A 72,089-nucleotide genomic window follows, 5' to 3' on the forward strand; every position below is an offset into this window, starting at 1 on the left:
AATAGAGGTGTACAAAATTATGAAGGTCATAGACAGAGTGGATAGTCAGAGGCTTTTCCCCAGTGTAGAAGGGTCAATTACTAGGGCCCATAGGTTTAAGGTGCGAGGGGCAAGGTTTAGAGGAGATGTACGAGGCAAGTTTTTTACGCAGAGGGTAGTGGGTGCCTGGAACTCGCTACCGGAGGAGGTGGTGGAAGCAGGGACGATAGTGACATTTAAGGGGCATCTTGACAAATACATGAATAGGATAGGAATAGAGGGATACGGACACCGTAAGTGCCGAAGATTTTAGTTTAGACGGGCAGCATGGTCGGCGCAGGCTTGGAGGGTCGAAGGGCCTGTTCCTGTGCTGTACTTTTCTTTGTTCTTTTGTTCTTTGATGTCCAAAAAGGTTAGTGGGGATTACTGGGTTACGGGGATAGGGTGGAGGCGTGGGCTTAAGTAGGATGCTCTTTCCAAGGGCCGGTGCAGACTCGATGGGCCGAATGGCCTCCTTCTGCACTGTAAATTCTATGATTCTATGATTTCCTGGATTCATACAGTTAAGAATCTATAAGGGCTGTTGCCAAAATGTTAGTTTCATTGTGTTCCTTTCATAAGGCATTTGGGGGCTTTTCTTGTAAGATCTTTTCTAACTGTGTACCTTTCGTGTTTAAGTTTTATATTTTCTTTAAAGTAAACATTTAAAATTTTCCAAGTTATCGCTGGACTACTGTGCTTTTGGGTTCAGTAGCTACCACTCCTTATTTCTGCAGCACAAACAAAAAACAATTGCAATCAGCCGAGGTGGATCTGAGATAAAAGCAAATTACCGCGGATGCTGGAATCTGAATCTGCTGGAAGCAGAGAGGGATCTGAGATCTGACTTGATCAGCATTGACACCAGCTTTGGTCATAACACAAGCAAGGGAGAGGGCACCTGGTCAGGAGGAATGTCACTCAGTTTTAACCCAACAGCATTTCAGGTATTTTCAAAACAGGCGTCGCACCTGGAAGCTAGTGACCTGCGCGTCTCCTTATCGAGCCGGGAATGCTCTCGTTAGTGGTACATCTTGGTCTGGAAGGTGGGGGTGGGTGGGGTGGGGGGGGGGTGGGGGGGGGGCAGAGTGGTCAGAGATGAAGAGCTGGGGGATTAGTCATTTCAGAGGTTGGGATTGGAGGGCGTGTTCCAATCGCTGGGCAATTTAAAAGGTTAATTTGGTGGGCTGGGTGAGATCGGGTTGGCTCTCCTGATCGTCCTGGCCCACACTGGAAAGACACTGCTCCTTTCCAGCCCAGCAGCCCTCACCTCCCTTTAGTCTTCCTGAGGTCCACATCACCCAATTGATTCGAGTTAGACCTGGAAGAGAGGTCAAATCTGAGGTAGCAATCCTCATCATAATATTTAAATAACCAAGTCGCTCACTGCTGCAAGCAGATTGGTCCCCTCCCAGGTCCCCTTCTCTGTCAAAACTGGAAGTGGAGGGCAGCACGGTGGCGCAGTGGCTAGCACTGCAGTCTCACGGCACCGAGGTCCCAGGTTTGATCCCGGTCCTGGGTCACTGTCCGTGTGGAGTTTGCGCATTCTCCCCGTGTTTGCGTGGGTCTCAGCAACCAGGGGCTGATTTAGCTCACTGGGCTAAATCGCTGGCTTTCAAGGCAGGCCAGCAGCACGGTTCAATTCCCATACCTGCCTCCCCGAACAGGTGCTGGAATGTGGCAACTAGGGGCTTTTCACAGTAACTTCATTGAAGTCTACTCATGACAATAAGTGATTTTCATTTCATACATGTATCTAAAATTACACCAACAGTGATTTTAGTTATTAAACACATATTATACAATCCCTGCATGTAAAATTTATATTACACAGTGCGCTTGTTTAGCCTAAATGAAAGTGCAAGTCGAAAAAGGATACATGTCCTCCCCTTCTCACTCCTGCCCCCCCCCCCCCCCCTTTCCCCTTTCCATCCCGTTCTCCTCCGTTTCCACCTCCCCCCCCCCTTCCATTCTTCTCTTTGTTTTGTGGTCTGTTTCGATCATCCCACATTTCTCTCTTATTGGAGATGGTCATTGCCTGGGACCAGTGTGGGGTGGATGTCGCTTGTCACTTATCATCCTGACCCCTGTATATTGACCAGGTCAGGCTGCATTTAGACATGGACCTTTTCAGTATCTGAGGAGTCGCGAATGGTGTTGAACATTGTGCAGTCATCAGCGAACATCCCCACCTCTGACATAATGTTGACAAGAAGGTGTTGATGAAGCCGCTGGAGGTGGTTGGGCCTAGGACACTACCCTGAAGAACTCACAGACCATAGAACATAGAACATACAGGGCAGTAGGAGGCCATTCGGCCCATCGAGTCTGCACCGACTCAGTTAAGGCCCCACTTCCACCCTATCCCCGTAACACAGTAACCCTCCTAACCTTTTTGGTCACTCAGGCCAATTTATCGTGGCCAATCCACCTAACCTGCACGTCTTTGGACTGTGGGAGGAAACCGGAGCACCCGGAGGAAACCCACGCAGACACGGGGAGAACGTGCAGACTCCGCACAGACAGCGACCCAGCGGGGAATCGAACCTGCGGCCGTGCTGCCCACTCCTGCAGTGATGTAAGGTTGCTTTGTCCTGGATTGTATCTAGCTTGTAAATGTGATCGCAGCTACCCATCCAGGCAAGTGGAGAGTATTCCTTCACACCCCTGACTTGTGATGGCGGAGAGGCTTTGAGGAGTCAGGAGGTGAATCACTCACCACCCAAATCCCAGCCTCTGACCTGCTCTTGCAGCCACAGCATTTGCCCGTCCAATTAAGCTGTTGGTCAATGGTAACTCCCAGGATGTTGGTGGTGGGGGGTTCTGGCCTTAAAATGCCCTGCATGGCATCTTCCACATGCACCAATGAAGCTATGTTTTCAAAACAATTTGTCCCTGGCAGTTTTGGGAAGATAGTTTGTTCCGAAGCAATTACAGAACAGATTGCAACCACAGGCTGTTGCAGCCATAATGTTGAACTCAGTTTGTAGGAATGTTCCTGTTTCCTGCTTGTTTGAAGGTGTTATGTATCAGGAAATAGATTCTTTCTGGTTCTGCGTCACGTGATGTGTAGTGATGTCAGCAGAGTGCTTACACGGGCTTTGGGCACATCACCACCTTGATTGTATTGAGCAACACCCTTAATTAACCTCTCAAGGTGTTCTACAAGAACCCAGAGTGTGGGCGGCTCCATACCTCTCCTCTTCGCGGCAACAAAGAAATAGAACAGGAGAGAAAATTGGCGACGAGGAGTGAGGCAGAAAAGCCGCTGGAAAGAAGACCTTCGTCGACTAATTGCGGAGCGGCATGGGGATCAACGGAAGATTCTCGGGACCGGACCAGGACGCGCGCAGACGTGGGGCGAAGCACTGCCGCCAATGGGAAGCTTTAACAGAAGTTTTCGACAGCAATTGTGAGTCAGAAGATCGGCAGTCAGGGGCGACTTGCTGGCGTTGAAGTGAGTGGGGTCTGGGCTGCAGAGACTGCGCGCATGGCGAAGCTACAAGGTGCTGCGGGGATTTTGATCAGAAGAATGTGAGAACATAAACAATGAAGTGACAGAAGCTTTGCTGACGTCAGAGCTGTTGGTTCATTATAATCCCAAGATTGGCATGCGATGCCTCACCCTTTGGGGTTGGTGCATTTGTCTCGCACATTGTGACTTCAGGAGAGAACGACCAATAGCATTTGCTTCACGCACTCTTTCCAGCGCAGAAATGAATTACATTCAGCTAGAAAACGAATCTTTGAGCATCATCTTCGGTGTAAGAAGATTCCACCATTACCTTTATGGATGTCCGTTGATGAGATCTACCATGCGGAATTAGTGAGGTCTTGCGGCACTAAAACTCAGTAGAAATTTGAGTTAAACTTCTCGGGATGCAAACAAGAATCTTTATTGCCCCTCTTTGATTACAATTGAGAGAAACCTAAATCTATTCTCAATAAAGTCCGGCTAGCAAAAGGACTTAAAGAGAAGTAACTTGCACACAATTTAACTTTCAAAATAATACAGAAATGGTTTCTTGCTTACGGCAAAACAGCTTGCATTTGCTTCAAGCGTTAGGTGGAAAAGTGAAAATAAGGATAGCGAGTAGTAAGATCAAAGTATAGGATGATCCTGTACGGACCATCATGTTTATAGGAAATCTTATCTGTCTTATGCCATGGGTTAGAATCAAATGTATTTGATTCGACGGTTAGCTGTCAATCCTTAATGTGCAACATAAGTTCTGAATGTTTCATGTTTGAATATTTGTGTATGTTATGGAATGCGATTCTGTGCTATTATCAAGACTAGTTTCTACTGGTTTTCTGCTGACTTCGCTTTATCCACATTATGCACAATAGTGCCTTCATGTTGCTATGGTGCCTGCTTCGTCCTTGATCAGATTAATTTGAAAATATGTTTGTTAGAACAATAGCTTTTGCATCTTTGCTTAGTAAAAATGTTGTTTTTATCTCCAATTAGTTTATGCATGTGTCAGGATTTTTGTGTCTCTGTTGAAGCTATGTGTTTTATCATGACCTGAGTTAATGCGTGCTGAAATCCTCAATTTAAAATGGGTATTAAAACTGGGGCTTAAAATTTACACTAAATATCCTTCTTTTACCTATCAGATCTATCAGGAAATAGTCGATTCCTATCATCCATTTACCTTTTTGATGGATCACCGACCCTTAGCTGCAATCTTTGGGCTGTATAAAGTACCACCTTCTGTGGCAGCTGGTAGATTGCAAAGTTGGTCCGAGCAACATGCAGATGCTGAGGTTTTATCACTATTGCCGTTACAAGTCAAGCGTGACCCAGAAGAACATTTAGTCAACACCTTGTATATCTCACCCATGGATAGTGTACCTGTGACTTGATAAATACACAATGTAAATACATAGACACAGGCAGCGAGTGAAGCACACGGAGTGTAAAACTACTCAGTAGAGAAGATGTGTGGAGAGATCAGTTCAGTCCATAAGAGGGTCGTTCAGGAGTCTGGGAACAGCGGGGAAGAAGCTGTTTTTGAGTCTGTACGTGCGTGTTCTCAGACTTTTGTATCTCCTGCCCGATGGAAGAAGTTGAAGAAAGAATGACCTGGGTGGGAGGGGTTTTTGATTATGCTGCTCGCTTTCCCAAGGAGGTGTAGATAGAGTCAATGGATGGGAGGCAGGTTTGCGTGATGGACTGGGCGGTGCTCACGACTCTCTGTAGTTTCTCACAGTCTTGGGCTGAGCAGCTGCCATAGCAGGCTGTGATGCCTGTGATGTCTTATCTTATCAGAACACTGCACATGCTACCATGCAATGTCCACCGGCAATGCTGTTGTTTAAGACCATAAGACCATAAGACATAGGAGCGGAAGTAAGGCCATTCGGGCCATCGAGTCCACTCTGCCATTCAATCATGGCTGATTTCAACTCCATTTACCCGCTCTCTCTCCATAGCCCTTAATTCCTCGAGAAATCAAGAATTTATCAACTTCTGTCTTAAAGACACTCAACGTCCCGGCCTCCACCGCCCTCTGTGGCAATGAATTCCACAGACCCACCACTCTCTGGCTGAAGAAATTTCTCCTCATCTCTGTTCTAAAGTGACTCCCTTTTATTCTAAGGCTGTGCCCCCGGGTCCTAGTCTCCCCTGCTAATGGAAACAACTTCCCTACGTCCACCCTATCTAAGCCATTCATTATCTTGTAAGTTTCTATTAGATCTCCCCTCAACCTCCTAAACTCCAATGAATATAGTCCCAGGATCCTCAGACGTTCATCGTATGTTAGGCCTACCATTCCTGAGATCATCCGTGTGAATCTCCGCTGGACCCGCTCCAGTGCCAGGATGTCCTTCCTGAGGTGTGGGGCCCAAAATTGCTCACAGTATTCTAAATGGGGCCTAACTAGTGCTTTATAAAGCTTCAGAAGTACATCCCTGCTTTTATACTCCAAGCCTCTTGAGATAAATGACAACATTGCATTTGCTTTCTTAATTACGGACTCAACCTGCAAGTTTACCTTTAGAGAATCCTGGACTAGGACTCCCAAGTCCCTTTGCACTTCAGCATTATGAATTTTGTCACCGTTTAGAAAATAGTCCATGCCTCTATTCTTTTTTCCAAAGTGCAAGACCTCGCACTTGCCCACGTTGAATTTCATCAGCCATTTCTTGGACCACTCTCCTAAACTGTCTAAATCTTTCTGCAGCCTCCCCACCTCCTCCGTACTACCTGCGCCTCCACCTATCTTTGTATCATCGGCAAACTTAGCCAGAATGCCCCCAGTCCCGTCATCTAGATCGTTAATATATAAAGAGAACAGCTGTGGCCCCAACACTGAACCCTGCGGGACACCACTCGTCACCGGTTGCCATTCCGAAAAAGAACCTTTTATCCCAACTCTCTGCCTTCTGCCTGACAGCCAATCGTCAATCCATGTTAGTACCTTGCCTCGAATACCATGGGCCCTTATTTTACTCAGCAGTCTCCCGTGAGGCACCTTATCAAAGGCCTTTTGGAAGTCAAGATAGATAACATCCATTGGCTCTCCTTGGTCTAACCTATTTGAGGCAAATTGAGGTAACTACGAACTCCATTTGATTTGATAACTTACCTGTTCCTTCAGGGATTGTCAAACAACAACCACAAACACAAAGGTGGGAGAAAATCTTTGTAAGATGAGTATTCAACCAGGGAGCGAGAGAGAGCGCTAGCTCGGAGTTACACCACCAGGGGGCGAGAGAGAGCGCTAGCTCGGAGTTACACCACCAGGGAGCGTGAGAGAGGGCTGGCTCTGAGTTACACCACCAGGGAGCGAGAGAGAGCGCTAGCTCGGAGTTACACCACCAGGGGGTGAGAGAGAGCGCTGGCTCGGAGTTACACCACCAGGGGGCGAGAGAGAGCGCTGGCTCGGACTTACACCACCAGGAAGCGAGAGAGAGCACTAGCTTGGAGTGACACCACCAGGGAGCAAGAGAGAGCGCTGGCTCGGAGTTACACCACCAGGAAGCGAGAGAGAGCGCTGGCTCGGAGTTACACCACCACGGGGTGAGAGAGAGCGCTGGCTCGGAGTTACACCACCAGGGGGCGAGAGAGAGCGCTGGCTCGAAGTTACACCACCAGGAAGCGAGAGAGAGCGCTGGCTCGGAGTTACACCATCACGGGGCGAGAGAGAGCGCTGGCTCGGAGGTACACCACCAGGGGGCGAGAGGGAGCGCTGGATCGGAGTTACACCACCAGGAAGCGAGAGAGAGCGCTGGCTCGCAGTTACACCACCAGGGGGCGAGAGAGTGCGCTGGCTCGGAGTGACACCACCAGGGAGCGAGAGAGAGCGCTCGCTCGGAGTTACACCACCAGGGGGCGAGAGAGAGCGCTGGCTCGGAGTTACACCACCAGGGGGCGAGAGAGAGCGCTGGCTCGGAGTTACACCACCAACAGGAAATGGGTGCCAGCTATGATCCCAGCAAAGTCAGTCCAATATCATACACTGTACAGACGGATGCTGGAAGAGTTTGGCAACATCATACTTTTTCAAAATAAATTTAGAGTATCCAAATATTTTTTTTCAATTAAGGGGCAATTTAGTGCGGCCAATCCACCTACCCTGCACACCTTTGTTTGGGTCGTTGGGGTGAAACCCACGCAGACACTGGGAGAATGTGCAAACTCCACACGGACAGTGACCTGGAGTCAGGATCGAACCCGGGTCCTCGGCAGCGTGAGGCAGCAGTGCTAACCACTGCGCCACCACCGCCCTCTTGCTGATCATTATCTGATGCACAAAGTGAGTTTGCAGAAACTTCTCAAGATGTTCTACCTTCAGAAGATCTGGAGAGCTATACTTTGGAATGGGGACCAAAGGCAGTGACGAGTTCAGATTCTGTTTCGGAGGACATTTCAATGCCTTCAGGGACGGACATTGAAATAACTGCTCAAGGAGCACCATCTACTGAAAGGAATGAGGACACTTCCGAGGTCACACGTAGCTGAGTTCAAGAATGCTAAATTAGCTGACAAAAGCATAGACGTCTCCCAGAGACTCTTACTGAATTGTATATATGTACAGAAATAAATGTTCGTTGTTATCGTTGCATTAATGAAGTAAAGAGGGAGGGTGTTACATATCTGGGAAACACTCTTGCAGGTTCTGTGTAACATGATGTGTGGTGACGTCAGCAGAGTGTTTGTGTGAGCTTTGGTCAGAACACCAACTTGATTGTATGAGCAACATCTCCAATTAACCTCTCGTCGTGGTTTACAAGAATCCAGAGTGTGGGCACTTCCGTACTTTCCTCTTCATGGCAACAAAGAAATATAACAGTCAGTTTTGGTTTTCCCATTCGTAATTAGAGAATCATAAAATCATAGAATTTACAGTGCAGAAGGAGGCCATTCGGCCCATCGAGTCCGCTCTTGGAAAGTGCACCCTACTTAAGTCCACGCCTCCACCCTATTCCCGTAACCCAGTAACGCCACCTAATTTTGGTGGACACTAGGGGCAATTTAGCATGGCCAATCCACCTAACCCGCACATCTTTGGACTGTGGGAGGAAACAGGAGCACCCGGAGGAAACCCACGCAGACACGGGGAGAACGTGCAGACTCCGCACGGACAGTGACCCAAGCCGGGAATCGAACCTGCGACCCTGGTGCTGTGAAGCAACAGTGCTAACGACTGTGCCACCGTGCTGCCCACTAATGGTTGCCCACTCCATGAATAACCTCAGCCGGTATGGGGGTTGAACCCGCGCTGAACCAGCCGTCCAGCCAACTGAGCTAAACCGACCCCCATCAATCAGAACACCAAAATTGCAAACAGCCTGGTCGAGTCTCAGAACAGTGTCCAGTGAGAGGGATTGAGTTGGTTGCTAGGGAGCGGAGATGGTCACAGGAACTGGAGACAAAGGCTTCGGACTTCCCAATATTTATTTGAAGGAACTTTCTGGTCATCCAGCACCGGATGTTGGACAAGACAACAATCCTCCTTTGAAGAATTCTTAACTTCTTTCATTTGAGATAAAGAGGTTAGTAGCTCCATTAAATAGTAGGCAGAAAGATTGTGCAAAGCAATAGGCCATTAATAATATACTAGCCATCAACAACCCTAAATTGATTTAAACTAGAGATTGGGGGGTAAGGGAAAGTCAGGGAACCAAGAGGTGAAGTAATCAGTGGGAAGCGTAGCTGCTTAGGAATACCTGGAGTCGACTTCCGGGTGCGGCTATGCATAGCTAGGTCGCATATTCGGCAGCTCCTGCTTGGAACGGACTTTTGGGCTCTTTTACAGGGCCCCCACGGCATTTGTTTGACATTTCCCGGTGTGGGAAGAAGGCGGCAATATTCCCCCGACAGTGTCCCCCAGGAAGGGTATGTCTCTTGGTTGCCAGACACACGCAGAAACAGTGAAAGATTTGGCTGCAACTACAGGATAAACAGGGCCTCTTCCAGCATGCAGGCGGGGGAAGGGCAAGCTTAAAGCTGCAAGCTGACCTGAGGGCCTGTATCAAAGGTGAATTCTAGCAGCAGAGGGAACAACTGTGAAAAGACCTCATCAAGGCCACTGAAGGGACTTCCGGTTGCGGTGATGCCTAGCTGGCCGCACGCTTCGGCGGCTCCGGCTCCGACGGACCTTCGGGCTCTTTTAAGAGCCCCAACGGGGAATTTTTCGACGACGCGACCCGGTGTGGGGCGTGTGGGAAGGGGGTCCCCCCCAAACGAAGGAGGAAAAAACCGGCGGCGGCGGCTGCAGCGCGAGGAGTCGTCGACCAGAGGGTCAGAGAGAGGGAAGTACAGGATGGTGGCGGAGAAAGCGCGGGCGACATGGGGGCCTGAGCATGAAATTGTGAGACGGTGCGTGGAGCTGCTGAAGAGGGAGGTGCTGACCCCGTTGCTACAGGCAATTGAGGGGCTCAGGGAGACATTAAAGACCCAGGAGGCGGAGCTCCGTGTGGTGGAGCAGAGGGTGGCAGATGTTGGGGGCGGGATCCTGGGCCTGGCGGTTAGGACACGGACGCGCGAGGCACTTCATAAAGAGTGTACTGAAAGGATCGAAGCCCTAGAAAATGGAGCGCGAGGGAGGAGCCTTCGGATACTGGGTCTCCCTGAGGGTGTGGAAGGAGTGGACTGTGGAGCGTACGCAGGTGCGATGCTGAGCTCACTGATGGGTGCTGAGGCCCCTACGGGCCCCTTGGAGGTGGAGTGGGCAGGTCGGATTCCGGCGAGGGGACCGGGGGCGGGGGAGCCACCCAGGGCGATAGTCGTGCGATTTTGCCGCCTTGGGGATGGAGAGGAGGTCCTGAGATGGGCTGGGGGGGTGCGGGGTGGCGGATGGGAGAGTGCGGTGGTGCGGGTGTGCCGGGATTGGGGTGCGGAGGTGGCGGGAGGGAGGGCGAGCTTCGGCCGAGCCAAGGAGGTGTTGCATAAAGGGAGGGTGGGGTTCGGGATGCTGCAGCCGGCAGGACTGTGGGTCGCGTATCAGGAGAGACACCATTGTTTCGAGACGGCGGAGGAAGCATGGACCTTCATCAAAGAAGAGAAATTGGATCGGAACTGAGGGACTGATGCTGCAGGAAATGTTATTGTTGATGTTACGGTGGAAGTTAATTGAGAAGTAAACAGGGAAGGGGGGAGACATTGGGGAAATGTGGGCGCCGGTGAGGGGGGAAAGACGGGACATAGTTGGAGAATGGGGAAGGGGAGGGGGAGGGGAAAGGGAGCTGCGCCATAAGAGGCGGGTCAGGTAAAGGGATGTTCCCGCACCAGAAAGAATAAGGCGGGAAGACAGGCGCAAGGCGGATGGGCGTTCCCCACACGGGGGGGGTCGAGGAGTGAGCAGGAGTAGCCGGGGTCAGTTGAAGTCAGCTGACTTACGGAAGTAATATGGGGGGAGCAATCATGCTAGAAAGAGATCTAGCGGGGAGGGGAGGAGGGAGGGAGAAGGGGGGGGGGGGGACAACTGGGTTGCTGCTGCGGAAATCCAAAAGGAAATGGCTAAAGAGTGGGTGGGCGGGGATGGTGTGCGACGCTGGAGGAGCGAGCGGGAGCGCGGAGGTGGGATATGGGACTGGCCTAGAGAAGGTAATGGCTAGTCGACACGGGAGGGGGGCAGGTAGCCCCCTAGTGAGGCTGATCACGTGGAACGTGAGAGGCCTGAACGGACCGATAAAAAGGGCCCGAGTGCTCGCGCATTTGAAAGGACTAAGGGCAGACGTGGTTTTGCTCCAAGAGACGCACCTAAAGGTGGCGGACCAAGTTAGGCTAAGGAAAGGATGGGTGGGACAGGTGTTCCACTCAGGACTGGACGCAAAGAATAGAGGGGTGGCCATTTTGGTGGGGAAACAGGTCGCATTTGAAGCAAAGAACATCGTAGCAGATAGCGGAGGTAGATATGTAATGGTGAGTGGCAGGCTGGAGGGAATGGAGGTCGTGTTGGTTAACGTGTATGCCCCAAACTGGGACGATGCGGGATTTATGAGACGGATGCTGGGGCGTATACCGGACCTGGAGGTAGGAAACTTGATTTTAGGAGGGGACTTTAATACGGTGCTGGACCCGGGGCTAGATAGATCCAGCTCAAGGACCGGAAGAAGGCCGGCAGCGGCCAAGGTACTTAAGGGGTTTATGGACCAAATGGGGGGAGTGGATCCATGGCGATTTCTTAGACCTAGGGCTAGGGAGTATTCCTTCTTCTCCCATGTCCATAAAGTGTACTCCCGGATAGATTTTTTTGTTTTGGGAAGGTCGTTGATCTCTAGGGTGGAAGAAGCTGAGTACTCAGCCATAGCGGTTTCGGATCATGCCCCACATTGGGTGGACCTGGAATTAGGAGAGGAAAGGGAGCAGAGAACACTCTGGCGATTAGATGTGGGACTGATGGCGGATGAGGGAGTGTGTGCAAGAGTGCGGGGGTGTATTGAGAGATACCTGGAGGTCAATGACGACGGCGAGGTCCCTGTGGGAGTGGTATGGGAAGCACTAAAAGCGGTGGTCAGAGGAGAGCTGATCTCCATTGGGGCCCACAAAAGGAAAACAGAGGCCAAGGAAAGGGAAAGATTACTGGGGGAGATTTTAAGGGTGGATAGGGAATTTGCAGAGACCCCGGAGGAGGAATTGTACAGGGAGAGGAGACGACTCCAGACGGAATTTGACCTTCTGACCACCAGAAAGGCGGAGGTACTGTGGAGGAAGGCACAGGGGAGGAGGTATGAATATGGGGAAAAGGCGAGTCGCCTGTTGGCTCATCAATTGCGAAAGAGGGCAGCAGCGAGGGAAATAGGAGGAATTAGAGACGAAAGGGGAGACACGGTGCGAAGGGCAGGAAAGATAAATGAGGTGTTCAAGACCTTCTATGAGGAACTGTATAGGTCTCAACCCCCAGAGGGAGGGGAGGGGATGCGGCAGTTCCTGGACCAATTGAGGTTCCCGAAAGTGGAGGAGCGGGGGGTGGTAGGCCTGGGGGCACCGATTGGGGTGGACGAGGTTATTAAGGGACTGGGAAGCATGCAAGCAGGGAAGGCCCCAGGACCAGACGGGTTCCCGGTGGAGTATTACAGTAAATATGTGGACTTGTTGGCCCCGTTGATGGTGAGGACGTTCAATGAGGCCAGGAAAGGGGGTACTCTACCCCCGACGATGTCGGAGGCGACGATATCGTTAATTTTGAAGAGGGATAAAGATCCGTTGCAGTGCGGGTCCTATAGACCCATTTCATTGTTGAACGTGGACGCCAAATTGTTGGCAAAGGTACTGGCATCGAGGATAGAGGACTGTGTCCCGGGGGTGGTGCACGAAGACCAGACAGGGTTCGTAAAAGGGAGACAACTGAATGTTAACGTGCGACGACTATTAGGGGTGATAATGATGCCCCCAGTGGAGGGGGAGGCAGAGATAGTGGCGGCAATGGACGCAGAGAAGGCATTTGATAGGGTGGAGTGGGAGTATTTATGGGAAGTGTTAAGGAGGTTTGGGTTTGGGAACGGGTTTATTAGCTGGGTTAGACTTCTTTATGGGGCTCCAACGGCAAGCGTAGTTACAGGTCGACATAGATCGGAGTATTTCCGACTATATAGGGGAACAAGACAGGGATGCCCGCTGTCTCCATTGTTGTTCGCGTTGGCAATTGAACCTCTGGCCATGGCGTTGAGAGACTCCAGGAAATGGAGAGGGGTGATTAGAGGGGGAGAAGAACACCGAGTCTCGTTATATGCGGATGACCTATTGTTATACGTGTCGGACCCAGCGGGGGGAATGATAGAGGTTATGCGAATTTTGAGGGGGTTCGGGGATTTCTCGGGGTATAGGCTAAACATGGGGAAGAGTGAATTATTTGTGATACATCCAGGGGACCAGAGTAGAGAGATAGAAGGCTTGCCTCTAAGGAAAGTGGAAAGAAACTTCCGATACCTGGGGATTCAGATCGCTAGGAGCTGGGGAACCTTGCACAGACTTAATCTGACACGGTTGGTAGAACAAATGGAGGAGGACTTCAAGAGGTGGGACATGCAGCCTCTGTCGCTGGCGGGCAGGGTGCAAGCAATTAAGATGATGGTCCTCCCGAGGTTCTTATTTGTATTTCAATGTCTCCCTATACTAATCACTAAGACCTTTTTTAATAAAATAGACAGGAGCATCACGAGCTTCGTGTGGGCAGGGAAAGTTCCGAGAGTAAGGAGGGGGTTCCTTCAGCGTAGTAGGGACAGAGGAGGATTGGCACTACCGAACTTGGGCGATTACTATTGGGCCGCCAATGTGGCAATGATACGTAAATGGATGATGGAGGGTGAGGGAGCGGCGTGGGAAAGACTGGAGAGAAAGTCCTGTAAAGGGACGAGTTTAGAGGCGCTGGTGACGGCGCCGCTACCGATCTCACCTAAAAAGTTTACCACGAACCCGGTGCTGGCGGCAACATTGAATATCTGGGGACAGTGGAGGCGACAGAGAGGGGTGCGGGGAGCCCTGGTGGGGTCCCCAATCAGGAACAACCATAGGTTCGCCCCAGGAAGAATGGATGGAGGATTTCAGAGCTGGTTCCAGTTGGGAATTAGGAGGGTGGGAGATTTATTTATAGATGGGACTTTTGCGAGCTTGGGAGCATTGGAGGAAAAGTATAAGTTGCCCCGGGGAAATTTCTTGAGATATATGCAGGTGAGGGCATTTACTAGACAACAGGTGAGGGAATTTCCATTGCTCCCGACACAGGGGATACAGGACAGGGTGCTTTCAGGGGTGTGGGTCGGAGAGGGCAAGGTGTCAGAGATTTACCGAGCGATGAGGGAAGAGGGGGAGGAGTCGGTGGGCGAACTAAAAGGAAAGTGGGAAGAAGAACTAGGGGAGGAGATAGAGGAGGGTATGTGGGCTGATGCCCTAAGCAGGGTAAATTCCTCTTCCTCATGCGCCAGGCTTAGCCTGATTCAATTTAAGGTGCTACATAGAGCACACATAACGGGAGCAAGATTGAGCAGGTTCTTTGGAGTGGAGGACAAATGTGGGAGGTGTGGCGGGAGCCCGGCAAACCACGCACATATGTTTTGGGCATGCCCGGCACTGGAAGGGTATTGGAAGGGAGTGACGGGAGTGATTTCGCGGGTGGTGAAGGCCCGGGTCAAACCAGGCTGGGGGTTAGCTCTATTTGGAGTTGCGGAAGAGCCGGGAGTGCAGGAGGCGAAAGAGGCCGACGTTGTGGCCTTTGCGTCCCTAGTAGCCCGGCGCAGGATCCTACTCATGTGGAAGGAGGCGAAACCCCCCGGACTGGAGGCCTGGGTAAATGATATGGCGGGGTTCATTAAACTGGAGCAGATAAAGTTTGCCCTGAGGGGATCGGCTCAAGGGTTCACCAGGCGGTGGCAGCCATTTCTCGACTACCTAGGGGAACGTTAGAGGGAAGACAGATGACCAGCAGCAGCAACCCAGGGGGAGGGGGGAGGGGGAGGGGGGGGGGGTTTAGTTTAGGTCAAAGATAAAGGGGTTTTGTTACGTGTGTATTGTTTAAAATTTCTGTATTGTTATTGTTGCGTTTGCTTTGTAAGAGGGGAAAAATTGTTGTTTGGGAAAAAAATTTCAATAAAACATTTATAAAAAAAAAAAAAGGAATACCTGGAGTCAGGTTGATCCTGAGTATGGAGGGATTTTCTTCTGAGGAGAGGTTGAGTAGGTTGGGCCTGTACACAATGGAGGTTAGAAGAATGAGAGGCAACCTTATTGAGACATATCGGATTCTCAGGGGTCGATGCTGAGAGGATGTTTCCTCCGGTGGGAGAGTCTAGGAGCAGAGGGCACAATCTCAGAGTGCCCATTTAAGACAGAGATGAGGAGGAATTTCTTCTCACAGATGGGAGTGAATCTATGGAAATCTTTACCGCAGAGAGCTGTAGAGGCTGGGTCGTTAAGTATGTTCAAGGTGCCCGTGTCTGCGTGGGCCTCACGCCCACAACCCAAAGATGTAGGTGGATTGGCCAAGCTCAATTGCACCTTAATTGGAAAAATTTTAAAACAAAAAGAAAAATACAAGGGGAGAATGTGCAGACTCCACACAGACAATGCAGCGTCAATAGTCTGCCTGATCCTAATAGCTTAGCATATGGGCAAGGAATGAGCGAGGTGAAGCCACCATCCCGATGGTCAGTTATCCAGCTGGTTATCACAGGCAATGCCCCAATTCCAGTTCAATGAGGTGGAAAATGAGATGTTGAAAATATATTGTTCCATATTCAACAAGTGCTCCGTCCTCTTGGGCTTCCAGTGGGATATTGTTACCCCTATTCTCAAATCCCCCCCCCCCCGTTTACGCCTTGCCCCCTCCACATCTGCAACCTCCTTCAGATCTACACTTCTCCGAGGCCACTGCACTTCGTTTATTCTGGCCTCCTGCATTTCCCGAATATCCATTCCTCCGCTAATTGTTGGCCGTGTCTTCTTTCCTCTGGGCCCAAGCTCTGGCGATCCCTTCCCAATCCTCGCAACACCTTTCTCTCCTCACGATACTCCTTCAAGCTACATCTCTGGCCAAGCTAGTGGTCCCCTGTTCTAATAACTCCTCATGTGGCTGTTGCTCGTTTTAGCCTTAGTTTAATTGCTCTGTTTTATCACCTTTGCTCTTGAGTCGCCAGGTATCTTGCTGATACCGCCACGTGGTTCAAGTCCGAGTAATGATCAATAGTCGAACACACCGCTTAGTAAGAGTTAAATCAACGCACATTTATTATATACAGTAATCAATACTTATACATTAATTCTACTTCTAAGCTACTTCCTCCAACTAACAGGCCAATACTTAACTTTGGAAATGGCCCACCAGGTCAGGGAAACGAATGGCCTTTCGTATGGGTCCTGAGCCTGCGGGATTCAAAGCGGGTACATGTCGATAGTCAGGAGTGCCTATCTCGTAGCGAGCGTTGGAGTAAGACTTACAGTTCTTGCGGCTGTTGTAGAAGGTCAGCAGAAGGGTCTCGAAGGGTGCGGAGAGGAGAAGAGAGAGCGATGTGAACTTGGCCCCTATTCTTATAGTCCCCAGGGGCTTCCCGCCTCTCGGGGCGGACCTTGTACCTGGTTCCAAGTGATTGGACTTCGTCCCAATCACTTGGTTCGATATTCTCCAATGCTAGAGCGATTCCCTGATCGATGGGCGGTCTTGGGGTGGTCGTTCGCCTCTCTTTTGTGTCGGCTCCTGCTGGCGCCGAAAAGTCTGGGTTGGCTTTGTGTGTCTAATTTGTAGCATACTGTTCCCGGGGATTGCTAATTAATATTCAGATGGCTGGTGTGTTGTGATGTTGATGGCTGCAGGTATCGATTCTGTCTGGCCCCCCCCAGAGGCGAATACACAGTTTTACCTGCAGCTGCCTGTTTGAATCCTGTTGGCTGATTTTCCCATCAGCCTCTTCCGTTCGCCATTTTAAATCGGGGTTTGGCCATTCTAATCGGGAGTCAGCCATTTTAACCAGCTACAGCTTTAGCTGATCTACTTTGACACCATTTTCCTGCACAATCCCCATATCCATTGATGTTTTTAATATATAGAAATCTATCAATCTCGGCCTCGAACCTACCCAATGACAGAGCCTCCACTGCCCTTTGGGACAGAGAATTCCAAAGATTCATCACCCTGAATAAAGAGATTCCTCCTCATCTCCGTCGTAAATGGCCTGCCCTTTATTCTAAGACTGTGTCCTCTGGATCTAGAAACCCCCTCCCCCCCCCAACCCCCGGCCAGCCAGGGGAAACATCCTTCCTGCATCCACCCTAACGAGCTCTGTAATAATTTTGTACGTTTGAATGAGATCACCTCTCACTCGTCTACACTTCGACCCAGTCTACTTAATCTTTCCTCCATTGGACAATTCCTCCACTCCAGGAACGAGCTTGATGAACCTTTGTTGCACTCCCGCTACGGCAAGTGTGACTTTCCTCAGGTAAGGCAGCACGGTAGCACAAGTGGATAGCCCTGTGGCTTCACAGCGCCAGGGTCCCAGGTTCGATTCCCCGCTGGGTCACTGTCTGTGCGGAGTCTGCACATTCTTCCCGTGTCTGTGTGGGTTTCCTCCGGGTGCTCCGGTTTCCTCACACAGTCCAAAGACGTGCAGGTTAGGTGGATTGGCCACGATAAATTGCCCTTAGTGACCAAAAAGGTTAGGAGGGGTTATTGGGTTACGGGGATAGGGTGGGAGTGAGGGCTTAAGTGGGTCGGTGCAAACTCGATGGGCCGAATGGCCTCCTTGCACTGTATGTTCTATGTTCTAAAACAGTGCGCACTACTCCAGATGGGGTATCACCAAGACTCTATATCATTGCAGGAAGACAGCTTTGCTCCTATACTCAAATTGTCTTGCATTAGAACTTACCGTTTGACGCCTTAATTGTTTGCTGCACCTGTCAGTGACTCATGAACAAGACTCAAGTCTCCCTGAAGTTCAGCATTTCGCAGCCTCTGACCATTATAAAATAAACCTGGGCTGCAACTTCCAATGGGGTGGCAGACGGCCACTCTGCTTGAAAAAGTGCTCACCTGGAAATCCAGGTGATCCTGTCTCGCTTGACCTTCCAACTCAGGCCGGGAGAGCCCTGTGCAGGCCGGCTCGGACCCGGGGCCTACTGTTGAGGACAGCTCAGTCGCAGGTGAGCCACACTCCCTCCTTATGATGCCAGCTGCCATAAACCAGGTGAGTTCAAAGGTCCAGCCAGGTTTACAGCCTTTGACATGCCAGGGATGAAGTAAACGTGCAAGGGGAGTGGGTAGGATTTGGTGGGGGAGGGGGTGCTCGGGTAGGACGACAGTCAGGCCTTGGGGGTGCGGAGAGGGTCGTCAGGCCTGGATGGGGGAGATGGTAGGGGGCAACGAAGGCCGGGCCTGGCTGGAGGGTGTGTTGCGCTGTGGGGGTGGGGGGGAGGAGGCCAACAGACAGAGGTGGCCAGGGTGGGGTTGAAGGGGAATAATTTGGGAGTCGGACCTTGCCAGTGCGGGGTGGGGGGGGGGGGCAGATTGACAGTCAGGTCTTGAGGGAGGGGAGGTTTGGAGTCGGACCTCGAAGGAGAGAATTCCCGTGGTGGGGGGTCATGTGGGGGTCAGGAGTCCCCTCCGGGGAGAGTTTCCCCATGGACAAGAGACCCGTTGTGGGGGAGGAAGTCCCATGGGGGGACAGTTTGTGGAGGGCTTCGTGTGGGGGGGGGGGGGGGGAGTTGGAGGGGAGGGAGGGAGTTGGTGGGTGGGCCTTCTCTGGGGGGGGGGTCTGCTGAGGGTGGGGTGTCTCATAAGAGGGTTGGTGCGGGTCTGTGCAATAGTTATTCAGAAGCTAGAAGAGATTTTAATTCTCCTAACTGTTTCTGGGTAATTATTGCTGTGACCAAGTTAGGACCATCTGAGGTTTACGATCTTAATGATATTTTCAGATGGTTCCCCGCGCAGGGCTGTTGGTGAGCAGATGTTTGCACTTCCGAGTAAATGCTGTGCAGTCCTTATCTGGGAACCTCCAGAGGGGAGCAGACAGGGGGTGCAGTTCCCCAGCGTACCCCTGGGGGGAGCAGACAGGGGGTGCAGTTCCCCAGTTTACCCCTGGGGGGAGCAGACAGGGGGTGCAGTTCCCCAGCGTACCCCTGGGGGGAGCAGACAGGGGGTGCAGTTCCCCAGCATACCCCTGGGGGGAGCAGACAGGGGGTGCAGTTCCCCAGCGTACCCCTGGGTTATCCTGCAGTTACTTTGGAGCTCAGATGATATGACCCTCTGTAGTTTTAACAAAGTACAAAAGGATATCCTCACATTTCTCCACAGTGTCTTCCAGCTGCCAAATTCTGGCTCATTTGCTGGGCCTCCCCAAGTGTCTTGAAGCCTCCCCCTCGCGACTCCCACTCCCGCCTACTGTTGTGTTGTATTTCCATAGTGAAAGTACATGGCGGGACAGGGCAGTGTCCCTGACTTAGAGGACTTGCAGGCGATGGTGTTCCCCAATCAGCGTCTCATTGGGGGTGAAGGGGGTCACAGGTTTGGAAGGTGCTGCCAAAGGAACGTTGGGGAGTGTAATGTTCTCCCCACGCATGGACGGCGAGCTCTTTGTTGGTAAAGTGCAGCTTTGTAAATGAGCAAAACTGTTTATTAATCGTTTCTAAATCACGAAAGGGTTTCTGTGATGTAAGATTGCAGTGGGATATTACAGCTAAATACAAATAGCTGTGGTTAACTCTTATTAATCACTGTCGATTCAGGAGCTGCGCGATATGCGACTGTGCTTATTGACCAGATGCCTCTGTGCTGTGCAGATTACCTCGAATCTCCATGAGGCCTGTCTTCTCGTGACCTCCTCCTCTCACCACGCCACATGTGGTCGGATGCTGGAATCTCAGTCTGTGCATACGGCACCTATCCGAACTTACAGTTGGGTTAATATATCATATACAAATGGTGGGCGAAATTCTCAGGAAACGGCGCGATGTCCGCCGACTGGCGCCCAAAACGGCGCCAATCAGACGGGCATCACGCCGCCCCAAAGGTGCGGAATGCTCCACATCTTTGGGGGCCGAGCCCCAACATTGAGGGGCTAGGCCGACGGCGGAGGAATTTCCGCCCCGCCTGCTGGCGGAAACGGCCTTTGTTGCCCCGCCAGCTGGCGCGGAAATGACATATCGGGGCGGCGCATGCGCGGGAGCGTCAGTGGCCGCTGACAGTTTCCCACGCATGCGCAGTGGAGGGAGTCTCTTCCGCCTCCGCCATGGTGGAGACCGTGGTGGAGGCGGAAGGGAAAGAGTGCCCCCACGGCACAGGCCCGCCCGCGGATCGGTGGGCCCCGATCGCGGGCCAGGCCACCGTGGGGGCACCCCCTGGGGTCAGATCGCCCCGCGCTCCCCCCCAGGACCCCAGAGCCCGCCCGCGCCGCCTTGTCCCGCCGGTAAGGTCGTTGATTTAATTTACGCCGGCGGGACAGGCAATTTATCGGCGGGGCTTCGGCCCATCCAGGCCGGAGAATCCAGCGGGGGGGGGGGGCTCGCCAACCGGCGCGGCGCGATTCCCGCCCCCGCCGAATATCCAGTGCCGGAGACTTCGGCAACCGGCGGGGGCGGGATTCACGCCAGCCCCCCGGCGATTCTCTGACCCGGCGGGGGGTCGGAGAATCTCGCCCGATATTCCACAAATCATCACAGGGAGTTGCTGCAGGGCAAGATGTCGATGGTACACCCTGGGCGCCCGTTGAGGTGGGAGTGAAAGGTGATGGTGGTGGATGGGATTGAACGCATTGCTTCGCATCTTTTAATAGTACCAGAGTAATATTACAGTAATAATGCAACTTACAACAATTCCGGGGCTTTCTGACACAACCATCGGCCTTTATTTCAGTGACACAATTGGTGAGTTGATATGAAAAAGCAATCATAGAATTTACAGTGCAGATGGAGACCATTCGGCCCATCGAGTCTGCACCGGCCCTTGGAAAGAGCATCCTACCGAAGCCCATGCCTCCATCCCATCCTCGTAACCCGTAGGTAACACAATAGCATAGTGGTTCGCACTGTTGCTTCACAGCGCCAGGGTCCCAGGTTCAATTCCCGGCTTGGGTCACTGTCTGTGCGGAGTCTGCACGTTCTCCCCGTGTCTGCGTGGGTTTCCTCCGGGTGCTCCGGTTTCCTCCCACAAGTCCCGAAACACGTGCTGTTAGGAGAATTGGACATTCTGAATTCTCCCTCTGTGTACCCGAACAGGCGCCGGAATGTGGCGACTAGGGGCTTTTCACAGTAACTTCATTGCAGAGTTAATGTAAGCTGACTTGGGACAATAAAGATCATTATTATAACCCGGCACCCAACCCTTTGGACACCAAGGGCAATTTAGCACGGCCAATCCACCTAACCTGCACATCTTTGGACTGTGGGAGGAAACCGGAGCACCCGGAGGAAACCCACGCACACACGGGGAGGACGTGCAGACTCCGCACAGACAGTGACCCAAGTCGGGATTCGATCCCGGGACCCTGGAACTGTGAGGCAGCAGTGCTAACCACTGTGCCACCGTGCCGCCCACAAAAAGCATTCTTTACATACAGGAGGCGGTTGTCTGTCCCCATTACAAACCTTCCAGAATAATGAGCCTGTGATGTTTCTCCTCTGTTGCTGTTGACTGTGATCTTCACAGCACCAACAAACTATAACACACACCATGCCTCCCTCCTGCAGCCTGAGGCTCAAACCTGCCATTATTTTCACTCATAAATTGTGCAGAATTAATTTGTCATCCAGCTCTGGTCGACAGCAATGATTCTTCATATGCATTCTGTGAACCTGTCAGCTCCCCTCTCATCCCCTCTCTCTCTCTGTCAGCCGCTTCTGCCATCTGTGATTTGCGCCCATCGTTTGTTACATTACAAGCACAAAATGTCAAAGAGCTTTGCTGTCTTTGTCCTCCGATTGTCTGGCAGGATATCAGCTTGTCATTCATAATCTTTGCACACAAGGTGATAGTTCTGTGCGTCTGACATGGAAATAATATCCTGGTGAGAATGGGTGGAACCCGTGCTGGCACCTTCAGAGAGAGAGAGAGAGTCTGTTAATGGCATCGCTCCAGAGACACTCTGAGTGTGTGTATGTGTGTCTGAGTGAGTGTGTATCTGTGGGTGTGCATGTCTGAGTGAGTGTATCTGTGTGTGCCTCAGTGTGTGTGAGTGTGTGCATGTGTCTGAGTGAGTGTATATGTGTGTGTGTGTGTCTGAGTGTCTATGTGTGTGTGCGTGTGTATGGGTGAGTGTGTATGTGCGTCTGGGTGAGTGTGTATGTGTGTCTGAGTGAGTGTGTATCTGTGGGTGTGCATGTCTGAGTGAGTGTATCTGTGTGTGCCTCAGTGTGTGTGAGTGTGTGCATGTGTCTGAGTGAGTGTATATGTGTGTGTCTGAGTGAGTGAGTGTGTGTGAGTGTGTCTAAGTGAGTGTTGTCATAATATCCACGCATGTATATAATGAGATGCAGACAGACAGTGATTGACACACAGGATGACCAGTAAGCGCACATCACAGTGCAGCCAATCACCAGACAGGACACCACCACTATAAAGCCAGAGGGCACTAGGTTTCCCGCTCGCTGGACCCAGCCACTGAGACAGTCAGAGTCCACGAGCTAGCACAGTGCAAACACCAAGCGGTAGCTAGTTAGTCTGGTCAGGCTAGTACAAGGTCTCCAGTCAGTTCAGTATAGTGTTGACCCACAGTTAAAGATGTATGTTAGTTCTATCGTTCAATAAAACCATGTTGGATCTTCTACAGTGTTAGAGGTCTGCTTCTCGCATCACTGCATCAAGTGCAGTCCACACAGTGTGAGCGTGTGTCTGAGTGAGTATATATGTGTGTGTGTCTGAGTGTGTGTGAATGTCTCTGAGTGAGTGTGTGTGTGTCTCTGAGTGAGTGTGTATGTGTGTGTCTGAGTGAGTATATGTGCGTGTGTCTGGGTGAGTGTGTATGTGTGTCTGAGTGAGTATATGTGCGTGTGTCTGGGTGAGTGTGTATGTGTGTCTGAGTGAGTGTGTATCTGTGGGTGTGCATGTCTGAGTGAGTGTATCTGTGTGTGCCTCAGTGTGTGTGAGCGTGTGCATGTGTCTGAGTGAGTGTATATGTGTGTGTGTCTGAGTGTGTGAATGTCTCTGAGTGAGTGTGTGTGTGTGTCTGAGTGTGTGTGGGTGTGTCTGAGTGAGTGTGTATGTGTGTCTGAGTGAGTGTGTATGTGTGTGTCTGAGTGTGTGTGGGTGTGTCTGAGTGAGTATATGTGTGTGTGTCTGAGTGTGTGTGTGTGAGAGTGTGTGTGTGAGTGTGAGTGGGTGTGTGTGTCTGGGTGGGTGTGTATCTGTGGGTGTGCATGTCTGAGTGAGTGTATCTGTGTGTGTCTCAGTGTGTGTGAGCGTGTGCATGTGTCTGAGTGAGTGTATATGTGTGTGTCTGTGTGTGTGTGTGTCTGAGTGTGTGTATATGTGTGTGTGTCTGAGTGTGTGAATGTCTCTGAGTGAGTGTGTGTGTGTATCTGAGTGTGTGTGGGTGTGTCTGAGTGAGTGTGTATGTGTGTCTGAGTGAGTGTGTATCTGAGTGTGTGTGGGTGTGTCTGAGTGAGTGTGTATGTGTGTCTGAGTGAGTGTGTATGTGTGTGTCTGAGTGTGTGTGGGTGTGTCTGAGTGAGTATATGTGTGTGTGTCTGAGTGTGTGTGTGTGAGAGTGTGTGTGTGAGTGTGAGTGTGTGTGAGTGGGTGTGTGTCTGGGTGGGTGTGTATCTGTGGGTGTGCATGTCTGAGTGAGTGTATCTGTGTGTGCCTCAGTGTGTGTGAGCGTGTGCATCTGTCTGAGTGAGTGTGTGTGTGTGTGTGTCTGAGTGTGTGTCTGAGTGTGTGTATATGTGTGTGTGAATGTCTCTGAGTGAGTGTGTGTGTGTGTCTGAGTGTGTGTGGGTGTGTCTGAGTGAGTGTGTATGTGTGTCTGAGTGAGTGTGTGTGGGTGTGTCTGAGTGAGTATATGTGTGTGTGTCTGAGTGTGTGTGTGTGAGAGTGTGTGTGTAAGTGTGAGTGTGTGTGAGTGGGTGTGTGTGTCTGGGTGGGTGTGTATCTGTGGGTGTGCGTGTCTGAGTGAGTGTATATGTACGTGTGTGTCTAAGTGAGTGTGTCTGAGTGTGTGTGTGTCTGGGTGGGTGTGTGTGCGTGTGTCTGAGTGAGTGTATATGTGTGTGTCTGAGTGAGTGTGTATCTGTGGGTGTGCGTGTCTGAGTGAGTGTATGTGTGTGTGCCAGTGTGTGTATGTGTGCATGTGTCTGAGTGAGTGTATATGTATGTGTGTGTCTGAGTGTGTTTGTGAGTGTGTGTCTGAGTGTGTGTGTCTGAGTGTGTGCGTCTGAGTGTGTGCGTCTGAGTGTGAGTGAGTGTGTGTGTGTGAGCGTGAGTGTGTGTGTGAGTGTGTGTGTGTGTGAGTGTATTATATTAATAAGGCTCAGGGAGTCCAATGTAAGCAAAAGTAAACAACTTTTATTTTACAACAATTATCTACATGAGAACCTCACTGGGTACTCGCTCTCCCTCTCTCTCTCTCTCTCACACTCTCACACTCTCACACTCTCGCTCTCTCACTCTCGCTCTCTCACTCTCTCCCTCTCACTCTCTCCCTCTCACTCTCTCCCTCTCACTCTCTCCCTCCCTCTCACTCTCTCCCACTCCCACTCTCACTCTCATTCTCTCACACTCTCTCTCGCTCTCACACTCTCTCTCGCTCTCTCGCTCTCACTCTCGCTCGCTCTCACTCTCTCTCACTCTCTCTCTCTCACTCTCTCTCTCTCGCCCTCTCTCTCGCTCTCTCTCTCCCTTGTGCTCTCTCTTTCTCTCTCTCTCTCACTGTCTCACTCTCTCTCTCTCACTTGTCATAATATACACCAGTATATTATGGTGCAGACACTCACACACACACTGATGAACATCAAGAGACACAGCCTGAGTGAGACACATCCAGAGTGGGAATTTGGAACTTGGTAATTTGGTGCAGTGAGGTAATCAGGAAAGGTAAGTGGTAAGTCTAATTCTGCTGTTTTTCAGTCAAAAGTGCAGTGTGTAGATTAGTGTTTGATTGGCTGAAGCTGCCCCCACCCTAATTGCTGAGAGGCAGTTATCTGGCAGTCACCTGAGGCCGGTTTAGGGGCACAAAGGTACACATTGTATTCTTCTCTTTGAAGTTTAAGTAGTGTGAGTCATCCTGGTCAGCTAAAGTCTGTACAAAAGACAGACAGAAAGTGTACTCAGTAAGCGTTGCGCAGGTCAAAGAAACACAGCCAGAGTGAGACACATCCAGAGTGGGAATTTGGAACTTGGTAATTTGGTGCAGTGAGGTAATCAGGAAAGGTAAGTGGTAAGTCTAATTCTGCTGTTTTTCAGTCAAAAGTACAGTGTGTAGATTAGTGTCTGATTGGCCGAAGCTGCTCCCACCCTAATTGCTGAGAGGCAGTTATCTGGCAATCACCTGAGGCCTGTTTAGGGGCACAAAGGTACACATTGTATTCTTCTCTTTGAAGTTTAAGTAGTGTGAGTCATCCTGGTCAGCTAAAGTCTGTATAAAAGACAGCCAGAAAGTGCACTCAGTAAGCGTTGCGCAGGTCAAAGAGACACAGCCTGAGGGAGTAAGACACATCCAGATTGGGAATTTGAAACTTGGTAATTTGGTGCAGTGAGGTAATTCGGTACAGACTGGGAGAAGGTGCTTTGTCCCTACTGTTTTGTTCTCTCTCTTTCTTCTGGCCTGTAAATTCTAATCAGCAGGGAGAGAACCTGAGAACATCTGAGACCCTCGGAAGGTAAGTAAGTGCTTTTTACTCATTTTTACTTTTATTACCTTTTCAAATTGTGTGTGTGGGAGGGGGGAAACCGAAGTGACATCACAGAAAAGCTGTGACCTGATTGGCTGGTTGGGAATCTACACTAAATTGAAAAAATTAAGCATTGGTAACCTAGTTAAACATAATTACTTAATTATAATTTAGAGGGGTATCTAAGCCAGAGATCGGAGAGTACTGTATTTAGCTTTCACATTTATAGTAGAAATCTAGTGCTTGGAAACATATTGTTAACAGTAACTTTTTTTTTTTCATTTTAAATTTAATTTACTAATTAATTGATGCAATGTCAGTTAGAGGGGTGCAGTGCTCTGACTGTGAGATGTGGCAGGTCCAGGAGGCTTCCAGTGACCCGGGTGGCTTCATCTGCAGAAAGTGCACCCAACTGGAGCTCCTCACAGACCGCAAGGTTCGGTTGGAGCAGCAATTGGGTGCACTTAGGAGCATGCAGGTGGCGGAAAGCGTCATAGATAGGAGTTATATAAATGTGGTCACACCCAAGGTGCAGGCAGAGAAATGGGTGACCACCAGAAAGGGCGGGCAGTCATTGCAGGAATCCCCTGTGGTTGTCCTCCTCTCGAACAGGTATACCCATTTGGATACTGTCGGGGGGGATAGCCTATCAGGGGAAAACAGCAGCAGCCAGAGCAGTGGCACCACAGCTGGCTCTGATGTTCAGAAGGGAGGGTCAAAGCGCAGAAGAGCAATAGTCATAGGGGACTCTATAGTCAGGGGCACAGATAGGCGCTTCTGTGGATGTGAAAGAGACTCCAGGATGGTATGTTGCCTCCCTGGTGCCAGGGTCCAGGATGTCACCGAACGGGTAGAGGGCATCCTGAAGGGGGAGAGCAAACAGGCAGAGGTCATTGTACATATTGGTACTAACGACATAGACAGGAAGGGGCATGAGGTCCTGCAGCAGGAGTTCAGGGAGCTAGGCAGAAAGTTAAAAGACAGGACCTCTAGGGTTGTAATCTCGGGATTACTCCCTGTGCCACGTGCCAGTGAGGCTAGAAATAGGAAGATAGAGCAGCTAAACACGTGGCTAAACAGTTGGTGTATGAGGGAGGGTTTCCGTTATCTGGACCACTGGGAGCTCTTCCGGGGCAGGTGTGACCTACATAAGAAGGACGGGTTGCATCTAAACTGGAGAGGCATAAATATCCTGGCCGTGAGGTTTGCTAGTGTCACACGGGAGGGTTTAAACTAGTATGGCAGGGGGTGGGCACGGGAGCAATAGGTCAGAAGGTGATAGCATTGAGGGAGAACTAGGGAATAGGGACGGTGTGGCTCTGAGGCAGAGCAGACATGGAGAAGTTGCTGAACACAGCGGGTCTGGTGGCCTGAAGTGCATATGTTTTAATGCAAGAAGTATTACGGGTAAGGCAGATGAACTAAGAGCTTGGATTAGTACTTGGAACTATGATGTTGTTGCCATTACAGAGACCTGGTTGAGGGAAGGGCAGGATTGGCAGCTAAACATTCCTGGATTTAGATGTTTCAGGCGGGATAGAGGGGGATGTAAAAGGGGTGGCGGAGTTGCGCTACTGGTTAGGGAGAATATCACAGCTGTACTACGGGAGGACACCTCAGTGGGCAGTGAGGCTATATGGTAGAGATCAGGAATAAGAAGGGTGCAGTCACAATGTTGGGGGTTTACTACAGGCCTCCCAACAGCCAGCGGGAGATAGAGGAGCAGACAGGTAGACAGAATTTGGAAAAGAGTAAAAACAACAGGGTTGTTGTGATGGGAGACTTCAACTTCCCCAATATTGACTGGGACTCACTTAGTGCCAGGGGCTTAGACGGGGCAGAGTTTGTAAGGAGCATCCAGGAGGGCTTCTTAAAACAATATGTAGATAGTCCAACTAGGGAAGGGGCTGTACTGGACCTGGTATTGGGGAATGAGCCCGGCCAGGTGGTAGACGTTTCAGTAGGGGAGCATTTCGGGAACAGTGACCCCAATTCAGTAAGTTTTAAAGTGCTAGTGGACAATGATAAGAGTGGTCCTAGGGTGAATGTGCTAAATTGGGGGAAGGCTAATTATAACAATATTAGGCAGGAACTGAAGAACCTAGATTGGGGGCGGATGTTTGAGGGTAAATCAACATCTGACATGTGGGAGGCTTTCAAGTCTCAGTTGAAAGGAATTCAGGACCGGCATGTTCATGTGAGGAAGAAGGATAAATACGGCAATTTTCGGGAACCTTGGATAACGACAGATATTGTAGGCCTCATCAAAAAGAAAAAGGAGGCATTTGTCAGAGCTAAAAGGCTGGGAACAGACGAAGCCTGTGTGGAATATAAGGAGGATGAGAAGGGAGATTTAATAACGGGAGATGAGGAAATGGCTGAGGAACTGAACAGGTTTTTTGGGTCGGTCTTCACAGTGGAAGACACAAATAACATGCCAGTGACTGATGGAAATGAGGCTATGACAGGTGAGGACCTTGAAAGGATTGTTATCACCAAGGAGGTAGTGATGGGCAAGCTAATGGGGCTAAAGGTAGACAAGTCTCCTGGACCTGATGGAATGCATCCCAGAGTGCTAAAAGAGATGGCTAGGGAAATTTCAAATGCACTAGTGATAATTTACCAAAATTCACTAGACTCTGGAGTGGTCCCGGTGGATTGGAAATTAGCACACGTGACACCACTGTTTAAAAAAGGAGGTAGGCAGAAAGCGGGTAATTATAGGCCAGTGACCTTAACTTCGGTAGTAGGGAAGATGCTGGAATCTATCATCAAGGAAGAAATAGCGAGGCATCTGGATGGAAATTGTCCCATTGGGCAGACGCAGCATGGGTTCATAAAGGGCAGGTCGTGCCTAACTAATTTAGTGGAATTTTTTGAGGACATTAACAGTGCGGTAGATAACGGGGAGCCAATGGATGTGGTATATCTGGATTTCCAGAAAGCCTTTGACAAGGTGCCACACAAAAGGTTGTTGCATAAGATAAAGATGCATGGCATTAAGGGGAAAGTAGTAGCATGGACAGAGGATTGGTTAATTAATAGAAAGGAAAGAGTGGGGATTAATGGGTGTTTCTCTGGTTGGCAATCAGTAGCTAGTGGTGTCCCTCAGGGATCAGTGTTGGGCCCACAACTGTTCACAATTTACATAGATGATTTGGAGTTGGGGACCAAGGGCAATGTGTCCAAGTTTGCAGACGACACTAAGATAAGTGGTAAAGCAAAAAGTGCAGAGGATACTGGAAGTCTGCAGAGGGATTTGGAAAGGCTAAGTGAATGGGCTAGGGTCTGGCAGATGGAATACAATGTTGACAAATGTGAGGTTATCCATTTTGGTAGGAATAACAGCAAAAGGGATTATTATTTAAATGATAAAATATTAAAACATGCTGCTGTGCAGAGAGACCTGGGCGTGCTAGTGCATGAGTCGCAAAAAGTTGGTTTTCAGGTGCAACAGGTGATTAAGAAGGGAAATGGAATTTTGGCCTTCATTGCTAGAGGGATGGAGATTAAGACTAGGGAGGTTCTGCTGCAATTGTATAAGGTGTTAGTGAGGCCACACCTGGAGTATTGTGTTCAGTTTTGGTCTCCTTACTTGAGAAAGGACGTACTGGCACTGGAGGGTGTGCAGAGGAGATTCACTAGGTTAATCCCAGAGCTGAAGGGGTTGGATTACGAGGAGAGGTTGAGTAGACTGGGACTGTACTCGTTGGAATTTAGAAGGATGAGGGGGGATCTTATAGAAACATATAAGATTATGAAGGGAATAGATAGGATAGATGCGGGCAGGTTATTTCCACTGGCGGGTGAAAGCAGAACTAGGGGGCATAGCCTCAAAATAAGGGGAAGTAGATTTAGGACTGAGTTTAGGAGGAACTTCTTCACCCAAAGGGTTGTGAATCTATGGAATTCCTTGCCCAGCGAAGCAGTAGAGGCTCCTTCATTAAATGTTTTTAAGGTAAAGATAGATAGTTTTTTGAAGAATAAAGGGATTAAGGGTTATGGTGTTCGGGCCGGAAAGTGGAGCTGAGTCCACAAAAGATCAGCCATGATCTCATTGAATGGTGGAGCAGGCTCGAGGGGCCAGATGGCCTACTCCTGCTCCTAGTTCTTATGTTCTTATGTATGAAAGTAGGAAGGAACTTAAGCAAGGAGTCAGGAGGGCTAGAAGGGGTCACGTAAAGTCATTAGCAAATAGGGCTAAGGAAAATCCCAAGGCTTTTTACACGTACAGAAAAAGCAAGAGGGTAGCCAGGGAAAGGGTTGGACCACTGAAGGATAGGCAAGGGAATCTATGTGTAGTGCCAGAGGAAATGGGCGAGGTACTAAATGAATACTTTGCATCAGTATTCACCAAAGAGAAAGAATTGGTAGACGTTGAGTTGGAGAAGGGTGTGTAGATAGCCTGGGTCACATTGAGATCCAAAAAGACGAGGTGTTGGGCATCTTGAAAAATATTACGGTAGATAAGTCCCCAGGGCCTGATGGGATCTACCCCAGAATACTGAAGGAGGCTAGAGAGGAAATTGCTGAGGCCTTGACAGAAATCTTTGGATCCTCACTGTCTTCAGGTGATGTCCCGGAGGACTGGAGAATAGCCAATGTTGTTCCTCTGTTTAAGAAGGGTAGCAAGGATAATCCAGGGAACTACAGGCCGGTGAGCCTTACGTCAATGGTAGGGAAATTACTGGAGAGAATTCTTCGAGACAGGATCTACTCACATTTGGAAGCAAATGGACGTATTAGTGAGAGGCAGCATGGTTTTGTGAACGTAGAACATAGAACATAGAAAATACAGCACAGAACAGGACCTTTGGCCCACGATGTTGTGCCGAACCTTTGTCCTAGATTAATCATAGATTATCATTGAATTTACAGTGCAGAAGGAGGCCACTCGGCCCTTTGAGTCTGCACCGGCTCTTGGAAAGAGCACCCTACCCAAACTCAACACCTCCACCCAACACCAAGGGCAATTTTGGACACTAAGGGCAATTTATCATGGCCAATCCACCTAACCTGCACATCTTTGGACTGTGGGAGGAAACCGGAGCACCCGGAGGAAACCCACGCAGACACGGGGAGGATGTGCAGACTCCGCACAGACAGTGATCCAAGCCGGAATCGAACTTGGGACCCTGGAGCTGTGAAGCAATTGTGCTATCCACAATGCTACCGTGCTGCCCTTAAGAACAAATAAATCTACACTATATCATTTTACCGTAATCCATGTACCTATCCAATAGCTGCTTGAAGGTCCCTAATGTTTCCAACTCAACTACTTCCACAGGCAGTGCATTCCATGCCCCCACTACTCTCTGGGTAAAGAACCTACCTCTGATATCCCTCCTATATCTTCCACCTTTCACCTTCAATTTATGTCCCCTTGTAATGGTTTGTTCCACCCGGGGAAAAAGTCTCTGACTGTCTACTCTATCTATTCCCCTGATCATCTTATAAACCTCTATCAAGTCGCCCCTCATCCTTCTCCATTCTAATGAAAAAAGGCCTAGCACCCTCAACCTTTCCTTGTCAGACCTACTCTCCATTCCAGGCAACATCCTGGTAAATCTTCTTTGCACCTTTTCCAAAGCTTCCACATCCTTCCTAAAATGAGGCGACCAGAACTGTACACAGTACTCCAAATGTGGCCGTACCAAAGTTTTGTACAGCTGCATCATCATCTCACGGCTCTTAAATTCAATCCCTCTGTTAATGAACGCGAGCACACAATAGGCCTTCTTCACAGCTCTATCCACTTGAGTGGCAACTTTCAAAGATGTATGAACATAGACCCCAAGATCTCTCTGCTCCTCCACATTGCCAAGAACTCTACCGTTAACCCTGTATTCCGCATTCATATTTGTCCTTCCAAAATGGACAACCTCACACTTTTCAGGGTTAAACTGCATCTGCCACTTCTCAACCCAGCTCTGCATCCTATCTATGTCTCTTTGCAGCCGACAACAGCCCTCCTTACTATCCACAACTCCACCAATCTTCGTATCGTCTGCAAATTTACTGTCCCACCCTTCAACTCCCTCATCCAAGTCATTAATGAAAATCACAAACAGCAGAGGACCCAGAACTGATCCCTGCGGTACGCCACTGGTAACTGGGATCCAGGCTGAATATTTGCCATCCACCACCACTCTCTGACTTCTATCAGTTAGCCAGTTCGTTATCCAACTGGCCAAATTTCCCACTATCCCATGCCTCCTTACTTTCTGCAGAAGCCTACCATGGGGAACCTTATGAAATGCCTTACTAAAATCCATGTACACTACATCCACTGCTTTACCTTCATCCACATGCTTGGTCACCTCCTCAAAGAATTCAATAAGACTTAAGAAGAGGAGGTTGTGATTGATGCAGGTAGGGCAGTGGATGTTGTCTATATGGACTTCAGTCAGGCCTTTGACAAGGTCCCTCATGGTAGACTAGTACAAAAGGTGAAGTCACATGGGATCAGGGGTGAGCTGGCAAGGGGATACAGAACTGGCTAGGTCATAGAAGGCAGAGAGTAGCAATGGAAGGATGCTTTTCTAATTGGAGGGCTGTGACTAGTGGTGTTCCACAGGGATCGGTGCTGGGACCTTTGCTCTCTGTAGTATATATAAATGATTTGGAGGAAAATGTAACTGGTCTGATTGGTAAGTTTGCAGACGACACAAAGGTTGGTGGAATTGCAGATAGCGATGAGGGCTGTCAGAGGATACAGCAGGATTTAGATTGTTTGGAGACTTGGGCGGAGAGATGACAGATGGAGTTTAATCCGGACAAATGTGAGGTAATGCATTTTGGAAGGTCTAATGCAGGTCGGGAATATACAGTGAATGGTAGAACCCTCAAGAGTATTGAAAGTCAGAGAGATCTAGGTGTACAGGTCCACAGGTCACTGAAAGGGGCAACACAGGTGGAGAAGGTAGTCAAGAAGGCATACGGCATGCTTGCCTTCATTGGCCGGGGCATTGAGTATAAGAATTGGCAAGTCATGTTGCAGCTGTATAGAACCTTAGTTAGGCCACACTTGGAGTATAGTGTTTAATTCTGGTCGCCACACTACCAGAAGGATGTGGAGGCTTTAGAGAGGGTGCAGAAGAGATTTACCAGAATGTTGCCTGGTATGGAGGTCATTAGCTATGAGGAGCGGTTGAATAAACTCGGTTTGTTCTCACTGGAACGACGGAGGTTGAGGGGAGACCTGATAGAGGTATACAAAATTATGAGGGGCATAGACAGAGTGGATAGTCAGAGGCTTTTCCCCAGGGTAGAGGGGTCAATTACTAGGGGGCATAGGTTTAAGGTGCGTGGGGCATGGTTTAGAGGAGATGTACGAGGCAAGTTTTTTACACAGAGGGTAGTGGGTGCCTGGAACTCGCTACCGGAGGAGGTGGTGGAAGCAGGGACGATAGTGACATTTAAGTGGCATCTTGACAAATACACGAATAGGATGGGAATAGAGGGATACGGACCCAGGAAGTGTAGAAGATTTTAGTTTAGTAGGGCAGCATGGTCGGCACGGGCTTGGAGGGCCGAAGGGCCTGTTCCTGTGCTGTAATTTTCTTTGTTCATTGTTCGTTGTTCTTTGATATGCAGTGGGACCAATCAGCATACACAACACTGCAGCCAATCACCAGTGAGAGCACACGCACTATGAAGACAGGGGACAGGAGAGTTCCCGCTCATTCTAGTAGCAGCCAGCTCGGAGCACAGAGCTCACAGCCTGCAACACAGACATTCACCATGTGCTGAGTGCATCACCTGGTTAGGACTAGGCAAGGGTCAACAGTTAAAGCTGGTATTGCATTTACCCACAGTTCAAGTATGTTAATATAGTTAACCTTACAACAAAATAGAGTTGCACCACTTCCAGTGTTGGTGACCTGTTTGTGATCCAGAACACCCAACATATCATCACTCTCTCACGCTCTCTCTCACACTCTCTCACACTCACTCACTCTCTTCTCTGTCGGTTCCAGAGTGGCCGACTTTTATACCAGTACGGGTAAGCTACCCCGCCCCTAGCGGGGGAGCTCGTACTCCTCCAGAGCAGGGGGGAAACAATCACGCCCACACCGTGTGTCCCGTGCTGGTTGTTACAGATCACTCAACCTGTATTACAGCTCACTCAGCCTGTTACAGCTCACTCAGCCTGTTACAGCTCACTCAGCCTGTGTTACAGCTCACTCAGCCTGTTACAGCTCACTCAGCCTGTGTGTCTGTGTGTGATATCGAGTAAGTGTGACTAATGATGCAGGAGTTGCTTCCTGAACATTGAACCATGGGATGGGGCAAGCTTCTCTTTATTCCCTTTTAAATAAACAAGAAGAAATAACCAAATTAACCAATTAACAACCCCTTAAAGGGACAGTCGTTAAAACACAAACTTCAATTGAAACTTAGCAAATTTTTTAAAATTCATTCGCAGGGACGTGTGTGACAATCGATGGGGATTGAAATTGAACCAAGCCTTGAGGAGTAGCCCCTCAAATATGAGGAAGGGGCTTCATCCCGTTCTTCAATCTCATACAATAACAGATCGTTCGGGACAAAATTACAATTCCAGGCAGGTTTCCACAGTTACCTCGAACAGAGGGCGGACCTCCACCCGCGAGAGAGAGTTTCGTATTCCCGTGCATTCCATTCGATCCAGCTCCCCAAAGCCAAAGGCACACACTGAACCCCCCTCCTGCCCTTAATAGCTCGCCACAACCTTTCTCACCCAGAGACCAGTGTGAGGGCAATCACTGTTTGCTGCAAATTTGTCAGTCACTGATGGCGGTCATTACTCAAACATTCAATCATTAATTGATACGGTCACACATTATTAATTACTGTCGTTAATGGTTATTCTGAATGTTTCTTTTCTCAGGAATTTCTCTCGCTGTTACTTTGCACATTAGTCTTTCCAGCAGAGATCCAGGCCATTGGGCCCAGCTGCTCCTGCCCTGTGCTATCTCGCCCGAGCGGTATAATCGTGTTAATGGTTCCCCACCCACAGGAACATTCTCTGAAATGCAGCAGCATTGACAGAGCGGAAGACTGAACTTTCTCCATCAGCAGCCCAATCCCTGAGGAGCTTTATTATTGGGCGACATAGCTCACAGTAACGGCTTAACCTTAAACTAACCGAGCCCCTCAGCACCCCACCCCCGGCCATCGCCACCAGCCCTCGCCCCCCATCCTCCCTCCCCGGCTCTCACCCCCTACCACACCCTGACATGCCCTCAGGACGAGGGCCTGCAAGAAATCCCCTCCTGATTGTGTCAGCTGAGGGTCACTGGAAGCTGGCAGGGGTCCAAGTGAGAAAACCTGGAATCAGTCTGAGAATCGGGACAGCGAATTTCATACGGCATTCCGGCGCTGCACCGCGGGGGCGCGGCAACGAGGGGGCGCGGCACCGAGGGAGCACGAGGGAGCACTGCATGGAGGGAGCACTGCACCGAGGGAGCGCTGCACCGCGGGAGCACGAGGGAGCACTGCATGGAGGGAGCGCTGCACCGAGGGAACACTGCACCGCGGGGGCGCGGCAACGAGGGGGCGCGGCACCGAGGGAGCACTGCATGGAGGGAACACTGCATCGAGGGAGCACTGCACCAAGGGAGCACGAGGGAGCACTGCACTGAGGGAGCGCAACACCGAGGGAGCGCTGCACCGAGGGAACGCTGCACCGAGGGAGCACGAGGGAGCACTGCATGGAGGGAGCGCTGCACCGAGGGAACGCTGCACCGCGGGAGCGCTGCACCGTGGGAGCACTGCACGGGCACTGTACTGAGGGAGCACTGCACCGAGGGAGCGCTGCACCGAGGGAACGCTGCACCGAGGGAGCGCTGCACCGAGGGAACACGGCACGGGCGCTGTACTGAGGGAGCGCTGCACCGAGGGAACGCTGCACCGAGGGAGCACGAGGGAGCACTGCATGGAGGGAGCACTGCACCGAGGGAGCGCTGCACCGAGGGAGCACGAGGGAGCACTGCATGGAGGGAGCGCTGCACCGAGGGAACGCTGCACCGCGGGAGCGCTGCACCGTGGGAGCACTGCACGGGCACTGTACTGAGGGAGCACTGCACCGAGGGAGCGCTGCACCGAGGGAACGCTGCACCGAGGGAGCGCTGCACCGAGGGAACACGGCACGGGCGCTGTACTGAGGGAGCGCTGCACCGAGGGAACGCTGCACCGAGGGAGCGCTGCACCGAGGGAGCGCTGCACGGGCGCTGCACCGAGGGAGCACTGCACCGAGGGAGCGCTGCACCGAAGGAGTGCTGCACTGGGCAAGCACGAGGGAGCACTGCACTGAGAGAGCACTAGAGCGAGGGAACACTGCACCGAGGGAGCGCTGCACCGAGGGAGTACGAGGGAGCACTGCAATGAGGGAGCACTGCAATGAGGGAGCACTGCAATGAGGGAGCACTACACCGAGGGAACACTGCACCGAGGGAACGCTGCACCGAGGGAGCGTAGTACCGAGAGAGCACGAGGGAGCACTGCACTGAGGGAGCACTACACCGAGGGAACACTGCATCGAGGGAGTGCTGCATCGAGGGAGTGCTGCACCGAGGGAGCACTGCACCGAGGGAGCGCTGCACCGAGGGAGCGCTGCACCGAGGGAGCGCTGCACCGAGGGAGCGCTGCACCGAGGGAACACTGCATCGAGGGAGTGCTGCACCGAGGGAGCACTACATCGAGGGAACGCTGCACCGAGGGAGCGCTGCACCGAGGGAGCGCTGCACCGAGGGAGCGCTGCATTGAGGGAGTGCTGCACCGAGGGAGCACTACACTGAGGGAATGCTGCATTGAGGGAGTGCTGCACCGAGGGAGCATTACACCGAGGGAACGCTGCATCAAGGGAGCGCTGCACTGAGGGAGCGCTGCACCGAGGGAGCACTACACTGCGGGTACACTGCACCGAGGGAATGCTGCACCGAGGGAGTGCTGCACCGAGGGAGCACTACAGTGAGGGAACACTGCACCGAGGGAGCGCTGCACCGAGGGAGCGCTGCACCGAGGGAGCACTACACTAAGGGAACACTGCACCGAGGGAGCACTACACCGAGGGAACACTGCACCGAGGGAACGCTGCACTGAGGGAGCGCTGCACGGAGGGAGCAAGGCGGAGGGGGAGCCCCTCCTTGACGGAGCCCCCACCGAGGGAGCCCCACTACTGTGAGAAAGCTGCTCCCTGAGGGTGCCACAGTTAGTGAAAACTGAAATACAAAGAACAAAGAACAATACAGCAGAGGAACAGGCCCTTCGGCCCTCCAAACCTGCGCTGACCATGGTACCTGCCTAAACTAAAACCGTCTGCACTTCCAGTGTCCGGTCCTTTCCATTCCCACCCTATTCATGTATCTGTATAGATGTCCCTTAAATGCCGCTATTGAACCTGCTTCACCACCGTCCCAGGCGGCGCGTTCCATATATTTGCCCCCCTCTGTGTAAAAAAACTTGCCTCGCAAATCTGTTCTAAACTTTTCCCCAGGCACTTTAAACCTATGTTCCCATGTACTCGACTCTCCTAACCTAGGAAAGAGCATCTGACTATCCACTCTGTCCATGCCACTCATAATCTTGTAGACCTCTATCAGGTCGCCTCTCAACCTCCGTCGTTCCAGTGAGAACAGACCGAGTTTATCGAGCCTCTCCTCAAAGCTAATGCCCTCCATACCAGGCAACATCCTAGTAAACCGCTTCTGTACCCTCTCCACAGCATCCGCATCCTTCTGGTAGTATGGTGACCAGAATTGAACACTCTACTCCAAATGAGACCTAACTGAGGTCCTGTGCAGCTGCAACATGACTTGCCAATTTTTATATTCAATGCCCTGACCGATGAAGGCCAACATGCCTTATGCCTTCTTGACCACCTTATCCACATGCGTTGCAACATTCAGTGATCGGTGGACATGCGTGCCCAGATCTCTCTGCTTGTCATACTCACAAGAGTTCTACCATTTATTGTGTAATTCTGAAATGCATTGGACCTTCCACACTAGTCCGGATTAAACTCCATCAGCAATTTCTCCGCCCAAGACTCCAACCAGTTTATATCCTGCTGTATCCTCTGACAATCCTCTTCACTATCCGCAACTCCACCAATTTTTGTGTCGTCTGTGAACTTGCTAATCAGACCAGCTACATTTTCTTCAAAATGATTCATATACTTGATAGAGGTTTATAAGATGATCAGGGGAATAGATAGAGTAGACAGTCAGAGACTTTTTCCCCAGGTGGAACACACCATTACAAGGGGACATAAATTTAAGGTGAAAGGTGGAAGATATAGGAGGGATATCAGAGGTAGGTTCTTTACCCAGAGAGTAGTGGGGGCATGGAATGCACTGCCTGTGGAAGTAGTTGAGTCGGAAACATTAGGGACCTTCAAGCAGCTGTTGGATAGGTACATGGATTACGGGAAAATGATATAGTGTAGATTTATTTGTTCTTAAGGGCAGCACGGTAGCATTGTGGATAGCACAATTGCTTCACAGATCCATGGTCCCAGGTTCGATTCCGGCTTGGGTCATTGTCTGTGCGGAGTCTGCACGTCCTCCCCGTGTCTGCGTGGGTTTCCTCCGGGTGCTCCGGTTTCCTCCCACAGTCCAAAGATGTGCGGGTTAGGTGAATTGGCTAATGATAAATTGCCCTTAATGTCCAAATTGCCCTTGGTGTTGGGTAGAGGTGTTGAGTTTGGGTAGGGTGCTCTTTCCAAGAGCTGGTGCAGACTCAAAGGGCCGAATGGCCTCCTTCTGCACTGTAAATTCAATGATAATCTATGATTAATCTAGGACAAAGGTTCGGCACAACATCGTGGGCCGAAGGGCCTGTTCTGTGCTGTATTTTCTATGTTCTATGTTCTATGTTCTATGTTCTATATACACCACGAACAACAAAGGCCCCAGACGAACAACAATGGCCCCAGAGGGAGCTCTGGACAAAGGAAGCGCTGCATTGAGAGGTCAGTGCGTGGATGTGACGAATGTGGTATAAAATAGTTACTTTAGAGATATTAGTTATTGTAATGTAAATATAGGCCGGTCTGATTCTGTTAGTTCACAGACAAAGGATTTCAGAACGCATGGCACAGAAGGGGCAGGGGTGTCCAGTGGAGGAGAAAAGGATGCTGGGTAATAGGAGGCCAGAGGAAGGGATGAGAAGTGAGCCAATCAGGATGTATGGCCAGGTCAGGAGGGGTATAGGATGACCTATGGGAATCGTGTATGTGAAACTTGATGCCATTTGAATGTATTTGCAGAAATCCCTTTGTCTCCTTCTTCATTCGTTTCCCAGGGGTCCAGGAGACTGGTTTTGTGTTCTGTGTCTGTGAGAAACAAGTCAGACTTGCAAGTCAAATAAAAATAACTAATGCTATGTCTGCAAATCCATCTCGAGTTTTATTGAGGCCAGACTGACAGGTAAAGAATTAAGATTTCTCAGATGGTGTGCAGCAGCCTTCGACGGTTCACCCCTAAAGAAGTTCCAGACTGGCGGAGCATTGCCTGGATTCTGTTAGTCACTGAGCCCCCTGCCCCACCCCCACACTCCTGCCATTGGTTCGCCATAATTAATGGCAACTATAATACCCACCATTCCCGGTGTTGCTGGTAACTCATCAAATGAGGCATGCCATGCATTCTTGGCATCAAATTCTAGGCCTCTTGATCCGCGGATTGTCAATTCCCAGACTGTTGCTCTTCTGAGTCTGTGCGAGGATATAAAGGGGAAGAATTTATCTGTCTTTGATCTCCCAGATTTGTTCACGGGAGCATTCAGGAGGTGAAGGTTTCACTCCAGAAGACTTGTGATGAATCCAGGATCGTCAGCTAATTCCCCCCTCCCCCCCCCAGGGAGTCCACCCTCCCCAACCTTCCGCAGCAGCTGAGACCTTTCAAAGCGTTTGCATAGAAATAAACTTGTTGATGTCATTTTTATGCGTGTGGCTGCTCCAACGATAAACGAGCCCTGCCTTTCTAAATATATCCATTGGTTCCCCCTCAGGCTCGCAGTCGGGATGAAAGAGGAGAGAAAAAGTGGCGGCCTCTCTTTTGATTTTCGGTGGGAGCGTTCACTGTTGGGAGTTCTGACGGATTATGGGCAACGGCCTATTTAAGCCGGCGCTTCAGGGATCGTCTCTTGGCTTGCGCGCAAGGAATGAACTTAACTCGCCTGGGCACCAATTAATGCAGACTGTGACGGAGCCACGATCAGAAAAATAAAAACAGCCTTTGATTGTGTGGCTTTCGATGTGGTCTTGCCGGGTACAACACACAGGCGTTGGTGAGCTGCCTGCCATCAATGTGATAGACTGGGTTTCCAGAGCAAACAGGCTGAATCCTCCCACTTTACGCTCCTAAGTCCTCTCAGCCTCTGAAGGTCAAACTAATGCATATTATATGATAACGCTGGTAACTCAGCATAGCTCCTGCTGCTCCGGGAAGTAATTGCAAACAATAAAACTGCAATTTGATTTACAGATGGAGATCCCCTGGGTTAAAATACAGAGTCTTGAAGCAGACCGTTATTCAAATGCATTCCATTCGCACAGATCGCTTCTTGTCACAAACAGGAGGAGGCCATTCAGCCCCTCTGGGCTGTTCCAGTATTCAGTTGGATCCTGGCTGGTTTCTACCTCACCTGGAGTTTATCTGCCTCCTGTCAACGCCGTCCCGACAAAAACTCTATCGAGCACACTTCTGAATTCTCCGCTGAACCGGGTTTTTCGCTGTTGACCGGTGTGGCTGGTTCATCCTGTCGGTCTGTTGGTTAAGGGGTAAATATTGAGCAAAACACCAGGAGGGTTCCTCTGCTCCTCTGGGATAGGTTACTGTGGGATCTTCGCCATCCACCAGCCAGCCGGGTCCCAATTCACCCTCAATACCCCTCACCCTGACACTCCTCACCCTCGATACCCCACACCCTCGAAACCCCACACCCTCAATACCCCTCACCCTCAATACCCCTCACCCTGACACTCCTCACCCTCGATATCCCACACCCTCGAAACCCCACACCCTCAATACCCCTCACCCTGACACTCCTCACCCTCGATACCCCACACCCTCGATACCCCACACCCTCAATACCCCACACCCTCAATACCCCACACCCTGACACGCCTCACCCTCGATACCCCACACCCTCGATACCCCACCCTCAATACCCCACACCCTGACACACCTCACCCTCGATACCCCACACCCTGACACTCCTCACACTCGATACCCCTCACCCTCGATACTCCTCACCCTCAATACCCCTCACCCTGACATTCCTCACCCTCAATGCTCCTCACCCTCGATACCCCTCACCCTGACACTCCTCACCCTGACACTCCTCACCCTCGATACTCCACACCCTCAATACCCCTCACCCTGACACTCCTCACCCTGACACTCCTCACCCTGACATTCCTCACCCTGACACTCCTCACCCTCAATACCCCACACCCTCAATACCCCTCAGCCTGACACTCCTCACCCTCGATACCCTTCACCCTGACACTCCTCACCCTCGATACTCCTCACCCTCAATACCCCACACCCTGACACTCCTCACCCTGACATTCCTCATCCTGACACTCCTCACCCTCAATACCCCACACCCTCAATACCCCTCACCCTGACACTCCTCACCCTCAATACCCCTCAGCCTGACACTCCTCACCCTGACACTCCTCACCCTCGATACTCCTCACCCTCAATACCCCTCACCCTGACACTCCTCACCCTCAATACTTCTCACCCTCCATAATCCTCACCCTCGATACTCCTCATCCTCGATACCCCATGTCCTCGATACACCACACCCTCTATACACCTCGCCCTTGATTCCCCTCACCTTCGATACTCCCTCGATTCTCCCCACCCTCTGGATTCTCCTCACCCTCGATACGCCTTACCCCGATACTCCTCACTCTCAATACTCCTCACCTTCGATACTCCTCACCCTCAATACTTCTCTCCCTCCGTAATCCTCAACCTCGATACTCCTCACCCTCAATACTCCACACCCTCGATAGTCAACACCCATAATACTCCTCACCCTGATATCCCTCACCCTCGATACTCCTCAGCCTCGATTCTCCTCTCCCTTGATGCTCCTCATCCTCGACACCCCATGTCCTCGATACTCCTCACCCTCAATATTCCTCACCCTCGATTCACTTCACCCTCGATACTCCTCACCCTCAATATTCCTCACCCTCGATTCACTTCACCCTCGATAATCCTCACCCTGATACTCCTCACACTCGATACTCCTAACCCTGATACTCTTCACCCTCAATACCCCCACACTCGATACTCCGAGGGTGAGGGTATCGATGGTGTGGAGTATCGGGGGTGAGGTGTGTGGAGGGTGAGGGGTTTGGAGGGTGAATCATAGAAACATAGAATTTACAGTGCAGAACCAGGCCATACGGCCCAAATGACCTCCTTCTGCACTGTAAATTGTATGATTCTATGATTCACCCTCCAAACTCCTCACCCTCCACACATCTCACCCTCGGTACTCCCCACAACGATATTCTCACCCTCAATACTCCTCACATTCAATAATCCTCAACCTGATGCTCCTCAACCTCAATACTCTCACCCTCGATACTCCTCACCCTCGATGCTCACTCGAATCTCCTCACCCTCGATTCCCCTCACACTCGACATGCCTCACCCACAATACTCCACACCATTGATACCCTCACCCTCTATAATCCTCACCCTCGATACTCCTCACCCTCGATACTCCTCACCCTCGATAATCCTCACCCTCGATAATCCTCACCCTCGATAATCCTCACCCTCGATAATCCTCACCCTGATACTCCTCACCCTCGATACTACTCACCCTCAATACTTCTCTCCCTCAATAATCCTCACCCTCGATAATCCTCACCCTCAATAATTCTCACCCTCAATACTCCACACCCTCGATACTCTTTACCCTCAATACTCCTCACACTCAATACTCCTCACCCTCGATAATCCTCACCCTCGATACTCCTCGCCCTCGATACTCCTCACCCTCGATACTCCTCACCCTCGATACTCCTCACCCTCGATACTACTCACCCTCAATACTACTCACCCTCAATAATCCTCACCCTCGATAATCCTCACCCTCAATAATTCTCACCCTCAATACTCCACACCCTCGATACTCTTTACCCTCAATACTCCTCACACTCAATACTCCTCACCCTCGATAATCCTCGCCCTCGATACTCCTCGCCCTCGATACTCCTCACCCTCGATACTCCTCACCCTCGATACTCCTCACCCTCGATACTCCTCACCCTCGATACTACTCACCCTCAATACTTCTCTCCCTCAATAATCCTCACCCTCGATAATCCTCACCCTCATTAATTCTCACCCTCAATACTCCTCACCCTCGATACTCCTTACCCTCAATACTCCTCACACGCAATACTCCTCACCCTGATATTCCTCACCCTCGATATTACTCACCTTCAATAACTCTCACCCTCAATAATCCTCACCCTCGATACTCCTCGCCCTTGATATGCCTCACCCACGATTCTCCTCACCCTCAATATGCCTTTGATTCTCCTCACCCTCGATACTCCTCACCCTCAATGCTCACTCTATTCTCCTCACCCTCGATTCCCTTCACACTCGACACGCCTCACCGCCAATACTCCACACCATCGATACCCTCACCCTCGATGATCCTCACCCTCGATACTCCACACCATCGATACTCCACACCCTCGATGATCCTCACCCTCGATACTCCTCACCCTCGATACTCCTCACCCTCGATACGCCTTTGATTCTCCTCACCCTCGATTCTCCTCACCCTCAATATGCCTCACCCTCGATACTCCTCATCTCTATATGCCTCACCCTCGTTACTCGTCACTCGATTCTCCTCACCCTCGATTCGCCTCACCCAAGATACTCCTCACCCTCAATACTCCTCACCCTCAATGCTCCTCACCCTCGATACTCCTCACCCTCGCTACTCCTCACCCTCGCTACTCCTCACCCTTGATACTCCTCACCCTCGCTACTCCTCACCCTCGATACTCCTCACCCCCTCGATACTCCTCATCCCAGCACCCCTTGCATTTCTCTGTGTGGGAAGCAAGCTGGACCCCACTTAAAATCCAGCACCTACTGTGTGGAATATCTGCACCAACCGGGACCGCACATTTTTCAGGAGGAAGCCTTTCCAAACGAGGCGTATTTGCTGATCAGTGGGCTGCGCACGTTCCCCGTATTGAGTCAGTCCTGGTTGCCGTGTGGGCTTCTGAAAGAACTCGGGAGGATTTTGCATTTTCCGAGCTTTGCTGGAGGCAGATTTATTTCACCCCCGTCATTGTTCCTGGTGCAGGCCGAGTCCCAATCTGTCAATAAAACCTATCAGACGTGACGGTGTTCAGCTGCTTGAGGCACTCTCTCGCGACCTGAAGCCAGCGTCTGTATCATTAGCCACCTGAGCCTTAAAGCAATATTTTCACAGTCACAGTGAGGCACCGCGGTGGTCAGCATTTCGGAAAATAAATACGCTGCCGTTTGCTAGGCCATTAACGAGCTGAGAATCCGGTACAAGGTGATCAGGTCACTCCCTCCCGTGACCTCCGACAGCCCTTCACTATCCCTGCGCTCCTCCAGAATTCCGGCCTCGCCCTACTTTTCGCCAAACCAAAGGCGAAATAGTCAGGGTGCTGGAAATTTGAAATACAATCAGAAAATGTGGGGAATACTCAGCAGGCCGGTCAGCGTCCGTGGAGAAATGAGCAGAGTTGACGATTCGGATCGAGGACCTTCCTTCAGAATGGTTTCAATCGCTCTGCCATTGGCAGCCGTGCCTCGGGCAGCCTGGGCCCGAAGCTTTGGAATTCCCTCCCTAAACCGGTCCACCCCGCTCCCCCCTCCCCTTCATGTTGATGGGTAGCAATGGTGGACTGGTGGGTGGTGGCCAGGAGGCCCGGACTGGTGAGTGCTGGGCAGGAGGCCCGGACTGGTGGGTGCTGGGCAGGAGGCCCGGACTGGTGGGTGCTGGGCATGAGGCCCGGACCAGGACAGGTGGCTGCTGGGCATGAGGCCCGGACCCGGACTGGTGGGTGCTGGGCAGGAGGCCCGGACAGGTGAGTGCTGGGCAGGAGGCCCGGACCCGGACTGGTGAGTGCTGGGCAGGAGGCCCGGACCCGGACTGGTGGGTGCTGGGCAGGAGGCCCGGACCAGGACTGGTGAGTGCTGGGCAGGAGGCCCGGACTGGTGAGTGCTGGGCAGGAGGCCCGGACTGGTGAGTGCTGGGCAGGAGGCCCGGACTGGTGAGTGCTGGGCAGGAGGCCCGGACTGGTGAGTGCTGGGCAGGAGGCCCGGACCAGGACTGGTGAGTGCTGGGCATGAGGCCCGGACCAGGACTGGTGAGTGCTGGGCAGGAGGCCCGGACCAGGACTGGTGGGTGCTGGGCATGAGGCCCGGACCAGGACTGGTGAGTGCTGGGCAGGAGGCCCGGACTGGTGGGTGCTGGGCAGGAGGCCCGGACAGGTGAGTGCTGGGCAGGAGGCCCGGACCAGGACTGGTGAGTGCTGGGCAGGAGGCCCGGACCCGGACTGGTGGGTGCTGGGCAGGAGGCCCGGACAGGTGAGTGCTGGGCAGGAGGCCCGGACCCGGACTGGTGGGTGCTGGGCAGGAGGCCCGGACAGGTGAGTGCTGGGCAGGAGGCCCGGACCTGGACTGGTGAGTGCTGGGCAGGAGGCCCGGACCCGGACTGGTGGGTGCTGGGCAGGAGGCCCGGACAGGTGAGTGCTGGGCAGGAGGCCCGGACCTGGACTGGTGGGTGCTGGGCAGGAGGCCCGGACAGGTGAGTGCTGGGCAGGAGGCCCGGACCTGGACTGGTGAGTGCTGGGCAGGAGGCCCGGACCAGGACTGGTGGGTGCTGGGCAGGAGGCCCGGACCAGGACTGGTGGGTGCTGGGCAGGAGGCCCGGACCCGGACTGGTGGGTGCTGGGCAGGAGGCCCGGACAGGTGAGTGCTGGGCAGGAGGCCCGGACCTGGACTGGTGAGTGCTGGGCAGGAGGCCCGGACCCGGACTGGTGGGTGCTGGGCAGGAGGCCCGGACAGGTGAGTGCTGGGCAGGAGGCCCGGACCAGGACTGGTGGGTGCTGGGCAGGAGGCCCGGACAGGTGAGTGCTGGGCAGGAGGCCCGGACCTGGACTGGTGAGTGCTGGGCAGGAGGCCCGGACCAGGACTGGTGGGTGCTGGGCAGGAGGCCCGGACAGGTGAGTGCTGGGCAGGAGGCCCGGACTGGTGAGTGCTGGGCAGGAGGCCCGGACTGGTGAGTGCTGGGCAGGAGGCCCGGACAGGTGAGTGCTGGGCAGGAGGCCCGGACCCGGACTGGTGGGTGCTGGGCAGGAGGCCCGGACCTGGACTGGTGAGTGCTGGGCAGGAGGCCCGGACCCGGACTGGTGGGTGCTGGGCAGGAGGCCCGGACAGGTGAGTGCTGGGCAGGAGGCCCGGACCTGGACTGGTGAGTGCTGGGCAGGAGGCCCGGACCCGGACTGGTGAGTGCTGGGCAGGAGGCCCGGACTGGTGAGTGCTGGGCAGGAGGCCCGGACCCGGACTGGTGAGTGCTGGGCAGGAGGCCCGGACTGGTGAGTGCTGGGCAGGAGGCCCGGACTGGTGGGTGCTGGGCAGGAGGCCCGGACTGGTGGGTGCTGGGCAGGAGGCCCGGACTGGTGAGTGCTGGGCAGGAGGCCTGGACCCGGACTGGTGAGTGCTGGGCAGGAGGCCCGGACCAGGACTGGTGGGTGCTGGGCAGGAGGCCCGGACCAGGACTGGTGAGTGCTGGGCAGAAGGCCCGGACCAGGACTGGTCAGTGCTGGGCAGGTGGCCATGACTGATGAGTGCTGGGCAGGAGGCCCGGACCAGGACTGGTGAGTGCTGGGCAGGAGGCCCGGACCAGGACTGGTCAGTGCTGGGCAGGAGGCCCAGACCCGGACTGGTGAGTGCTGGGCAGGAGGCCCGGACCAGGACTGGTGAGTGCTGGGCAGGAGGCCCGGACCAGGACTGGTGAGTGCTGGGCAGGAGGCCCGGACCCGGACTGGTGAGTGCTGGGCAGGAGGCCCGGACCAGGACTGGTCAGTGCTGGGCAGGTGGCCATGACTGATGAGTGCTGGGCAGGAGGCCCGGACCAGGACTGGTGAGTGCTGGGCAGGAGGCCCGGACCAGGACTGGTGAGTGCTGAACTGAGGAGCTTCTGGAGATGTGAATATTCTCTGTAATTAGCAGTTTCTTAGAGTTCCAGTTTGATGTGGGTGGAATAAAGGAGTGCTGTCACCTCATTTACATCGAATCTTTGTTTTAGTTATTGAATGTGGGTGTTACTGACTGGAGCAGCATTAATTGCCCTTGAACTGTGTGCCTTGCTCGGCCATTTGAGTAAATCACATTGCTGGGGATCTGGAGTCACACGGAGTCACACGGAGTCACACGGACTCACACGGACTCACACGGAGTCACACGGACTCACACGGACTCACACGGACTCACACGGAGTCACACGGACTCACACGGACTCACACGGACTCACACGGACTCACACGGAGTCACACGGACTCACACGGACTCACACGGACTCACACGGACTCACACGGAGTCACACGGAGTCACACGGACTCACACGGAGTCACACGGAGTCACACGGAGTCACACGGACTCACACGGACTCACACGGACTCACACGGACTCACACGGAGTCACACGGAGTCACACGGACTCACACGGACTCACACGGACTCACACGGAGTCACACGGAGTCACACGGACTCACACGGACTCACACGGAGTCACACGGACTCACACGGAGTCACACGGAGTCACACGGAGTCACACGGAGTCACACGGAGATAAGGACAGCAGACAAGATTTCTTATGAAAATCAACTTCAAATTTCTCCATCCGCTGTAGTGGGATTCGAGCCTGGGCTCCCAGAGTACCCCCTTGGTCTCTGGATTATTGTCCAGTGACAATACCACAATGCCACTGCCTCCTCCGGTCCCTGAGAAGATGGTGGGGGCCACATTTATACAACTGAGTTACTTACTCGGCTGGTCCTTAACGTCCCTCCTTTGGCCTAGCATCCTAACAGCTCCGTTTGCCCTTACCTTGCTGTTAAATTGTGTTTGATAGTCACTCCTGTGAAGCACCTTGGGGCATCTGTCTACAGTAAAGGCGCTATGTAAATGCAAGTATTGTCCAACCATAGCATTATGTCGATCAAGAAAATTACACAGTTCAAACGGGTTGCTCGCTCTGCAAGACCTTTGACACACGACCCCCGACCCAGAGGTGAGAGTACAACCCACTGAAAGACACCCAATGCCAGGGTAGCGCGGTGGCACAGTGGTTAGCACTGCTGCCTCAAGGCGCCGAGGACCCGGGTCCGATCCCAGCTCTGGGTCACTGTCAGTGTGGAGTTTGCACATGCTCCCCGTGTTTGCGTGTGTTTCGCCCCCACAACCCAAAGATGCGCAGGCTAGGTGGATTGGCCGCGCTAAATTGCCCCTTAATTGCAAAAAGATAATTGTGTCCCCTAAATTTATTTTTAAAAAGACAGCTAATGCCAAATGTCACAGAGGCAGCTCGGAACATCATAGAAGGAGGACATTCGGCCCATCGAGTCTGCACTGCCCCTTGGAAAGAGCACCCTACTTAGGTCACTGCCTCAATCCTATCCCCGTAACCCAGTAACCCCACCTAACCTTTTGGACATGATGGGGCAATTTATCACGGCTAATCCACCTAACCTGCACATCTTTGGACTGTGGGAGGAAACCGGAGCACCCGGAGGAAACCCACGGGGAGAACGTGCAAACTCCACACGGACAGTCCGGAATTGAACCTGGGGCCCTGGCGCTGTGAGGCAGAAGTGCTAACCACTGCGCCGCCGTGCCATCACTGCTGACAATTTCCAATGATTGCCACAAGCAGCGTTTACATTTGTTAGTGCAGCATCTCTCGTTTCCTCCAGTTTGTGGCAGTAACATGTCTGACCCTCGTGATTGTCACCTGGGGTCACCAGGGGTCATTTCACACGACGTGGAAGTTACAGAAACAGGCCATCCAGTCGAGCCGCTCCGTGCTGGGGCTAATGTTCCACGCGAGCCTCCTCCCAACCACTTCAACGCATCCCATGGTCAGGATGACCATCTATTCCTTTCTCGCTCTCGTGCCTATCGAGTTTCCCTTTGAAGGCCTCGACGCTATTGGCTCTGCGGCAGTGAGTTCTAACCACCCTCTGGGTAAAGACACTCCTTCTGAATTCCCGAGTGGATTTATCGGCGATCTTCCTCTATTCATGGCCTCTAGTTCGAGACTTTCTCTCCTTCTGGGGTCGCACGTTCTTCCGGAGTAATATTGAGGCGGGTATTGTCGAGTGAGCTTCTGGTCTGAGTCACTCCCTACCGGGGAGCTTGGCATTTGGAAAATTACCTCTGGTGGAACTGATCCACGCCTCACATGAACAGGATTACCACTCAGTCAGCAGGATCAAGATTCTTGGTTGATTTCCTCCCCTCACACCCTAACGTAGGGATCCTGAGGCCAATCATACCAACACCGCCCCCCCCACCCCCCAACAACAACAACAACACCTTGAATTTATATAGCTCCTCTAACACAGTAAACCGTCCCAAAACTCTTCCACAAGGACCACAATCAGAAAGCGTTCAACAGCAAGACAAGAACACAAGATGATATTGGGACATTTGGTCGAAGGGGATAAGTTAAGGAGGACATTAAATGAGGAAGAGAGATGGAGAGGTCCAGGGAGGGAATTCCAGAGCGCACGACCCAGGCGGTTGAAGGCATGGGCGCCAATGGTGGGAATTTGGAAATTAAAACAGAGGGGATTCCAATGATTCGGGGAGTTGTGGAGCGTGCCCCTCCCCAGTAGACTCCTGTCCTGCTCACACATTGTGCGAAATCACATTTCACAGATCATAGCAGTGTGGGAGCTGCTTTTGCCAAATAAGCAGGAACAGGTCCAAACACAAGAGGAGCTCTCACACAGGAAAGTCAAATCTTTATATGGTGTCAATCTTATTTAGATTAATGAACAGCGGCACTATCGTCAGGTTTGCGCCAGTTAAACAAATCTCCGAGTACAGATTACATTGTAAACCAGTCGGGTGGTGGTAAGGCTACGCTGATTTATGACCAGATCTGAGACCCCCTCAGTTGTATACTTTTGCTGTAACTCATTTAACAGCTGCTCACGGACGCCACGCATAACCTTTCTTTTTACCCTCTGAAAAGTACTGGTGCAAACGCAAGTGTTGAGTTAATCTGAACAACATTGTTGTTCCTTTTCACCGGCCCTCTGACCTGACAGACATTCTGGAATGTTTCCACACGGGGAAGGCGGTTTTATTCTGGCAGTTACACGGGGGGGGAGCTGGAGTCCAGAGTCTCGCTGGAAAACAGCTGTTGTGGCACGATCTCCAAAGGTCTGATAAAGCAACTCCAGTCAAAACAAAGTTTATTAACTCCGGTTTGTCCCTCTTACCTATATTTTAAACTGACAACCGCTTGTTCCTCTCTGGGCTGAAACCAAAAGCCGAAACCTTTCCCTTTGCGAGGGACAACTTCACCGGCAGGGTTTCGGTCACAGGATGGGGAAACAATCGGGTTGCCGGGGATTTTCCGTCTGGTGAGATAGCCGCAGCCAGACAGCCAGTGGGAAGATCAAAGCTCTGCTTTAAGAATGCCTGGAAAACCGACATCAAGAACCTAAGTGTCGATTTTCATAGGTCGATGACAGGAGTCGATGGCTGGGAAATGGTGGCATTACCTGTGGGCATCACCATGACAATCGGTGGCCACGTCGACTTGGCAACAGGCACCGGCACGCGATGGCTGAAATTCTCCGGCCGTCGCCATTCAATTTTCCCGCCAGCAGCAGCACCCACACGCGGTGGGTGTCCCGGCGACGTGGGGCGGTTACAATGGGAAATCCCATTGACAAGCGGCGGGGAGACAGAACCCCGCCACCAGCTCATGTGTGTTATATGCAGGGAAGTACTGGCAAATGAGAGAAGTTTCAGATTTGGAAAGAGAAGTGGTGGGTGAAAAATTTATTTTGAGGTTGAAGTCCCAGAGCCGGTCATTGACTTACAGCTGACTCCAAATGAAAAGGCTGACCTGCTGTACCTGACCTGTGATACCACAGTAAATACACGCCAAAAGCCTACAAGGCTGTCAACATTCTGGAGTAGCATCTCCCAGGGCTGAGTAAAAGAAGCATTTTGTTGCTATTGTCCTTCATGACAACCTACGTGTGCGAGGTTAGATTTTCCGTTCTCACAAAGCTGAAGACGGCACAAAGGAGCTGGCGGAAGTCTGCACCTGATATGGGCATTGCCCTCTCCTCCTGTGAACCTGATTGCAGTGAGATTGTGAGGACCAGGTAGGCTCCCCTTTCACATTAAAGGCGAGTGAACGTGGCGTGTATCGTGATGGTCAGCCGGTGTGGATCGCAAAGGTCAGCCGGATGGCAAAAGTGGGTCCCAGGAAAGAAAATTTGAAGAACACTGCCCTTCAACATGAAGCCAATATTTCATTGGGTGCACGTTGCTTAGGGACATCCTGAGGTGGGAAGGTTGTTATGGAAATTTTTATTTCGATCAAACAGATTACACCAGTTCAAACAAACAGCTCGCTCCTCCAAGAGCTCCATCCATATGACCTTCTGCAAATTGGAAATCTGTCTCCCTCCCCTTCCCCCCTCTCCTTTATGTGAGTATTAATGAAGTTTTTACAGTGGAGACAAGAGCTGATGTGACAAATAGGAAAAGGCTCCTTTCGAAGCCAAGCAGCAGGCTTTGTGCGCCGAGCATACAGATCGTTTTGAGAACTGCAACGTCCTTGGAGAGTCTACAAAACATTCCTTAAGACAATGTCTGATGGATGGCCCTGTGGGGAACAGTGAAGAATACAGAAATTCACAGGGATTGACGAGGGCGGACAAAAGTCTTTTTGTATAAATTAAAGGGTGCAAGTTTGGTTTCCCTGTTTGCAACAAAGTCAACATATTATTTTTATTCACAGCTTTCTTTTTTAACTCATTCATTGCGAGGGTAAACCTAGCAACAACAACCTGCATTTGCATAGCACCTTTAACACAGTCAGACACCCCAAGGCACTTCCCTGGAGCGCCTGGAGCAGTGCTATCAAGTAACATTTGACACTGAGGGGGTACTGGGCAGTTAAGAAGTATGTTTTTGCGAGAATATTAACGGAGAAGAAAAGTAGGGGATTGGGGAGGGAATTCCGAAACTTAGGCAGCTGAAGACACGGCCACTGTCAGTGGCAAAGCGATTAAAATCGGAGGTCCTCATTGGACCAGAATTGGAGGAAAGCCAGGGAGCATTGGAGAGCTGCGGTAGTTTAGAGAGACAGAGAGAGGCCAAAGCATTCGAGGGACTGGAAATCGAAGATGGCGGTGTTATAGAACCAGGAGGCAATGTAAGTCAGTGAACACGGGGGTGACGGGTAAACAGGTATGGCGGGGGTTGGGATACGGGTAGCAGAGTTTTGACTCAGTCCAGGTTTATACAAAGGGTGGAGGGATGGAGGCTGGTCAGAATAGCATTCGAATAACCAACTCATAGTCAGAACTGCAACTGGTGCGCTTAATATTGAGGAGTCAATTGGGTTCAGCAAGCCAGCATAGATCATGCGCATGGTTAGTGAATTAATTAACGTGCAGCAACTGTTTTTGTGTTTAAACTACAGGCATTAATTGCCATTTGTTTTCACATAAAGAAAGAAGCTCATTTGTACTGCATGTTTCATGGTTTTGGGACTCCCAAAGTGTCTTATAATAATCTTTATTATTGTCACAAGTAGGCTTACATTAACACTGCAATGAAGTTACTGTGAAAAGCCCCTAGTCGCTGCACTCCGGCGCCTGTTCGGTTACACAGAGGGAGAATTCAGAAAGTCCCATTCACCTAACAAGCACGTCTTTCGGGACTTGTGGGAGAAAACCGGAGCACCCGGAGGAAACCCACGCAGACACGGGGAGAACGTGCAGACTCCGCACAGACAGTGACCCAAGCCGGGAATCGAACCTGGGACCCTGGCGCTGTGAAGCTACAGTGCTACCGTTAACGCCAGCAAAGTATTTCTGAAGTTGAGTCACTGGTGAGGCAAAGGAAACAAGGCCAATTTGTGTTCGTGGAGCACTGGGCGGAAGACTCCGGTTCACCTTTGGTGGGACTTTAACTCCATCTATGAGGTCAGACGTGGTCTCGGTTTAACATTTCATCTGAAAGATGGTACCTCCAACGCTACAGCCCACACCCGGGACTGCATAGGATTTTGGGCTCGTGTTTCTGGAATGGAATAGCTCACACCAATGCACTCCATTCACCAGATCTTTACTCACACACTTAACCCTATTATATCCCTTTCTAGCCTCCTTGTGCCCACCTATCTATGTATCACCATGGGGCAGGATTCTCCCCTACCCGGCGGGGCGGGGGGTCCCGGCGGGACGAAGTGGCTTGAACCACTCCGGCATCGGGCCGCCCCAAAGGTGCGTAATCCTCCGCACCTTCAGGGGCTAGGCCCACCCTGGAGTGGTTGGCGCCGCGCCGGCCGGAGGGATAGGGGCCTGGCGCCACGCCAACCGAAGGGCCTCCACCGGCCGGCGCGAGTCCGCGCATGCTCGGGAGCGCCAGCGCATGCTGCCGTCATCCCCGCGCATGCGCACAGGGATTCACCTCCGCATCGGCCATCGCGGAGGACCACAACAGCCGATGCGGAAGGAATAGAGTGCCCCCACGGCACAGGCCCGCCCGTGGATCGGTGGGCCCCGATCGCGGGCCAGGCCACCGTGGGGGCACCTCCCGGGGCAAGATCCCCCCGCGCCACCCCAGGAACCCCAGAGCCCGCCCACGCCGCCAGGTCCCACCGGTAAGGGACCTACTCTAATTTACGCCGGCGGGACCGGCTACAGGCGGGCGGGACTTCGGCCCATCGCGGGCCAGAGATTTCAGGCGGCCCCGGTGCCCATTGAGTCGCGCCGGACCCCGCCATTCTCCGAGGCGGGCGGCGTGACTCACGCCGGGCCGGTTTTTGGGGGGGCGGGAGAATTGGGAGGATGGCGGGGGCGGGATTCACGCCGACCCCTGGCGATTCTCCCACCCAGCGGGGGGTCGGAGAATCCCGCCCCAGATCTTCGTCAGGTGTCTTCAACCAAGTCATTCATATAAATTGTAAATGGTTGAGACATCAACACAAATCCGTGTGCAGGCCACAAGACCATAAAACAGAGTAGCAGAATTAGGCCACTCGGCCCATTGAGTCTGCTCCGCCATTCAATCATGGCATCATCACTCGTTATATCTTGCCAACCAGAAAATGACCCATTTATGTCAACTCTCTGCTTTCTGTTAGCCAGTCTGTTACCCACTGCACCACAAACTTCCAATTTCCGCAATAACCTATGATGTGGCACCTTAGCAAACGCCTTCGGGAAATGTAAGAAATCTACCCCTTTTTTCACAGAACCATGTTACTTCTTCAAAGATTTACAATAAATTTGTTAAACGTGAGTTCTCTTTCACAAAACCATGTTGACTCTGCCTGATTAGCTTGGATTTTTTTTTAGTAACTTGCTGTAATATATTTAATAATGGCTACGAATATTTTCCCTCTGACAGATGTCACGCTAACTGGCCTGTCGTTTCCGGATTTGCGTCTTCTCTTTTTGAATTGAGGAGTTATATTTGCTATTTTCCCATCTAATGGAACTTTACCCGAAGCTCGGCAATTGAAAAAAATTAAAAGCAACACATCAACAATCTCACCCCCCCCCCCACTTCTTTTCAGAACCTAGGATGAAGTCCGTCAGAACTCGGGGATCTGTCAGCCCAGCAGCCCCAACACTTTGCTCAGCACTACTTTTCTGGTGAGTGTCATTTTCTTGAGTTCCTCCCTCCCTTCCATTTCCTGATTTACAGCTATTTCTGGGATGCTGCTTGTATCCTCTACACAATGAAGACCATTGCAAAATACCTGTTCTGTTCATCTGACACCTCCTTAATTTCCATTATTATCTCCCCAGACTCACTTTCTACAGGACCAACCTACACTTTGTTAACTCTTTTCTTTTAAAAATATCTACAGAAGCACTGTCTTGATATTTCTAGCTAGCTTTCTCTCGTACTCTAATTTTTCCCACCATTTTAATCTTTCAGTCATTCTGTGCTGCTTTTTATATCTTGTCCAATTGTTTGACCTGCCAACCATCCTTGTGCAATTACATGCTTTTTCTAGAAATTTGATACTATCTTTAACTTTTCTAGTTAACCATGGATGGTGGGTTCTCCCCTTGGCGTTTTTCTTCCAGATTGGAATCAGTCTGTTCTGTCTATTCTGAAATAGGTTTGCCACTGCATCTCTATCGACCTATCCCTTAATATAATTTGCTTGTTCATATTAACTTTGCTTTCATGCCCCAATAATTGTCCTGATTTAAGTTTAAAATACTAATCTTGGGCCCACTCTTCTCTCCCTCAAGCTGCATGTTAACGCTATCCAGTGGTGCCTTCACTATGAGGCCATTAATTATTCCTATCTTGTTGCACAATTTCAGCGGCTGAATTCTCTGCTTTGCGACACCAGAAGCGTGAACCGCGATTGGGAGAAGATTAGCAGATAATCAAAACATCGAGGTTTGCGGCCAGCGCCAATTCCTCCGCCATGCCCTGATCCTTCGCCAGCGGCGATATCGATGTTTGCGTCCTGTGCTGGTGGATCCACGCGAAACCGTTATTTGCAAGGATTTCAATACCATGAACGTCTTCAACACTTCATGCTCCGCCCCTCCGCAATGCGAAAGTTTCGGGGGGGTTGCGAATCAGTGCAAGTATTTACAAGCGGGGCCTGGACACCATGCTAGCGGAGGGGAAACAGGAGGTTGAAAAACTAGCAAAAAGCCTCAACAATTGTCGGGCTTGCTGGGGTGGCTGCACAGGCTGGTGGTAGTAGCAGGGACCAAATCTGTGGTTTCGGGGGGTCCCCCTGCTGAGCCTGGCTCAGACCGCCATTGCTGCAGTATGTGTTTTAAACATATTCCTTTGGTGCTCCTTACAGGCCCCTGGCTGTTCACTCTGCTGAGTGCTGCCTGTGTCCTTTGAAATCTCAGAGAGCCTCTGGTTATCTGGGAGCCCACCCAGGCTGCCCTCTGGACACCCTCATTCCCCAGCTGTTTCATCAAGGCGATGGGCGTGGCCAAGTTCAGTCAGGGGCCCACCAGGTGTTGGCACTCCTCGGAAACGCTGCCCCATCGCAGAGCTCACCCCAACCAGGGGACACCAGCATCGTGGCCTTTGGAAACTGCCCCGGTTCTCGGCCCCTCTCGGAGCAGCGGCCTTTCCAGTGGTCCCGATCCCTCAGGATCACCAGCTGCCTCCTCCTGGTGAGACTGGGAGCGCTGACTGCCTCTGCCACCACCTCCCAGGCGGTGTTCAGGAGGGCAGGCTTGAGTCTGCGGCCTACCCTGGGGAAGAAGGTTCCCCAACTGTCCTCACTGGCTTGGAGCTGTGGGTCCACCTCGGAAGCCCGAACTCAGGGAGCACGTCCTCTTGAGCCAGCGTCTTGGCTGCAGTGAGTGTGTGGTAAGTGAAGCGATTAAAAACAGCTCCAGCTGCCAGGCTCTTTAGCGCTAACTCCGGCCCCAGCGGTTACACTGCCTGCCTGGCTGGGACTGGCTCGGAATTTGCACCGGCAGAAGCCGGTCCATTTGTATGTCCTGCCTCGCTCACCCGAATAGCTCCCCCAACAGAAGTACAAATCACACGCTATTCAGTCTTGGCACAACACTTAGGGTGCCGGGTGAATAGTGGGAGAGGGAATAATCGTGATTTGCACCGGGCGTAAGGCATTTGCGGTTCGCACTGCCCACTCCCGATCACGAGTTGAAATTAAAACCACTTATTGTCACGAGTAGGCTTCAAATGAAGTTACTGTGAAAAGCCCCTAGTCGCCACATTCCGGCGCCTGTTCAGGGAGACTGGTACGGGAATTGAACCGTGCTGCTGGCCTGCCTTGGTCTGCTTGCAAAGCCAGCGATTTAGCCCAGTGCTAAACCAGCCCCATGTCCAGATCTAGCCCAAGAAATGGCGAGAATATCATTGACTCTAATTTGCATTCATTTGAATCTCACTGATAAGACTGAAGTCGAATGCAGCGGCCTCCTGGGAGTGACCCGACTCGCCAGCGGGAAGTCACGCGGGCGTCGTTTAGTACTGCTTTTTAAAAACATGAAGCTGCCGCAAGGCTGCTGAGGGGAACTGAGGAGGTGAGCAGACATTTCCAATCACCGGCATGCAGCACAAGGGCACCAGAGACCGACATAGGAACATGAGAACTAGGAGCAGGAGTAGGCCTTCTGGCCCCTCGAGCCTGCTCCGCCATTCAATGGCTGGCCTTTTTGTGAAATCAGCTCCACTTACCCGCCCACTCACCTTAACCCTTAATTCCTTTATTGTTCAAAAATCTATCGACCTTTGCCTTAAAAACATTTAATGAAGGAGCCTCAACTGCTTCACTGGGCAAGGAATTCCATAGATTCACAACCCTTTGGGTGAAGAGGTTCCTCTCCAACTAAGTCCTAAATCTGCTCCCCCTTATTTTGAGGCTATGCCCCATAGTTCTGCTTTCACCCGCCAGTGGAAACAACCTGCCCGCATCTATCCTATCTATTCCCTTCATAATCTTATATGTTTCTATAAGATCCCCCCCATTCTTCTAAATCCCCCTCCCCTCCCCACTCCCCCTCCCTCCCCCCTCCCTCCCCCTCCCCCTTCCCCCTCCCCTCCCCGCTCACCCCTCCCCCTCCCTCCGCCCTCCCCCATCCCCCCTCCCCCTCCCCCTCCCCCTCCACCCTCCCCCTCGCCCCCCTCCCCTCCCCCTCCCCCTCCCCTCCCCCTCCCCCCCGCTCACCCCCTCCCCCTCACCCCCTTCTCCCTCCCCCCTCCTCTCCCCCCTCCCCTCTCCCCCTCCCCCCCTTCTCCCTCCCCCCTCCTCTCCCCCCTCGCCCCTCCCCCCTCCTTAGTGTCCAAAAAAGGTTAGGAGGTGTTGTCAGGTGGCATTCCCCACTTTCTACCTCCCCCTTCCTATCCCCCCCCCCCCACTCCCTATCATCACTCCCCCCTCCGGCCCTCCTAGTTAGCTGCTTGTTGCGAGCAGGCCTGCGAAGAGGCTTGTGAACTTTTTCCACATGTCGTGGAATCTCCCCTCAGACCCCCTTATTCCACACTTTCTTTCCTTTTTCCCAGTCTCAGCAACTCAGCCAGATCAGAAAAGTCTTCCCGAGGCCCCGGTGGTGCTGCCGGCCTACGACCCAGCAGAATTCTCCGCCTGGCGATCAGGGAGGCCAAGGCCGGGGTGGCCAGCCCTCTTGCCTGTCCAGAGCTCTGGTACGCTGAAGACCGTCACAAATGGGCACGGCTCCATTTCGGCCACAACCACCTTGGACGTAGCCTTGTATAAGGCTGTCCAGAACTCCTTGAGTCTGGGGCAGGATAAGAACGTGTGGGTGTGTTTGGCTGGGCCCTCCCCTGACAGCGCTTGCACCTTAACTCCACCTCTGGGAAGAACCCACGTCTTAGTGAGGTTGCTCAGTGCCCGCCGCAGGAGGAGATGGAGTTGATCCTGTGCCATGCCTCAATCCAGATTCCCCCCTCTATCTCCATGCACAGCTCCGCCTCCCATTTCCGTTTGATCTCGTCCACTGGGGTCCTGACCTTTTCTATGAGTCGTCCGTAGATATCGCCACATTTGTCGTCCCCTAGCCAGTCCAGCCCTACCATTGTGTCCAGAAATGTGTGTGTCCGGGTCTCTGGGAGAACGTTCTTGTCTCCTTGTGAAGGAAGCCGGACAGCTGCAGGTATCTGAGCTCATTCCCTTTCGGGAGTTGGAACCTCTTCTTTTTTTAATATAAATTTCGAGTACCCAATTCATTTTTTTCCAATTAAGGGGCAATTTAGCGTTGCCAATCCACCTACCCTGCACATCTTTGGGTTGTGGGGGCGAAACCCACGCAGACACGGGGAGAATGCGCAAACTCCACACGGACAATGACCCAGAGCCGGGATCGAACCTGGGACCTTGGCGCCGTGAGGCAGCAATGCTAACCACTGCACCACTGTGTTGCCCTGGGAGTTGGAGCCTCTGAGAGTTCCCCCAGGGGTGCCAGTCTATCGCCCACGTACTCGTCCTCTATTGTCCCTCTGTCCTCCCTCCCATCTTCCAAATATGGCGACCATCCTCACCGCTGTGAACCTGAATAGTAGTTTATATCAGTGCCCCTGTCTGGACTGCTCGCTCACTTCCAGGCAGGGGTCTCTCTTCTGGGAGGTCTGTTGGGGAGGGGGATTCCTTTAGTTAGGGAGTGGTCTCCTATTCAGGGGGTCTCTGTGGGGTTCCCCCTATCCAGGGGGTCTCTGGTGTGGGATGTCCCTCTATCCAGAGGGTGTCTGGGGCTGTCTCCCGTTTTAGGGGGGTCTCTGGGGGGGGGGTGGGGGGGAGCGGGCAGGGGAGCTCTAAGAGGAAGGGTGGGCATGTTGTGCATTGTGGGGGGAGGGTGGCCCATGGGTGGATTTTGGGGGCAACTCCCTTCAGGGTTACCCCTTGACCTACGACAAGGTCCACCACATTAGGGCCATGTTGGTAAATAACAGCCGTGCAACGCGCCCGCGCGATTCCCGGCCCGGAGATTCTGGTGGCGGGCCCGCTAAGTGGACACCAATGGGTCGTTGGGATCCATTAGCCGCTGGCGCCCGGGCGCGAGCCCCGATCCCACCGCCCACGGGGCCCGGAGCATAGCGGTGGGTTCGACGCCCAACGCAAACCCCGGTTTGGGTTGGACGCCCGATTCTCCGCCCGATCGCGATCCGCGTTGCCGCTGTCACGGGAAGGAGAATCCAGCCCAAGGAGAGGAAATTCCCTGTCAACAGCTTGTCCGAAGCTCAAATCGTCCTCAGTATCCTGTCCAAATCGCGGATGCCGATCAGGCCTTAGCAATCACCTCTGTACCCACCAGAACCCAACCAAACACCCCAGCTGATGGCTTTGATCTCACGAAAAAGAGAGGAGCCACATGGACTGTGTTAGAATCATCGAGCCATAGAATTTACAGTGCAGAAGAAGGCCATTCGGCCCATCGAGTCTGCACCAGCCCTTAGAAAGAGCACCCTACTTAAGCCCACACCTCCAGCCTACCCCTGTAACCCAGTAACCCCGAACTAACATTTTGGACACTAAGGGCAATTTATCGTGGCCAATCCGCCTAACCTGTGCATCTTTGGGCTGTGGGAGGAAACCGGAGCACCCGGAGGAAACCCACGCAGATACGGGGAGAACGTGCAAACTCCACACAACAAGGTTCACCCCTACCTTCCACAGGGGAACTAGGACTGGGCAAGAAATGCTGATCCTACCATCAGTGGCGACACCCTGGGAAAAAATAAAAATAAAATGCCGCCTGCAATTCCTACGTTGCAAGAATAACTACAGATCGAAAGAAGTCATTCCGTTGGTTGTAAAGCACTTTGGGATATTCTGAGGTGCTGAAAGGTGCTATAGAAATGCAAGTCTTTCTGTCTCACTTGATGCAGATATCTAACAATCTGCGTTGGTGATGATAGAGTCCGATTATAAACAGACTCAATTCTTGATCAATAGAGAGTTACTACAATTAAGCAGCTCCATTTAACCTTCATTATAACAGCAGGCAGAGGAATGTCAAACAATTACATTTGTCTGCTCATATAATCAACAGTGATTTTGACTTTAATCTATGTTGGAGGCGGCTCACCTTGATTCTCATTTCATTAAGTTTTTTATTAGCTCCAGATTTATCGGTGATAGTGTTGAAAGCTTTCATCGCCATATCCAACCTTGTTTAAACTTACTTCAAAAACAATTATTATCTCGAATTAATTTTCTGCAGTGTCAAAACATCAAGCGATTTTAATTTGAACAAACCTGGTCACTGGTCAGAGCAAATGATCAATATTCCGGGAGCTGGGAAGAAGCAGATCGCTCAGTGGAACTGCAGCATTGTAACTATACCTGGGAAAGTCATAGAATCTACAGTGCCGAAGGAGGCCGTTCAGCCCATCGAGTCTGCACCGGCCCTTGTAAGGAGCATCCTACTCACCTCCACCCTGACCCCATAACCCAGTAAGCCTTTTGGACACTCAGGGCAATTTAACATGGCCAATCCACCTAACCTGCACATGTTTGGACTGTGGGAGGAAACCGGAGCACCCGGAGGAAACCCACGCAGACACGGGGAGGATGTGCAGACTCCGCACAGACAGCGACCCAAGCCGGAATCGAACCTGGGACCCTGGAGCTGTGAGGCAGCAGTGCTAACCACTGTGCGATTGTGCCGCAGACCTGAGCCAGGAAGCTATGGGATCATGCCCGACACCAGGAGTTGAGTTCAGGCCTTCGGCTGATACTTACATTGTCAGCGCTGAAAGAATGCCACCTTGTCGGAGGTGCCGGGGCGAATTCACCGCCGTCCGTTTCTCGGCGGCCCGCCGTCGGCGGCATTGGGATTCTCCGTTCCCACTGCCGGAAAAATGGGGTTGGCCATTGTGTCCACCGTACGCCGCTGGGAAATCCGCGGGGGGGCTGGGAGGGGGCGGTGCGTTGCCGGTGGAACGGAGAATGCCGCCGGCGGAGAATTCATCCCACAATCTTTCACATTAGGGTCGTTGTGATTAACTTTTCCCACCGGCAGTGCATCCCGGCCCACGGGTTTCCCGGCAGCATGGGGTGCTTTCAATGGGAAACTCCATTGACATGCGGCAGGAGGATAGAATCCCACCACCAGCGAACTATGCTCCACCAGAAACAAGCGGCTGGGGGACCGGACATTCCCCCCCCCCCCCCCCCCCCCCCGAGGTGTTGAACCGAACTGTGCCTGTCTCCGATGTAAATGATCCCGTGACACTATCTGGATGAAGAGCGGGGAAGGTGTCACTGGTGTCCTGGGACCGGTCGTTATCCTTTAACCAACATCACTAAAATAGCTGACCTGGTCATTTATCACTGCTATTCGTGGGATCTTGCTGTGCACAGATTTGCTGCTTGATAGAGTTACAGTTTTAGGTGCTAGTTGAATGCATGTAGCTGAGGGGTAAACATTATTAAAAGTGACTTGACTGTGGGAATCCAGTCATTGTTTCACATAATGAATTGGCGATTGTATCCCAGCATATTCAGCAGTAAGAATGTATCAACTAATCAGTTACAACAAGGTCTCCGGGTCGGGCTGTGTAACATGAAAAACGCGAGAAACGTATCCAGTAATTTTCCTAAGACTGCGCACTCAGATGCTGAGCTAGTTTTCATAGGCACCAGTCAATCTTAAGTAATGTCCAGTGATCGATTAATAAGTCACCCTCTAAGTAACAGACATTCATTTGAACAAACCAGAAGGTCTCTGCTGAGAATTAGAAACCAATGAGAATAAATGAGGGGCTAAACCAGGGATAAGGTATGGGATTCTCCGCAATCGGCTCGATGGCCCGATGCCGGCATCAAAAACTGCGCGAACCACTCCGGCGTCGAGCCGACCGAAGTAGCGGAACTCTCTGCACTTCCGGGGGCTAGGTGGACGGCGGAGAGTTGGCACCACGCCAGCCGGCGCCGAAGGGACTGCGCATGTCCGCGCATGCGCCAAAGGGCCGGCGTGATCCCGCGCATGCACGGAACTGCCGGCGTATTCTGGCACATGCGCAGGAGGGTGTCTTCTCTGCGCCGGCCATGGCGTAGCCCTACAGGGGCCGGCACGGAAAAGAGAAGTGCCCCATGGCACAGGCCCGCCTGCAGATCGGTGGGCCCCGATCGTGGGCCAGGCCACCGTGGGGGTCCCCCCGGGGCGGATCACCCCGCCCCCGCCCCCCCTCCCCCCCCCCCAAGGACCGCCCCAGCCGACTTACCTGCCAGATCCCACCGTGTGGGACCATGTCTAATCCATGCTGGTGGGACTGGCCAGAAACTGACGGCCGCTCGGCCCATCGGGGCCCGGAGAATTGTCGGGGGGGGCGGTGCCAACGGGCCCCGACCGGCGTGGCGTGAACCCCGCCCCCGCCCAAAAACCGTCGCCGGAGAATACGGCAGCCGCGTCGGAGCGGCGGGGCAGGATTCGCGCACCCCCCCCCCGGGGATTCTCCGACCTGGCGGGGGGCCGGAGAATCCCGCTTTAATTCCCTTAAAAGTAGGACCTCGTGGTTGAGATCTTTGTTCCTTAATTCCTGAATTCTTGAATTTGCTTGGTTGTGTTAAAGTGATTTCTTCATGTTTTATGATTTTTGCCAAATGTTCGACCTTTTCATGCATTGACTGATAGTTTGTTTCCAAATTTTGATTCAGTTCTTACTCAAGTGTATTCAAGTGAATAATTAGCAAAAAAGTCGTACTTTTGTCAGCTCCAATCAAACTGACTATCGACGCTTATTAGAGGGTAAAATAAGAGCCCCCACTCTGCTGTATTTCCCACATTGCAACAGTGATCACACTTCTAAAGTACTTAATTGGCTTAAAGTGCTTTGTGAGGCCCCTTTATTACTCCACGCGCTCGCGCAGCGTACACACAGACATCCCGTTCTCATTGGCACGGTGGGTTTTGCAGGGTCCGATTCAGATTAGATTGCCAGAGGCCCACCCAGCGATGCTCCGGTCCCCACCGGCCGAATTCCCGACGGGGTGGTTCTAGCCACAACTGGCCCGGTCGAGACTCTCGCGACTGGAAGTGCGGGTGCCCGATCTGCAGCTAAAGATGCGAGAAGCGCTCCGGGGTCCTTCAGGTTGAGTGAATAACTCTGAATTTTTTTAAGGAAAGCCTAGCGTGAAAGGCCAGCGTTTCTACGCCAGCGTGAGGACATAGCCCCATGTTTGGAGAATACAGCCCCATGTCTTTCAATTCATTCACAGGACGTGGCTGCTGCTGGTAAGACGCTCAACGCCGATAGCTAGTTATCCTGAGAAGTTGGTGATGCAGCTGAGCGGGACGTTGGGCCACTTCAGAGGGCAGTTCAGGAGCAATCGCATCAGTTGTAAAACCTTGCCGCGCTGGAACCACAACTCTATGAACCTTTGCACCAAGTCCGACACCCAGGTCTCCCATCCCCCGGGTCAGGTTTGCCGAGGTAGGGGATTTTCTGGCTGGACGAACCCGCAGGTGGGATTTTGGGCCGGGGGTGGGAGCAAGGGGATGCTGGGCAGCAGGCTGGGGTAGGAGAGAAGGCAGGCAACCCTCGACTTAATCTGCAGACTGCCGGCTGTGGAGGTGGGCCGGGCGTAAGGACTGCCCCTGTGCCCCTGCACCATCCCTCTTATCCCTCACCACCCACCCGCACTCCCTATGACCTATGCCCCACCCATGTCAAACTATGGCAACCCATGCCCCATAACCACCCCTCCCTCCATGGTTCCTCACACAGATACTCTAACTAAATGCCCCTCTACCTGCCCCACTGTCCTCTCCCTCATTGCCAATTTGATGTCTACCTACCTGTCCCATTGCCCCATAACCCCTATTCCAACTTAGTGTAAACTTATTCCAACGAATGCCCTCATCACTTTTACCAATTCACTTAATATCCTTGGTCAGTTCCATGACAGCTACGACACTTCCAGGAGAGCTTTTTTTGGGGAAAAAAAATAGATCATAGAATTATTTATTCACAGATATTTTTATTCTCCTCCTTTTTACACATTTTCATAATGTTTACAACAACAAACAATAACAACAAATACAACAGCAAACCCTAGACAACAATCGCCTCGTCCCACCCACCCTCAAACAGCTCCCAACATTTCGAATGCAAAACATCAATGAAAAAGAATCAGCGTTAATTTATACATTCCAACAACCCCACACCAACCCCACCCCCCTCCCCAATGTTCGATGTCATCCAATTCATGAAAATGCATGATGAACATGGCCCATGAGTTGTCGAACCCTTCCATCCTCCCCCTCAACTCGAACTTTACTTTCTTGAACTCCAGCAGGTCCCCCCACCACACCAGGGCACAGGGCAGAGAAGACGACCTCCATTCCAACAGAATCCGCCTTTGGGCGATTAGCGAGGTGAAGGTTGATACATTTGCCTTCTCACCCACTTCCAACCCCGGCCGATCCGACACCCCGAATATGGCTTCTAGGGCACCCGGTTCGAGTCTCGCGTGTACCAGCTGTGAGATTACCCTAAAGATCTCCCTCCAATACATCACCAAAACTTATGAACGTGGTTTGCTGCACCCCCCCCCGCCACCCCCCCCCACCCCCCCCCCACCCCCCCCCCCCGCCCGCAGAGCATTCAGAAACATCCTCCACCCCCTCAAAAAGTCGGCTCATCCTCACATAGAACATAGAACATAGAAAATACAGCACAGAACAGGCCCTTCGGCCCACGATGTTGTGCCGAACCTTTGTCCTAGATTAATCATAGATTATCATTGAATCTACAGTGCAGAAGGAGGCCATTCGGCCCCCTGAGTCTGCACCAGCTCTTGGAAAGAGCACCCAACCCAAACTCAACACCTCCACCCAACACCAAGGGCAATTTGGACATTAAGGGCAATTTATCATTGGCCAATTCACCTAACCCGCACATCTTTGGACTGTGGGAGGAAACCGGAGCACCCGGAGGAAACCCACGCAGACACGGGGAGGACGTGCAGACTCCGCACAGACAATGACCCAAGCCGAAATCGAACCTGGGACCATGGATCTGTGAAGCAATTGTGCTATCCACAATGCTACCGTGCTGCCCTTAAGAACAAATAAATCTACACTATATAATTTTCCCGTAATCCATGTACCTATCCAACAGCTGCTTGAAGGTCACTAATGTTTCCGACTCAACTACTTCCACAGGCAGTGCATTCCATGCCCCCACTACTCTCTGGGTAAAGAACCTACCTCTGATATCCCTCCTATATCTTCCACCTTTCACCTTAAATTTATGTCCCCTTGTAATGGTGTGTTCCACCTGGGGAAAAAGTCTCTGACTGTCTACTCTATCTATTCCCCTGATCATCTTATAAACCTCTATCAAGTCGCCCCTCATCCTTCTCCGCTCTAATGAGAAAAGGCCTAGCACCCTCAACCTTTCCTCGTAAGACCTACTCTCCATTCCAGGCAACATCCTGGTAAATCTTCTTTGCACCTTTTCCAGAGCTTCCACATCCTTCCTAAAATGAGGCGACCAGAACTGTACACAGTACTCCAAATGTGGCCTTACCAAAGTTTTGTACAGCTGCATCATCACCTCACGGCTCTTAAATTCAATCCCTCTGTTAATGAACGCGAGCACACCATAGGCCTTCTTCACAGCTCTATCCACTTGAGTGGCAACTTTCAAAGATGTATGAACATAGACCCCAAGGTCTCTCTGCTCCTCCACAATGCCAAGAACTCTACCGTTAACCCTGTATTCCGCATTCATATTTGTCCTTCCAAAATGGACGACCTCACACTTTTCAGGGTTAAACTCCATCTGCCACTTCTCAGCCCAGCTCTGCATCCTATCTATGTCTCTTTGCAGCCGACAACAGCCCTCCTTACTATCCACAACTCCACCAATCTTCGTATCGTCTGCAAATTTACTGACCCACCCTTCAACTCCCTCATCCAAGTCATTAATGAAAATCACAAACAGCAGAGGACCCAGAACTGATCCCTGCGGTACACCACTGGTAACTGGGATCCAGGCTGAATATTTGCCATCCACCACCACTCTCTGACTTCTATCGGTTAGCCAGTTCGTTATCCAACTGGCCAAATTTCCCACTATCCCATGCCTCCTTACTTTGTGCAGAAGCCTACCATGGGGAACTTTATCAAATGCCTTACTAAAATCCATGTACACTACATCCACTGCTTTACCTTCATCCACATGCTTGGTCACCTCCTCAAAGAATTCAATAAGATTTGTAAGGCAAGACCTACCCCTCACAAATCCGTGCTGACTATCCCTAATCAAGCAGTGTCTTTCCAGATGCTCAGAAATCCTATCCTTCAGTACCCTTTCCATTACTTTGCCTACCACCGAAGTAAGACTAACTGGCCTGTAATTCCCAGGGTTATCCCTAGTTCCTTTTTTGAACAGGGGCACGACATTCGCCACTCTCCAATCCCCTGGTACCACCCCTGTTGACAGTGAGGACGAAAAGATAATTGCCAACGGCTCTGCAATTTCATCTCTTGCTTCCCATAGAATCCTTGGATATAACCCGTCAGGCCCGGGGGACTTGTCTATCCTCAAGTTTTTCAAAATGCCCAACACATCTTCCTTCCTAACAAGTATTTCCTCGAGCTTACCAATCTGTTTCACACTGTCCTCTCCAACAATATCGCCCCTCTCATTTGTAAATACAGAAGAAAAGTACTCATTCAAGACCTCGCCTATCTCTTCAGACTCAATACACAATCTCCCGCTACTGTCCTTGATCGGACCTACCCTCGCTCTAGTCATTCTCATATTTCTCACATATGTGTAAAAGGCCTTGGGGTTTTCCTTGATCCTACCCGCCAAAGATTGTTCATGCCCTCTCTTAGCTCTCCTAATCCCTTTCTTCAGTTCCCTCCTGGCTATCTTGTATCCCTCCAATGCCCTGTCTGAACCTTGTTTCCTCAGCCTTACATAAGTCACCTTTTTCCTCTTAACAAGACATTCAACCTCTCTTGTCAACCATGGTTCCCTCACTCGACCATCTCTTCCCTGCCTGACAGGGACATACATATCAAGGACACGTAGCACCTGTTCCTTGAACAAGTTCCACATTTCACTTGTGTCCTTCCCTGCCAGCCTATGTTCCCAACTTATGCACTTCAATTCTTGTCTGACAACATCGTATTTACCCTTCCCCCAATTGTAAACCTTGCCCTGTTGCACGTACCTATCCCTCTCCATTACTAAAGTGAAAGTCACAGAATTGTGGTCACTATCTCCAAAATGCTCCCCCACTAACAAATCTATCACTTGCCCTGGTTCATTACCCAGTACTAAATCCAATATTGCCCCTCCTCTGGTTGGACAATCTACATACTGTGTTAGAAAAGCTTCCTGGACACACTGCACAAACACCACCCCATCCAAACTATTTGATCTAAAGAGTTTCCACTCAATATTTGGGAAGTTAAAGTCGCCCATGACTACCACCCTATGACTTCTGCACCTTTCCAAAATCTGTTTCCCAATCTGTTCCTCCACATCTCTGCTACTATTGGGGGGCCTATAGAAAACTCCTAACAAGGTGACTGCTCCTTTCCTATTTCTGACTTCAACCCATACTACCTCAATAGGGTGATACTCCTCAAACTGCCTTTCTGCAGCTGTTATACTATCTCTAATTAATAATGCCACCCCCCCACCTCTTTTACCACCCTCCCTAATCTTATTGAAACATCTATAACCAGGGACCTCCAACAACCATTTCTGCCCCTCTTCTATCCAAGTTTCCGTGATGGCCACCACATCGTAGTCCCAAGTACCGATCCATGCCTTAAGTTCACCCACCTTATTCCTGATGCTTCTTGCGTTGAAGTATACACACTTCAACCCATCTCCGTGCCTGCAAATACTCTCCTTTGTCAGTGTTCCCTTCCCCACTGCCTCATTACATGCTTTGGCGTCCTGAATATCGGCTACCTTAGTTGCTGGACTACAAATCCGGTTCCCATTCCCCTGCCAAATTAGTTTAAACCCTCCCGAAGAGTACTAGCAAACCTCCCTCCCAGGATATTGGTGCCCCTCTGGTTCAGATGCAACCCGTCCTGCTTGTACAGGTCCCACCTTCCCCAGAATGCGCTCCAATTATCCAAATACCTGAAGCCCTCCCTCCTACACCATTCCTGCAGCCACGTGTTCAACTGCACTCTCTCCCTATTCCTAGCCTCGCTATCACGTGGCACTGGCAACAAACCAGAGATGACAACTCTGTCTGTCCTGACTTTCAACTTCCAGCCTAACTCCCTAAACTTGTTTATTACCTCCACACCCCTTTTCCTACCTATGTCGTTGGTACCAATGTGCACCACGACTTCTGGCTGCTCCCCCTCCCCCTTAAGGATCCTGAAGACACGATCCGAGACATCCCTGGCCCTGGCACCCGGGAGGCAACATACCTTCCGGGAGTCTCGCTCGCGACCACAGAATCTCCTATCTATTCCCCTAACCATTAAATCTCCTACAACTATTGCTTTTCTATTCTCCCCCCTTCCCTTCTGAGCCCCAGAGCCAGACTCAGTGCCAGGGAGCCAGACTCAGTGCCAGAGAGCCAGACTCAGTGCCAGGTTTGTGAGGTGTGGCTCACACACCACGTTCAACTGTAACAGCCCCAACCTCGCGCATGAGGTTGACGCATTCACCCTCCGGAGAGCACCGCACACCACACCCCTCCTCCATGCCCTCCCCCAACTCTTCCTCCCACTTTGCCTTAATCCTATCCATTGATACCTTATCTTCTCCCAGAATAAACCCATAAATCGCCGACACCACCCCTTTCTCCAATCTTTCTGCCGTCAATATCTCTTCCAACAGTGTGGGACTTCCAGGAGAGCTTTGACAGATGGACAGATGGACCGCTCCTTAACATTTCCTTGACAGCTGGACAGTTCCAATTGGATTGTGAGTAAAAAGTGCATAATCACGTCTACTTTTAACAATCCTGAAGGGTGCCTTGCCTCTCGCAAACATGTCCCAGAACCCTCTCCAAACGGGTACCATGGCTATCCATAAGAATCCACCAAATTCAGACCTCCTCTTACCTGTTTTAACCGGCATGCTCCAGATTCCACACTCCCGTTCTTCCATGATCCTACTTCAGTGGGTGAATCCCTGGCCGACTCCAGTCCAACCCCACGAAGATGGGAAGTGTCTGGTCCGGGCGCGAGGCTTAGGATTTTGGGGCCGATCCCGGAGATGCTTTCCACTATGGTGAAAATCTGGGCACCAGCTTTTCCTGAAAGCGGCCTCCCGATTCTGAAGAGGATTTCTTTCCAAAGTGTTGAAATAAGGGTCAGAAGGCCATAAGTGAAAGGTTTCCCCAGAGGGTATTATTAATGGCCAGAGAGCGGACTTGTCATCCAATTAAGGTCTGCTTTAATTGCCCTTCATGAGCTATTGATGAGACATGTCGACTACCCACCTTGTGCAGACTGTTAGCCCTGTCGCACCCCCTCCAATGGGTGGAGTGGAGCCAGTGGGATAGTTTTAGTGGGCCGGGCCGGGCCTAAGAATCAAACTCTTTGCCTCAAACAAGTATTAGGCCCCTTATTTGCGTATGCAAAGTCTCTAACGCTTGTTTCAAACAGCAGGACGAGGGATCCTTGGACAATTACTCTTTCGGTGGCGCATTTGGGCATCTCCGGCCTATAATGGGCGGGCTCTCCCTGCCGCCATATTGGAGGCTTAGCAGCCCTCGTAATGCCTGAAAGGAAGGCAAGGGCCCACCAGGTCTCCAGTTCCGAGTGTTTTAGACACGGAAATGAGTAAACCTGACAACATATTGCAATATCTACCACAACTGAACGTAAAAATATATCACAGGGATGATCAGAGAATGAGAGTTCGCCCTGGAAGGGCGCCAGGGGGTGGTTCAGTGGGAGAGGGGAAAATTAGAAGACATTTTTTTTCATCCCGAGATATTAATATTGAAAATTAATCGTGGCGGCAGTATTGTAGCCATGTAAAATGGCTGCGTTCCGATTAATCTGGCCAAAACCCAGTTTAAAACGACTAACCCGAAAGACTGCTGGGAAAAGCAACCAAGAAGACACAAACAGGCAGCTGCAGACAGGTTTGCAGCTTCAGCTCGGGGAACATAGCCCAGATCGATACTCAGGGCTATCAACAGCCCATCAACCCAGGTATCCGCAGTTTCATTCAGGACTGTTTACACCTAATCTACTCAGACATCCACAGTTAAATCGGCTATCCCCGGGAACAATTGCAACATATTAGCAATTGAATATCGGGCCAGACCTGTCGGCGCCTGCAGTGGCCGAAACAAAGACAGGTGAGCGACCACCCCCCGATCAAGGAATCGCCTCACCATTGGACACATCGACCCCAGAGACTGGGGACAGAATCCAATCACTTGGGACTCAGGGTCAAGGGCCGCCCCGGGAGGCAGGAAGCCCCTGGGCCCTATAAAAGTGAAGGTCCAAGTTCAGAGCTCTCTCTCTCTCCTCTTTCCCTGCTCGAGACCTTCGCAAGACCAGCCACCGGCAAGTGTAAGTTTGAATCCAACAATCGCTATCCGGTTGAGACACCTAGCCACCGACCTGTAGCAGCCTTTTGAATCCCGCGGGCCAGATCTGATTGGACAAGCCATTCGTTTCCCTGACCTGGTGGGCTCTTCCTAAGTTAAGTATTGGCCAGTAGTGATAGGTTTATTATATAAATAGTAGTATTAGGGTATTAATATTGCTTGTTGTAGATAATAAATGACCGTTGTTTTAATCCTTACTAAGCAGTGTGCTGTGTTATTAATCATAACCTGAAATTGAACCACGTGGCGGTATCATAAAGATACCTGCCGACTCATGAGCAAAGGTGACCTAAACAGAGCAAATAGACTAAAGCTAGAAAGAGCAACATAATCGGCAGTTGGTATTTCGGAAATTAGCGCAAGCCGTACCCACATCTACCACACCACCTTAGCCCCCTGTTCCAAATTCGAACATACCGAGCAGATAAGAGAGAGCCATGCAGGCAATGCAAGCGATGCAGCGCCTCATGAACCCCGAAGATTTTGCTGTCGCACCAGTCAGCAGCTTAGGAGCGGGACAGTGTCCCGTTTGGGAAGTGGAAATCCGCAAAGTTCTGCAGGGCAAAGGATGGCCCGTGTGGAAGGATTTCTGCAGTAACGACGACTCAGGTCCTGGAAGTATAGGGCATACTTGGTGGGAGAACCTGAGTGAGATTCACAGAAAGAGTTTAGCAAAAGCGCGCAAGCTGGTGGCAATTGTGTCCTGTCTGGCACAATTGTGAGGCACAGAGGAGGTCGTCAGGACGCTCCGCAAGGAAATAGAAGGCATACATCGGATAAGTAAAACCGATATATGTGAAATTGAGAAAGAGAACCAGGAATTGAAAGGGAAATTAGCAGCAAAAGACGAAGAGGTGGCTGACGCCAAACGGGGTCACCAATCTTGTCTGGCGCACTTGAGTAGTTTCCAGTCACAATATGAAAAGGCTTATCAGGACCTGCAGCGTGCAGTCCTGGTAAAGAAAGAA

General features: G+C 51.6%; 1 long non-coding RNA gene across 2 annotated transcripts; it reads right to left on the minus strand.

The window, feature by feature from the left end:
- Window positions 1–20,779: 20,779 nt before the first annotated feature.
- On the minus strand, window positions 20,780–44,464 carry LOC140429312 (uncharacterized). Of its 2 annotated transcripts, XR_011949035.1 has the most exons (4): window positions 43,919–44,464; window positions 40,415–40,536; window positions 39,368–39,482; window positions 20,780–21,992 (listed from the first exon to the last, which is right to left on the minus strand). It is a non-coding gene; the product is annotated as an uncharacterized lncRNA (long non-coding RNA). The 2 variants fall into 2 exon arrangements; XR_011949034.1 differs by lacking the exon at window positions 20,780–21,992 and having other exon boundaries at window positions 39,174–39,482.
- Between the last annotated feature and the right edge of the window lie 27,625 nt (window positions 44,465–72,089).

This window comes from Scyliorhinus torazame, chromosome 1, assembly GCF_047496885.1.
Source record: "Scyliorhinus torazame isolate Kashiwa2021f chromosome 1, sScyTor2.1, whole genome shotgun sequence".
Lineage (NCBI taxonomy): Eukaryota > Metazoa > Chordata > Chondrichthyes > Carcharhiniformes > Scyliorhinidae > Scyliorhinus > Scyliorhinus torazame.